Here is a 71309-nt window from a genome sequence, read left to right as displayed (position 1 = left end):
GATTGATCTGGGGCAAAGTAAGGATTCATGCAGCCAGGGGATGAACATTGTAGTGTCCCTACAGCTCATCTCCTTATTCTGCAACACGCGGGTTTCTCTGCTTATGCAACCAGCCTTGGGCATCAGAACCCATAGGGCTCCCCAGCCACAGCCTGTCTGCGAGCCATGCGGTGTAGCAGCAACATACCCGAACCCCTTCCCATGTGGCTGTCGCAGTCCCAGGAACTGAGTGCACGCCAGGAAGGAAGGGACTGGCAATGCATGCTAGCTGTGAAGTGTGAGGTGCTAGACAAATGTTGTGGTTACCTGACTTCAGGATGCTGAAATCCTGGCCCTTCCCTGGAGCAGTGCCTGGGATCTGCCAGGTAACCAACTGCAGGCTCCTGGGGGGGGATGATGTAGGGGTACTCTGGAGGGGGACCCCGTGGCTCCATCCCCTCGGCATGCTGCCCTCTTGGGGCTGACAGCTGGAAGTGCCTCGATAGCTGGGGATAACTGTGGGAGGAGCTCATGTGGTTCTGGGCCTTGGCTCCATTCCTCTCCAGCGACATTTGCATGAGGCGTTCACTCAATGACCTCACATGCCCATGCTTCAGCTCCTTTAGTGACTCGTCCTGCCGCTTGCTGCTGCTGTCAGGGGCATAGGCCCTGCGTTGGCCAGGCTCAGCGGGGGCACCTGGACAGGGCACCCCAGCCTGCTGTCCTCGCTGTGAGGCATAGTACTGGGAATGCACTTTGGCCTCCTCATAGGTGGGGAGCTCCTCGCCCTTGTGCTGAGGCTGGTGGAGCCGATACACATTGTTCTCCAGGTAGATGTGGTCGCAGTGGTGCTCCTGGCCCTGGGGCTCCTGCCGTGTGGACTGCTGGACCATCTGGCTCTCTTCTTGGGTGAGACTTTCCAGTGAGGAGCGAGGGCTGCCCGTGCTCCCACCTCCACGCAACGCCTGCTGCTGAATAGCCAGCAGCGTGCGGTTCTCTGTGAGGTTCCCGTATCTCAGCTGCTCCTGGATGAGCCGGTGCAGGACCGTCCCAGAGGAATCCTCCGCCGTCCTCATCCTCAGCTAGTCGATTGGCAAGGGGCTGCCACCAGGAACAGTAGACACAATACAATCCCAAGGATCTGGCAGCACCCAAGGAGCCTACAAGAGACGAACACAGGAATCAGGAGGCAGCTCTCAGTCAGGGGTTTGCTCATTACATATTTTCAGAAGATTTATTTTGCCAGGAGTCCCATTGTGGCACTCTGCCAGGAAAGACGCAATCCACCCTTTAGTCACAATACTCGTATCCTAGCAGAGCGGAGGAGGGGAGGGGGATTCTGAGCAACATCCCATCCCTTTGCCACCATTAGGAAGGGCAGAGCCAGACCCTGGCTGAACGCTAATTCCATGGGAGGCCCTTGGCAACCCTGTGGAGGCTGGAAGTGGACCATTCCTGGCAGGCTCAGTTGCAGGGAACTCAGCTCTCATACAAAAAGCCTCCCTGCCCAGCGCTTCAGTGAGCCGCTGAATCGCCATCTCATCTTAAGCATCCTAAAGGGGGCAGCTCTTGGTGGGGAGTGAGGAATGTCAGCCATGGGGATCTCTGCTGGCTTCCCAGTGGGGTGGACGGCCTCAGCACCTGGGCTTAGCATGAGTGCCTTTGAGATTCAGCGTGACTGCTCTGCATAACTTGATTTACTACTCTGGAAAGGCCAGGTCACAGGATCCTAGGAACTTGTGCAGCCAGAACCCCTTTTTTTGGTTCACTTAGTGTGTGTGTCTCTCCACATGTGCCAGGCGAGGTAGCCATGGGAAAAGCTGTGATTGCTGTCTAAGAAATTCATTCAGTTCACTGCCCAGAGTGAAACTCATTATCCAAACCAGTAGGCCAATGCAGAACTTTTAGTGAAATTCCTGTGAGTCTAGCTTTGATTGTGGGGCAGGGAAGAAGTTCTGCTAAGTGTAATGAAGATGGTGCTCTGAGCTCAATCCACCATTACACAAAATATCCTAGACTTGGCAAGCCCAAGTTACACTGGCAGAGAATGTTCCTGTGTAACCTGCAGGACAGCAGCTACAGTCCACAAAGCAAGAGGATTTCAGTCGCCAGTACTTTCCGTCTCCTTAAAGAAGGGAGACTTGTCAAATTTGGGCCAACACTCAGAATTTGTAAATGGAAGCTCCTACAAAACCTAAAATCAACAAGAGTGTATCCACAAACCTTTTCTTGAACAATTCCCATAAGATCTAATTGTTTTAAACAAATAAACATTCTCCCCCTCACATTTTGCAAACATTGCAATATTATAATCCTGAATGAGTGTGAAATTGACTCAAAAGTGACTGTGAGCAAAAGTGAAAAGGGCTCATCTACTATCATCACACCAGTGGATCGCAAAATATAATAAAAGCTTCATACGAACAGTCACATAAAATAAACCCGATTTTCCTGATTAACAAATTTATTTGAGAAAACAGAAATAGTCTCTAAGGTGCCACAAGTACTCCTCGTTCTTTTTACATTGTTATGGTGTTTTATGTATGTATGTATGCACCCATGCTTTTCATACATTTACTGAATTTTAAATATAAAACACTTATCTTAAATGAATCAGCCATAACCTGGAGTCACCAATGTGGGGGTAGACCTTAAAAACATTCTCACAACCTTTTTGCTGTCTCTGGCAATCAGAAACTTCAGCTGTAGCCCAGGTTTGTGCATGGCTAGTAATTTACTGAAGAGGAATGCTTGCCAGGGAAGTTATATCACTGTTTTTAAGTTGCATGTCCTCCTCTGAAGGCAAACTTTCAAGCAAGTGAATTCCTAAATAGACATTTGATCACCTGTTTCTAGTCCCATGCTAGTGCATGTGGGTTGGCAAAGGGAGATTGCTAATCTCATATTGCTTCATACAAACATACCTCAAATATTGGTTCCCAACACATTGGTTCTTGACCAGGTTTTCCCTGAAGGTGAAATTAGGAAACTCTACACAGACTACCTTTCCTGAGCCTCATTTCAATGCTGACTCAGACCTCTGAGATTTAAAGCTAACCCCAGACTGCCTTTGGTGAATCAAAATAAAAGAACCACACATCCCCTTCAGTTTCACAAACCCTGGTGCGTTCTCACAAGGAGGAAGTATGAAATATTGGGTCAGGAAGCATGACTAGATAGCTAGGAAATTGGAGAAAACATTCCTTACCCCACCCCCGCCATATGTGCTCCTCAACCTTTTACTATTAGGGAGGATCACTCCTGGATCCTCAGCTGGTTTTTAATCTGGTTGCCTGCCTTTATTCCCCTCCCCATATTTTTATACATTTATTTAATTTTGAAGTGACAAGAAATTCCCTTAATGGCATTCAGCATAACCTGAATGAGCAGCATCAAATAAGAGAGGATCATTAAAAAAAAAAAGGAGAGAGAGAGACACACAACTCAAACTCCAGTTGACAGATTCTAGGAAATTCAAAGACGATCCAGTGAAAGAACAAGGGTTTGCAACCCAGGAGATCTCCCTGGAAAGCTTCAACCGGCTGGGAGGTTACAATAGGGTTGATGTTAAACAGCGAGACATTTCTGTGGCAGCATCCCATGGGAAAACCCCTTTTTTCGCCTTTCCAAACCCACTAGGTGTAAACTAACGCACCTAGCTAGAGCGCATTCAGCAATTGCCATCGGCAGAGCGGTGCTAGGGCCCTGCCTCGCTGCCGCTTTGTTTTCCAAATCGTTCAGCACTGACATCACCCGGGTTTGGATTGCAATTAACATTCCTTCTAAGTGAGAACGAGCTCATGGCTGCGGCAAGCATTTTCCGAGCAGGACAAAGAGAATTCTCCAGCTAGCTGGGGGCACAAGCACCTGTGACTGCAAACGAGCTCGGCAAAGCCCTGCTTACCCCCACTCTGCTTACGATGGGTCACAACCCAGGCGCTCTCGGGGGCTTGCAGGAATCACGGGTCACACGCTGCAGGGGAAGGAATGTGGGGAGCGAGAGCTATGGAAAGAGGGGGACCCCGCAGGCTGACGCCCACGGAGCGCAGGGAAAACAGCGTTCCCAACCCGAAGCGGCACGCGAGCCAGGGACGGGGAGTCCGAGATCTCCCCTGTGGCACCAGACACCGCGGGGATGGCAGCCCGGAGCGGAACTCACCGAAGCAGAGCAGCCTTGCTGCAGAGCCGGGGGAGGAGAGGCTCGCTCCGCGCTCGGCCGGCTCGCCGTGTGCGTGCAGCTCGCAGAGATCCTGCCCCCGCGGCTGCTGGCAGGCACTGAGCGCCGCGCCGGCCCCCGCCAGCTGTAATGAGAGCCAAGGAGGCTGGGCTGAGCGAGCGGCTGCTATGCCAGGAATGCGAGAGTTTCAGGTTCCCCCGGGATCAAAGCTAACCACAAATAACCTCTACGCCTCGGCAGCCGCTGCGCGGCGTGGCCTGCAGGGGGCGCAGCCGCGTCTCTCTCTCTCTCTCTCACACACACACGCGAGCGCGGTTAGCATCTGCCTGGCTCGCTCTGGGTTAGGATCCGAAGCCTTGCAGCGCTGCTAGGCCGAAGCGGCTGAGTCCGCAGCCAGCCTGGGTCCAACCCTTCGGGACCGCCAGGGCTGCTCTAGGCAAGGAAAAGTTTTCCTGGTGCCTGGCGGGGCCATGCTTTCTGGAGCGGACCCTTTATACAGCAGGGAGATCTGTAGGAGATGAACCAGGGAGGGTTGCCAGTTTGTGTTGGATGTATTCCTGGAGGTTTCAGCCCATGACATAATCCAGAGAAACACCTCAGACATGGTGGATTTGGGACCCTTCTCGGGTTATTTACTTGCAATACCATGTGTGCAGACAGCTGTAGCATCGAGGGCTCCCTATTGTGCTGGGTACAGCACAGATACTGAGAGACAGTTCCTGCTCCAAAGGGCTGATCATTTAAAAAAGACAAGACAGACAAAAGGTAGGAAGGGAAACAGAGGCACAAAGACCTGTCTGAGGTAATACAGCAGGGTGGTGGAAGTGCTGGGCCTGCAGCCTTATGGCTCCTGACCAGCACCCTCTGAATTAGAACATGCTTCTGCCTCAGTGAAGTAACTTCTTGGGGCTGCCACAACAAGGCAACAAAGAGCCACGCTCACCTTGTACGAGTTACACCACTGAGACATGCCCAATCCAACTGCATGTGTTTCTCAAAGCCCCTCATGACTCAGAAATGTGCCATAGGAACCCAACAGGGGGAATGCTGTGGAACATCATCACATTGTAAAAAGGGGAGCTTGGAATGGAAACTATTTTGCAGCCTTCATTAGAGCAGTCGCCTCTGCCATGACTGCTATTCATGCGTGGCACGTGAACTGCTAGCTGGGGGAGGCTAGCCCGAGCCTTGCCCCTTCCACCCGAGGCCCCGCCCCTTTCGCACTGCACCTCTGAACCCAGAGCCCCCCCAGGCTGGCTAGTTCCCACAGCCTTCCCAACCCTGGGAAGGCGCGTGGTGTGGTCCCAGCCCCTGGAGTCCAGTGGCACCACTAAAGCGGGACCACGCCTGGCTGTTTGGGGAGGCACAGCCTCCCCCATCCACTGCCCATGCTGCTATTACTGTGAGTTTGTTACTAACATGATTGTCTTCAGAATTAAAGCCCCAGTCTTCCAGCTGGGGAATGATGGTCCACTGGTGAAGGTGCTAGCCTGGGCAGGCCAGGGTCTAACTCCCTGCTCTCCCACAGACTCCTGGGATAAGTCACTTGGCCTCTCTGTGCCTCAGTTCCCCATCTATAAAATGGGGATAATAGCCCTGCCCTGCCCCACAGGGTTGACGGGAGGGAGGATAAATACACCTTGTGAGGTGACTCATAGACTTCAAGGTGAGAAGGAACCATTGTGATCCTCTAGGTCAGGGGTTCTCAACCTTTTTCTTTCTGAGGCCCCCCTCAACATGCGAGAAAAACTCCGGGGCCCAGTAGAGGTGGTGGAGCAGGGGGTTCCGGGCCAGGGGTGGGAACCCTTGAGCATAGGTGTAGGTTGACTTCTATTTTGGGGGAAGGGCCGGCAGGGCTCGGGCACAGCAGGGTCCAAAGTGGGAGCGCCACCTCCACTCCTTGACTCACCTCAGCAGGCCACCCATCTGTCTCGGGCTGTGTGCCGGAGGCTGCTCCCTGAGAGCTCTGCTGACCCCAGAGCTGGGTCCCTGCCTGGGCAGCTCTGACCGGCTGCATGAGCAGTCAAAGGGGGCTGGGAGCTGAGGAGCAGCCAGAACCCCGGGCACCAACAGCAGATGGGGGAATTTCATAGCTGCTTCCCCCCCCCATGTCACCACCAACCAGAGGAGCAGCTGCCCTGCGCTGCCTGGCTCCGGCTTCCCACCTAGGACCTGGCCAGAGGGCTTGGGGAGAGGAGGAGGTGGAGGGGGGTGGAGCTGCAACCAGGATTGCCCCACTCTGGGTAAGGCACTGCAGTTTGGGGGGGTACCACCCTCATGCCCCCTCAACTTTGCCCATGGGCTCAAGGTTTCTGCCTTTGTCAGGGTTTCAGTAGTTCCCCCCACTGCCACTGCTCCCCGCTTCAGTGAAGGGTGGGGGGGGGGATGGAGCTCGGAATGTCAGCCCGCACCACTCCTGGATTCAACACAGGGAGCTTGGGGTTTCAGCCCCACGCCACTCCCTGCTTCAGCCCCGCAGGGGGTTGCCAGGGGTCAGGGCACCGGGTTTCAGTGGCGGGCCTCCGTGGACCCGCTGAAAGGGCTCGCGGACTCTCAGAGGGCCGTGGATCCCCCGTTGAGAACTGCTGACCTAGGTGGAGGCAAGGAGTTTGCTACTGGAGGTAGTGTGTGAGAGACTGCAGGCGGCAACCTTGTGTGTGAGGACATTGCAGAGATTTAGCAGCTGGCTGTGTGTGGAGGGAAGTTGTGTGTGTGTGTATGTGACAGAGGAGATTGCAGGAGCGTGCGGCTGGCTGTGCGTATGCTGTGTGTGGCAGAGGAGATTGCAGGGAGCGTGCGGCTTGCTGTGGGGTGCATGTTGTGTGTTTGTGAGGAGCGTGCAGCTGGCTGTGGAGGCGGGCGTTGAGGGGGTATACAGGCTGCTTGCCAGCTGTCCAGGGGAATAAATCTTCTTGTTTAAGTAAAGATAGGAGAGACACTCCATTGTCTTTATACGATACAAGCCTGCTAAAAGCTGCCTTACCATCTGCTCCTCCTTCACCCCCACCCCCATGCCCAGGGCACTTGGCTTCTCCCTCCCGCCTTGCCCCGTCTGACAGGTGCTGCCCATCTGTCACAAGCAGCAGAGGCACAAACTGCCCATCCTTTGAGAGCTCTGTGCAGCTTGTCTCTCTCACCAACAGAAGTTGGTCCAGTAGAGGATATTCCCTCCCCCACCTTGTCTTCCTTTGAGAACCATTCCCGGTGCTGGTTTGGGAATTCTCCCCTCTCTTTCATATGGGACGACTTACCCATTGGGGCTATTTTCTGCTTCACCACAAGAAAGGGTCTTAGACCGCAGTGGAGCCAAGGCATGAGGCTTGAAGGGATTGTGGGCAGAGAGAGGGAGAGGAGAGTGGAGGAAGGGCAGCAAGAACAGATGGAAGAGAGACAAGAAGCCAGACTAAAGGAGAGATTTTCTGCTTCTCACTTTGGACCCATAGCTCCCTTCACATGACTGTGGATCCTAAGGTTTCTTCTCATCTGGGGACAGAACCACCCTAAGAGAAGGAGTGAGGAGGGTCACACACCTGCACAAGCTATTATCTTTCTGTACATTCCCTTTAGAATTTGAGTGTAAAGCCCATGCACAGTGAGACTGCAACCATGTCAGTGTCTGTCTGGCACGGCTCTGGCTAATGTTTGTAGGGCTAAGTGTCTACAGTTTCCAGAGACAGGCCAGGTAAACTGCTCAAACCCTCTCAGATGGTACTAACCACATGGCTGAAGTGGAGTTTTCTTATACACCTGCCCTGGTCTACACTTTTTCTTATATACCTGGCCAGGTCTACAATAGATCAACCTAAAATTTTGCACCCTGAGGGCCATAGTTAGATTGCCCTAACCCCCAGCGTAGCTGCATTTAGGTTGCTGGAAGAATTCTTCTGTCGACCTAGCTACCACCTGTCGGAGAGATACATTAACTGCATTAATGGAAAAATCCTCTTCCATTGATGTAGGAGGTGGCCAAACTCTGGTGCAGCACCAGAGCTGTGCGGCTGTAGCGTAGCCATGCCCTGATTTCCTCCTGAGAAGAGAAACTGCAAAGAGAACTGAAGTCCCCTCTAAAGTAGGAGTCAAATCCATAGTGAGTGTAAATCAGTGTAGCTGAAATTGGCTCAGATGGTTTGACACTAACTGAGGATCTGGCTGCACTGGCCTTGAACCAAGCTGGATGCATTGTACTCCAGTTCATCATGTTTGCCGTTCCCAGATGCTGCTGCAAGCCACTTTATAAACCATTTTCTAGCGTCAGTCCTTCCTGCAATGAGACCAGCTGGGTGGCATGATAGAGCAGAGGCCAGAAGGCAGAGGGAGGGGGAAGGAGTGCATCCTTTGACCTGTGCTCTGTAGACTGGGGTTCCATTTCTCTCTGTCTGTTTGGCCTCGGGCTCTGTGCCATTATGGGCAGTACTGCAGGAGCCGCAGGTGCGCTGAGGACAATGTACAATATTGATTGTATAGAATGCCACATGTGCTCTTAACAGACCCCAGCCTCAGCACAATAACCTCTCAGCTTGGTAATTGGACCCTTTCTCCTTTGAGCCTTTCATTGTTTCCTAAGGAAATGAGACAGCTGAACAGATGTAATCTTGTCAGGGGTTCCGCCACCAGGCAGTCACTAAGGGGTTTTGGAATAAGTTGACAACATTAGTCAAAGAGTGATCCAAGTTGCTGGGATCTTACCAGAGTTTCACTGCTTGCCTGCTTTTCTCAACAGGGGTCCGCCAGAAATTGACCTCTGTGAGGAGACTCTAGGAGGTAAATCCAGGTGTAAAACGCTCCCAAATGGTCTGGTATCACAGAGCACTTTGCACTGGGGTTACTGACAATACAAGATACAGCGCAACTGTGGGTCAGACCCAGGGAATCCTGAAGAAAGCAATGCAGGCTCCAGTATAAAAGTTGGGAGAATGGGCCTCTTCAAATTAGCTAAAAGAAAAGGAGTACTTGTGGTACCTTAGCGACTAACCAATTTATTTGAGCATAAGCTTTCGTGAGCTGTAACTCACGAAAGCTTATGCTCAAATAAATTGGTTAGTCTCTAAGGTGCCACAAGTACTCCTTTTCTTTCTGCGAATACAGACTAACACGGCTACTACTCTGAAACCTTCAAATTAGCTGTGACACACACTCGGGTAGCCCTGGACAGCAACAGATTCTCAGCTAAAATGGCAATGGACTGGCAAGATCAAATGCCCTAGGAGTGGATTGCTTAGATTTTCAGGTCTTTTTCAGGTCTGTGCCAGTCTTGGGCAGTCCCAGTGGCGCAGTGTCTATCAGTTTCTGAGTGGTGATGCTTCTTGTTATTTGTAATTCAGTCCCAGACTCTCTCTGGATTTCCAGAGGCTGTGTGTGTGTGTTTTGGCCAGCTCATCTTCAAAGCAGCTGAGACGTCCCTCTCTGCAACATGAGTGGCACCTTCATGTCTTTGTTTTCAGTTGCTTCAGTAGGATCGGATCTGAGGGCAGCACCACGGGGTAGCGAGCACTTAGGAAGCTGGAACCAGAATCCAAAGTGACCTGGAGATGTTATGGGAGCAGGAGCTGCTGGCAACAAGGAGAAATTTGGGTCTAGTAATAAAAGTGCATTTCCTCATGCTGGGGTAGGGTGACCAGACAGCAAATGTGAAAAATTGGGATGGGAGTGGGGGTGGGGGGAGGGTAATAGGAGCCTATTTAAGAAAAAGACCCCAAAATCAGGACTGTCCCTATAAAATCGGGACATCTGGTCACCTTATGCTGGGGCTGACTAAATTCCTACTCCCACAGGGAGGAAATAAACAGCTCAGATGCAAATGAATCCTTAGCAGTTCCCCACAGTACACTTCATCCACAGATCTCCAAGCTCTTTCCAAAGAGATAATTGTCCTCATTTTACAGATGAGCACGATGAGGCATAGCGCTATTAAATGACTGGCTAAGGATCACACAACATCATCAGAAACAACATGCAGGCTATTTCCTGACTTCTATTTCCACGTCCTGGCCACTGGGCAAGGGAGATGCATTTTGGGAGACATAGTCAGATAGCCAGCCCAACAGCTTTCAGGAAGCGAGTTTATTTTTCTGATTTCCCTGTTGTCCTGTGCATGGCCTATTCATGCAACCAAGCTAAGCTGTATTTGCTTCAAGGGAGGTCTGAAATTGGACTGGAATGTTGGGAGAGGCGATGGCTGGGAGAGGACGTCTAGCCAAGGAGTCTGTTCTCCGGAAGAGTTTGAGGAGCACTAGACTAACAGGCTGGGCACTGGTCAGCTGCTCCTGTTCGGAACCAGTAGGCGATATGGATCAACATAGAAAGCTTGCTGAAGCCTGTGTGGCTGGCAGATTGTCCCGCCCCTGCATTATTCTATGCCAAAAGAAGGTTGCTTCTGGCAGCAATGTTGAGCTTTTCAGGAGGCCCCAGTATTAGGAAGGGCAGCCAGGGCTGGCTGCAGATGTGCTGCTAGTCGGTTGTGTCCAAGAAAGAAAAAGAAAAGTGTTGAACATTGCTAGTTCCGGAAGGTGGTGGCCAGGTGTGGCCGGGGCATCCCGTGCCATCAGCGCATGCTACTGGCTGCCTCTGCAGCACTGAGGGATCAATATGCCCAGTAATGGCTAGGGTGACCATCTTTCCCTGTGCTGAATATGGGACGCCTGGTAAAATAACTCGTGTTCAAGCGAGTTCAATGGCAATCAATCAGAACTATGCAGTACAAACGTTCAAATTAACATCAAGTTGACTGAGCCCCTGTTAAAAAGAAATACTGCATAGTTGGATTCTTTTAATTTGCCTTCTTATCTTTAAGGCTTTAGGGTTCACAGAAGGAGAGGTGACACACCCATACTCCCATATACCTCTGTCACACGGAGGGGGTGACTGATTGACCCGACCCTCCCTGCTCGGTGCTCTCTGCCCTCCATGCCTGTCTGGGCCCCCAAGACGGATCTGCCTCTCCTGGTACATGGCGCTGCGTCTTCCCGAGGCAACGCATGGGGGAGGAAGCACATAGGGTCACATGCCCCCCTCCCCAGATTTCTGCCAGGGTTCACAACAGAATATGGCCAGCAGCAGCCTTTCGGCAGGCACTGTGTGGGAGGGAAGGGACAGGAGCTGTCTCCAGCCTCAGGTGAGGTGGAGGGGCTTGACCTGGCCTGTATCTTTGCAGAGCCCATCTTTCCACCCCACCCCTCCGCTCCCCTGTGGCTGGAAGCAGCTTTTCCCTTCCTGCCTGCACAGAGTTGAAAGGAAGCTAACATCTCCAGACTGCTGCTGGCCACTGACATAACCCAGCTGCCTCCTGTCTCCCAGCTACTGTGTGGGCAGGAAGGGATTAAGCCCTGAAGTATACATTGTGCACCAGGACCCAGGGAACCTGACTGCAGAGGCTACAGCCCACCCTCCCTGGGAGCAGGACTCAGGGTGGGGTGTGTGTGTGTGTGAAGAGGGTGCCAAGCCCCTTGGGGCAGGAGGATGGATGCTGTGGAGTCTGCAGGGTTGGGGCATGAATAGGCTGGAAATCGCTTCCCCCTCCCACACTGCAGAGCTTAGCTGAGGGGTGGAGAGGGTTCCCATGCCTCCGCTGTGTGGGGCTTTGGCACACATAGGGCTTGGCTCCTCCTGACCAGCGCCCCGGGCCGGAGGTCCTTGGGCTTTCCGGGGCAGTGGGGGAAGCCTGCTGACCAGGCTGTTGGTGAGCTGAGCACTCTGGCCAGGGGCTGATTCTCTGCACAGCACTGGGAGTGGGATGCATCCCGCCGGGGAGGGGGGCAAGGATATAGTGGAGCAGCAGGGTTGGGGGGAAGGGGGAAGAAGAAGGGGCGAAGCAGGGAGAGGACAGCGAGAGGGGGAGCACGTAAAGGGCGGATGGGTGGGCAGCAGAGGCGACATGTAACCAGCCGCTGCCTGGTGCCTGCCCGCACTCACCAGCCACCACTGCTGTCAGTGCGCAGCCAGTGCTGGCTGGAAAGAGAGTGGGGCCGTGCCCGCTGAGAGCTGGCACTCAGTGGGGGCTGCACTGACGGACCAGCAGGAGGAGTGACTGGCCCCACTACCAGCCTTGCACACCCACCCCTATCATCGGCCGTTGCCCCCCTCAACGCTGGTGGGCAGGCGGCTGGTGATCAGGGATCCTGCCAGCAGCAGGACCTGCTAGTACTGATGGGGAGGAGCGGGACAGAAAATACAGGAGAATTTGCCCGTTTTAAAGAAAAAGTCAGGACACCTGCAGGAGGGCTTAAATAAGGGACTGTCCCTTTAAAAATAGGACATCTGGTCACCCTGATAATGGAAGATCCAAAACCAGAGAGGCCTTGCCCAGTTTGCAAGCAGTCAGGATGCAGGTTAGGGCACAGCTGAGAGCAAAGCTAATTTTTCTGAGGCTCTCTAGCTAAAAGGTAAGAGGAGCAGCGGAGTGACAGTCCTCTGCAGCCAACGGGACCAGGACAGCAGGAAAGTTGCCCCCCTCCCAGTGCAATGCAGCAATACGTGCAGCAGGGCTTGTACCATGCAGAATGGGGGGCGGGGGGTTGGTTAAAATTTCATGCGGCTGGAGGTGGAGATAGACGGGGCTTATCTTGGATCAGAGCAAATATTACATAACAAGGCCATAATTAAAGCCAGGCAGAGAGGTGCAGGGTGATTTGTAACTAATAATTACACAACCTGGTCAGGTCATTCATATGTGCGGGTGGGGGGGAGGGGCTGCTGTGCTCCAGTCTCTCCTTTCACAGAATAGTCCATTGAGCCCTGTGTGACAGCTTCCTGCCCCAGCGTGGCGCACCAAGTCCTGTCCCTGCTTCGGAGCACCTGGACTTGTGTGCTGGCCTTCTACTCTCTCACTCCCAAGAGCTCTCCTAGCCCAATTGGGCTCAAAGACAGGCCCCAGTTCGGGGTCTCCCCAATGCTGACCAATTTGCAAATCTGAAATGTGTCTGAAACAGAAACCTCACCTCTCCAGGGCTGATTCTGATTCCCCTGTACTCCAACACAGCCTGGCTGGAGTGCATCAGGGACCTTGAGGGAAGGATGGGATGTGGTCGGACAGCAGCCAGCAGCCTTGGGCCCTGCCCTGTTGAGAAGAGCATGCAGGACCCTGAGAGAAGAAACATGGTATCCTTTGGCTCTACCCAGAGGGCTGCTAGTTCTCCTTTCTGGTAAGAGCTGGTAGACCAGAGAACAGGCCATTGCTTTGCCAGGTCTGCAGTTCAGAGGGGAATCTACACTTGGCTTTGTTGCCAGAAATGTACCACCACTGCCCCACTGATGGTATCAATGGTGGGAACACTAGTGTAGACAGGGCCTGCTGGGGTTCTAACCACAGTGTCGTCCAATCCTGCTCAGAGCTGGACTTGGTCTGACAATGTCATCAGTTGTCTACACTAGGACTCACCTGTAGCTTCCATGTGTACTATTAATGGCAGGCAGTGTGGGCCAATGTTCAGGGGGCTGGACTGAGACTCACGAGAGCTGGGTTCTGCTCCTAGCTCTGCTGCTGACCTGCTGGGCACCTTTGGGCAAGTCACGTCCCCTCTCCGTGCCTCAGTTTTCCTGACCTCGCTCTCACTATGTGTGCATACAGCCCCTAGCATGGTGGGCCCTGATCTCAGCCTCTAGGTCCTACTGTAATACAGCTCATAATAACTGGAGAGGGAGAACGAAGTGTAGACAAAGCTGGAGGGGAGAGGCAGCCCTTTGTCTGCATGGGGTACCCCCCAGCAGCTGCTCCCCTGTTCTGTTTACATTGACATGGTAATGCCTGGAATGCAGCTATTTCCTCTTCCCCTCCCCAAACAATGCGAAGAGGGACAAGAGGCAGCAATTTGCTCACCTCAGGTCAAAGATTAGCCCCCTCCCCTCAGAGCAGCCCCTGCTGCATAGCACCTCCCCCCATTATCTCAGCAGGGAGATGGAAAGTCAGGCCTTCCTAACAGGAGGCCTGCTCCCACACAGCTTAGTTCCCTTTGGAATGAAAACGGGCTCTAATGCCCCTCTCCCGGCCCCAGGCTTCCAGGAAATCACTGCCCTAGCTCAGCTGGGGACCTTGAGAAGCAAAGGATGGCACCTCAGTGGGCATACTGTGAGAGAAACTGCCCTAGCCCTTTGGAGGAGCCCAATTCTGCCCACCCACGAAGGCCCATGGTGGTGGGGTGCTGACTATGGAGCAAGTATCTTGCTGAACATGAGCAAAGAGGTCAACCTCTTGCCCTAGGGGTTTTCACTTTCCTGGCTAGAAAGTTGCTAATTTATTATTATTTGTTTGTACTGCAGTAGCATCCAGGAGCCCTGGGCATGGGCCAGGACCCCATCATGCCAAGTGCTGTACAAACAAACCCAGCACAAAAAGATGGTCCCACCCCTGCCCCAAAGAGGTTACAGTCTGACATGGTTTCCTGGCCAGTGCAGAGGGGACTATTGGAAAGCAGGTCTAGGGCCAGTTCCAGGAGTCGTAGGCACAGCTGCCATGGAAATTTACTGACCCAGCTGAAGTTTTTGGAAGAATGGTATTTTGGAGGGAAAAGATATCTGTTTGCTAATTGATTCCCACCCCAGCCAGGAAAGTAGGGTGGTGCCTGGAGAAATTCTGGAAAGTCATTGTATCCAACCAAATATTGTTACAAAGAAACATCACCTAGTGAGAGAGAAATCTCCTTTCAGTCTCTCCCACGTTTGTTGGAAGCTGGTTCAGACCGAGAGCCAGGTGGAACCACAGCCCAAATCTCAATGGCAAGAATCCAGACCATCATTTCAGATGAATAAACATTAATAAACGGCCCTTCTTCCAACACCCTGCTCTGAAATCCACCTTGAGGCCTGAGCAGGTCTGGCACTCCCTGGGACTGTTTACCTCAGGGTAAGTCACCACTGCACAGTTAACCTGGGAATCTTACCTGGGTGTCAGTCTGAACTCCCCGCCCATCCACACAGAAATGCCATGGATCTGGAGGTGCTGTAAGCCCAGGGCTAGCTGACCAGGATGTGGAGGTTTAGAGCCCAGGCTGCAGTGAGGATGCAGGCAAAGTCACCTGAGTGTTGGCAGTCCTCCAGTGTTCTTCCCACAATTCCTCCCCAAAGGACAGCCAAGTTCTCCCACAGTTGGCACAACTGACTGGGAAAGAATCCCAGAATTTCGCGCACAAAGGACCATAGGATCTGTCCCAGACCCACACAGGCAAGTGTAGAATCAGTGAAGATACATTAAAATGGGTAGGGCATTGCTGTGGGGATGATCGCACCCAAGCTGGGCCTACCTGAGTGCAAATCACCATTGTTATCTGTGCAGTGAAGACATACTTTAACTAGAGTGGAGGGGAATAAGAAGGGGTACAATAAAGGTTTACAAAATAATGATGGCTAAAGAGAAGGTAAATTAGGTGCTCCCCATTCACCTCCTCATCATACAAAAACTAAAGGGACAGTCAAGGAAAATTAGAGGTGACAAACTGAAAACTGGTACAAGGAAATTCCTTTAAAAAATGTAATTAGCATGGGGAACTCAATAGCTCAAGAGATCACTGAGGTCAAGAGTTTAGAAGGCTTCAAAAGGGATTAGACATTAATGTGAATAATGAAAACATCCATAGTTACAACAGAGGACAATAATTTGTATGAAGGGATACAAAAAAATTTAGTAAAAATAATAAATACTTGCTGTTATACACTGCTATGCCTCAGTAGATCTCAAAGTACTTCGCAAAGGACATCAGTATTGTTATCCTCGTTATACAGATGGGGAAACTGTGGCATATCAAAGTGACGTGACAGTCCAAGTTCACCCAGCAGACCAACCCACATTGCATCATGGTATAAGTCAACCACTAACTGCCAGAGGACAGAAACTTCACCTGTGGGCAGATTATTCCATAATTATTCATCCACTGTCCTGTGAAGCATTTAGTTCTGCCCACAGTCAGAACGAGGATACTGTACTCAACAAATCCCCGATCTGATCATTATGGCTGTTCCTTATATTCCTAAAAGTGGCTTCTGCACTGTGCACCAAGGGAGGGTGCGGCTTTTAGCCAGGTCATGACTGTCTTAGTGGTTGGTTCCAGCTGTCTGAAGTAGTTTCACCAGAATGGTCCTGTATACATGGTCTTTCCTTGAGAGTTTCATTTGCACCTCTCTGGATAGACAGCAATTCTACTGCAGCTGGCTGCAGCTGTCTAAGAAGTGCAGATGTATGCGTGCAAAGCTTTTTGCCTCAATTTGCAATCCTGCAGAATATATTGTTTATTATTTGATTGGTTGGTGGTAGCACCTCAGAACCCCAGTTGTGTGCCAGGACCCTTCTACGTTAAGCACTGTACAAACACAGAACAGTGCTCTAAGCCTACATCCTTGGGAGAGGGTCCAAATACTGGCTTTCATATCTAATTCCTGTTTTTTGGGCATCAGCTGTTTTGTTTAGTCAGCCACCAAATACATGTGGCTTGCAGCTAAGATTAAGGGGTGCCAACATTTGCCCCCACAGAATCAGATTCCTGTTCATGGGACTATATTTCTAAGGCCAGAATCAGCATCTAGCCTTTTCAACCTTGGAAATGAACCTCCACCATCAAGAACCTCCTTTATAGTGCAACCCGCATGCTGCCCAGACAAAGAGATGCCAAGCAACTGTTCAGACTACATCCCAGGGCATTTCAAACCATAAAGCTCAATGTGGGTGGGGAATAGCGTACTTGGCCCTCAGCCCTTTTGCTGTTCTCCAAGGCACTGATAAATGAATCTGAAATAAGCCCCTTCTTGTCTTCTACCGGCTCCCCCCAGACACACATGTGCACAAGGGTTGCTCAGACATGTAGCTGCTGCCGTCTGCATTGGCTCTGAGACAGCAGATGGTCAGAAGGGCTACAGAGAGCGGGAGAGAGGAGGGCAGGTGCAGGGAAAATTGCTAATTAGATACGGAACATTAAGCTTCCATTCTAGAAAGCTGGAATTCAGCACCGAACCCCCCCTCTCCCCCATCTAGGCCTAGGAGTTTGGCTGGTGACTTCTCAATAAGCTGCATTCTCTGCTAGAGGCTGCGGCTCCCCACACAAAGCTTTGTCTGAGGGAAGAAAGGGTTTTTACCACTCGAGAAACTTCACTTGCAGGGCACTTTGGCCCTAATCCAAAGCCCTTTGGCATCTTTCCATTGACTTTGGATCAGGTCCTTAAAGAGCGACAAATGGTTCAGTTATGAAATGTCGTGTCGGAGTGACAAATGCAAGCCAGTAAAGCGCGCGGCAGCCCCTGAAAATGCCAAAGACTCTGAAAATCTGGGGCAGAACATTTTGTTGAAATAAATCATTTCTGATTAATACATTAATAATGAGCCCCCACAACTACTCCCCCAAATAATACCGGTGCTATTTCTGCAGAACAATGGGATTGTGTGATTAGAAGCCAATCCCTGCCTGGAGGGAACCAGGGAAAGAGGCAGGACAGGGTGCTTCTTGTTTGCAAGCACCATGACACTATAAAATGAACACTAATAATGCTGTGTAGCAGCACTGACTCCAAAGCCAGAACACTCAGTCAGCGCAGGCACAAGACACCAGCTGGCTGCGTGCTCTCTCCATTGCTCTCTCAGAGGCTGCTCTTCACTGTCCTCCACTCGTCCCAGCTCATCTTAGGCCTTGTCTGCACCAGGCAGTGCAGTGCACCAGCTCGTGCCAGATACTCCACTTCAGATGAAGCAACTTGCAAGAAAAGAAGCTCCAGCCTTCAAGTGAATTTCAGCCCTGCTTGGGGGTGGGGGGGAGCCCCCTTTTGATTGGCTGCCTTCTCCACTGCCCAGCCTCCTTCTGGGGAAGGGCAGCCATTCACAGCTGCTGCAGGAGAGAGGTAGAGCTTTCCTCCCTCCCCTTGAGAGCCATGAGGAATTTCTGGAGAAGGGACAGGAGGGGGGAGAGAAAACAGAAACAACCCAGCTCCTCGTGGTGGCTTGGCTCCCTCCTTCCCTCCTGGGGGCAACGGGTCAGACCATTTGCTGAAAGCCCAGGAGTCCTCCTTCATGGTGGCAGATTGGAAGGTGAAACCAACCCCAAGAGGCCAAGGTCAGGGTACTGTTCCAGTCTGTGAGCTGGACTAGTGGTCACAGCCCCTCTGCACCAGTTGCATGGGGCATTGGGACCAATGGAACTATTTAAACACGAATCCGTGGCCCCTTTGCTGGCCCACTAATTGTGGCCTGTGCAGGGCCTGCATGGAGACCCTTGCCAGAATACACAGGCAAAATGCAGAGGCACATGACCCAGTGGCACGGCCTGCAGATCCTTGTGCCTTCCCTATCATTAGTCTCACAAAGGGATACATCATGCACTGGGTTGAACTTGGGAATTTGCTCTACAGCTCTCCATAAAATCATCTGTGCCTCTGCACCCTGCCTTCCCCCACTGTGCCAGGCAGAGGGGTGCAAAACGGTCGATAAAACCCACAGTGGGACAAGTGAGTCTGTAGGGTGCACCCTGTGCTGCCTCTGCAAAAAAAAAACCATGCAGCACAAAAAGGGAGTGTGAACAGGAGACAGGGAAGTGGAGCCACCCTTCCACATTTAGCACTGTGCTTCCCACCCCGGAACTGCAGTAGAAGGGGTGGAAAGGGAATGCAGGTGGCAGAGACCTTAACTCTGCTGGGTGGTGTGTGTGATCCCCTGTCAGTCGGGTCTCAGAGTGTAGTCCAGCAGTCTGACAGCATTGTGGTCTCACTGTGCTGGGCAGGATGAAACATTTTTGTTGGAGGAGATGCATGAAATTTTTTTTAAAAGAAAATGAAAAGGAAGCAAATCACCTGGTTTAAGCAGCTGCGGTTCCACTGACTTTCATGAAGTCACAACTCCGATTTTGCAGAGGTTTCTGTAGCTCTGGGTCTCAAATGGCCCTATTCACCTGTCCAAAAAATAAAATAAAAAATCCCAGAGCATTCAGGGAGTGACAAATTGACAGCACTGATTTAAAATCATGAAAACATTCCAATTGAGCAAGGCTGATCCAGTCTTTCCTTGTGAGATCTGTGAGGTCTGAAAAACGAGAAGTTGTTTAAATCATATCAAGTGTTTTATTAGAGAGTCAGAGATTTTAAGGCCAGAATGGATCCTTATTATCATGTACAACACAGGCCAGAGGTCAACTGGTGATTCCTGCACATAGCCTATATTTTGTGATGGAGCTAAAGCATATGGTTTTAATCAAACATCTAAGAATAAAATTGCGAAGGGAACAAGATCCCCAGTACACGTTCCCTGAAAAGAAGTCAAATACTTCAGGCCAGCTTCTCAGCGGGTGTAACTCAACGTAGCAGCATTGAAGTCAGCAGAGCAATGCCCAGTTATGCCAGCTCAGGGTCTGTGCCTTCGTTATTAGGCAGTTATTGTTTTCAGACTGTGTAGGAAAACAGACAATTACACACCCTAAAATGTCTCTCTGTTGCTCCCCTGGCATGATTGTCTTTCCGAACTGACATACATGCACCAGCCACCCCTCCAACAAAGGAAACCCTGTTGGATTAACTTGTGAACTTTTGCCTTTTGTCCCTTCTGCCTCACACTGAGACTTCAAATGTCCTTTTGATTCTCATCTATATTAATCTGTGAAATTCTGGCAGCAACAGCACAAACAAGTCTCCTTGTTTTTCTAGCTCAAAGTGATCAGCCGGTGAGAGAGTCAGCAGCTTGAGCTCATGAGAGCCCTTCAGTGCCGCAGTAGCTTCTTTTTCTCTGTGCTTGTCACAAAGACAACCTTTTCCCCTTTGCAAGAGACCACCTGGGCTTGGCAGTCGGTTTCCCAGCACCCCCCGGCCTGCATGCTTCCTTGCCGCAGTGCTGTGGGTTGCTTTAGAGAGGTTTTGTCGAGCAGCTGAAAATGGTTCACAAAACCTTGATTTTTTTTTCCCTGAGTGGATTTAGCCCGTCTCTATCTCTGGTAGTTTTGTGGTCCCTGTTACCACATATCTGAGCCCCTCAAAACACCCCTGTGAGGAAGGAAAATACTGTTATCCCCATTTTATAGATAGGGAATCGAGGCACAGAGACATCAAGGACTAGAGTTTTTAAAGCTATTTAGGTGTCTAAATCCCATTGAGAGTTAGGTGCCAAAATGTCCTTTAAAAATCAAGCCCTAAGTGATTGCCCAACTGAGAGAGACAGTCCGTAGCAGATCATGGAACTGAACTCTGGTCTTCTAAGGGCCTAGGTTAATAACCTGGCTGCACCCTCCTTCCTAGTCTCACTTTGCTCTTTGTGCCATGGTAAGAATGTGAGGAAACCCACAGTGGTACAGCTGAGTTCCAAATAAACAGGTTTACTAACTACATACAAATATACCAAAACCTTCAATACACTACAAGAATGCAGATCTCTTACACAGCGGGCCCTGCTCTCAGCCACTTAGCTACTCTGCCTCTCCAAGCCGATCCACCAGTCTCATCTATGCTGCTGTCGTTCTGTTTTCCTTCTCCTGCAATGGTAACACTGTTCTGCTTTCAGCAGCAGGAACCCCCTTTTTCCAATGATAAAAACCTTTGGAAAATGTACTAAAGAAAAATCTCCTCTTCCCCTCTTGCCCCCTTTTTCCTCCAAAAACCAGGGATAACTTTTCAAAATTCCCATTTTCCTGTATAGCAAATTAAAACATTGGAAACACTTTCTTGTGTTATTAATTGTTGTTAGTAGTAAGAGAACATGTAGAGGCACTGATTTATTGTGTTAGGCAATGGACGTACACATAGTAAGAGAAAGTCATTGCCCCAAAGAGCTAACAATAGACAAAACAGACAAAAGGTGGGAGGAGAAACTGAGGCACCGGGAGACATGATTTGCCCAAGCGCATGTGGAAGAGCAGGAAATAGCATCCATCTCTCCTGAGTTCCAGTCCACTGCTTTATCCATCTCTTTAACCTTCAATCAACTTCTTATAATCGTGACCTTACTCAGGGTATGTCTACACTACAAAATTAGGTCGAATTTATAGAAGTTAATTTTTTAGAAAGCGATTTTATACAGTCGATTGCGTGTGTCCCCACTAAGCGCCTTAAGTCTGTGGAGTGCATCCACAGTACCGAGGCTAGCATCAACTTTCGGAGCATTGCATGGTGGGTAGCTATCCCACAGTTCCCACAGTCTCTGCTGCCCATTGGAATTCTGGGGTAAGCTCCCAATGCCTGATGAGGCAAAAACATTGTTGCAGGTGGTTTTGGGTACATGTCGTCAGTCGCCCCTCCCTCCGTGAAAGCAATAGCAGACAATCGTTTGGTGTCTTTTTTCCATGTGGGCACCATACTGCTTTTAACAGGTGGTGCAGTAGGTCTGCAAACCGTCGTCATCGAACAACTGCTTCCACTGCCACTCTGCTCTCCTGATGCTATGAATCCACCTTGCAAGTCCTCTATATGATCATCGCCATCCACTGCTTCCGCTGCCACTCTGCTCTCCTGCTGGTCTCGCAGGGCCACTTCCGCTGCAACTCTGCTCGGCTGCTCTTGTCTCGCCATAAAATGGCAAGCGTGCAGCCCACTCAGCTGTTGTGTCCTGGCAGCAAGCGGTGCAGTAGGTCTGCAAAACTGGTCATCTAACCACCACTTCCCCTGCAACTCTGCTCTCCTGCAGACACCATACCATGGCAAGCATGGAGCCTGCTCAGATCACTGTGGCAGTTATGAGCATTGTAAACACCACGCAAATTATCATGCAGTATATGCAGAACCAGAACCTGCAAAAGCAGGCGAGGAGGCAACGGCAGTGCAGTGACGAGAGTGATGGACACAGACTTCTCTCAAAGCACGGGCCCCAGCAATTTGGCCATCCTGGTGGCAATGGGGCAGGCTCATGCCATGGAACACTGATTCTGGGCCTGGGAAACAAGCACAGACTGATGGGATCACATAGTGTTACAGGTCTGGGATGATTCCCAGTGGCTGCGAAACTTTTGCATGCATAAGGGCACTTTCATGGAACTTTGTGACTTGCTTTCCCCTGCCCTGAAGTGGAAGAATACCAAGATGAGAGCAGCCCTCCCAGTTCACAAGCGAGTGGCAATAGGCCTCTGGAAGCTTGCAACACCAGACAGCTAACCGGTCAGTCAGGAATCAATTTGGAGTGGGCAAATCTATTGTGGGGGCTGCTGTGATCCAAGTAGCCAACGCAGTCACTGAGCTGCTGCTATCAAGGGTAGTGACTCTGGGAAATGTGCAGGTCATAGTGGATGGCTTTGCGGCAATGGGATTCCCTAACATGGTGGGGTGATAGACGGAATGCATATCGCTACCTTGGGACCGGACCACCTTGGCAGCCAGTACATAAACCCAAAAGGGTACTTTTCAATGGTGCTGCAAGCACTGGCGGATCACAAGGGATGTTCACCAACATCAACGTGGGATGGCCGGGAAAGGTACATGACGCTCACATCTTCAGGAACTCTGGTCTATATGAACAGCTGCAGCAAGGGACTTACTTTCCAGAGCAGAAAATAACTGTTGGGGATGTTGAAATGCCTATAGTTATCCTTGGGGACCCAGCCTACCCCTTAATGCCATGGTTCATGAAGCCATACACAGGCACCCTGGACCGTAGTCAGGAGCTGTTTAACTGTAGACTGAGCAAGTGCAGAATGGTGGTAGAATGTACATTTGAACATTTAAAAGCGCGCTGGCGCAGTTTACTGACTCGGTTAGACCTCAGCAAAACCAATATTCCCATTGTTTTTACTGCTTGCTGTGTGCTCCACCATATCTGTAAGAGTAAGGGGGAGATATTTATGGCGGGGTGGAAAGTTGAGGCAAATCGCCTGGTCTCTGATTATGCACAGCCAGACACCAGGGCGGTTAGAAGAGCACAGCAGGATGTGCTGCGCATCAGAGAAGCTTTGAAAACCAGTTTCATGGCTGACCAGGCCACGGTGTGACAGTTCTGTTTGTTTCTCCTTGATGAAAACCCGCCCCCTTGGTTCACTCTACTTCCCTGTAAGCCAAATGCCCTCCCTTCCCCCTTCAATCACTGCTTGCAGAGGCAGTAAAGTCATTATTGTTTCAAATTCATGCATTCTTTATTAATTAGTCACACAAATAGGGGGATAACTGCCAAGGTAGCCAGGTAGGGGTGTGGGAGGAGGGGAAGAGAGAAGGAGAAGGCCACACTGCACTTCAAAACTTATTGAATGCCAGCCTTCTGTTGCTTGGGCAGTCCTCTGGGGTGGAGTGGTTGGGTGCCCGGAGCCCCCTCCCGCCATGTCCTCGGGCATCTGGGTGAGGAGGCTATGGAACTTGGGGAGGAGAGCGGTTGGTTACACAGGGGCTGCAGTGGTCTGTGCCTTTCCTGCACCTCAACCATACGCCAAAGCATATCAGTTTGATCCTCCAGTAGCCTAAGCATTGCCTCCTGCCTCCTTTCATCATGCTGCCGCCACCTTTCCTCTCTATCCCGCCGCCTCTCCTGTTGCTCCCACCACTTGTCCTCACGTTCATTTTGTGCTTTCCTGGACTCTGCTGTTGTCTGCCTCCACACGTTCGTCTGTGCTCTGTCAGTGTGGGAGGACTGAATGAGCTCAGAGAACATTTCATTGCGAGTGCATTTTTTTGGCCTTCTTATTTGTAATAGCCTCTGGGACAGAGATGCTAGTTGCAACGTTGAAACATTTGCAGGTGTAGGAGGAAAAAAGGGAAAGTAAAATTGAAAAAGACACATTGGCCATTTAAAAGGAGGGGCTGATGTTTTCGGGTTAACGTGCAGCAAAAAACCCAACTAACCCCCCCCCCCACACACACACCCCCAATTCTCTGGGATGATCGCTTCACCCCTCCCCCCACCACGTGGCTAACAGCGGGGATGATTTCTGTTCAGCCACAGGCAAACAGCCCAGCAGGAACGCCCACCTCTGAATGTCCCCTTAATAAAATTCCCCTATTTCAACCAGGTGACCATGAATGATATCACTATCCTGAGGATAACACAGAGAGATAAAGAACCGATTTTGCTTGAATGCCAGCAAACACTGGTACCACACTCTGCCATGCTTTCTTATGCAATGATTCCAGACTACATGCTACTGGCCTGCCGTGGTAAAGTGTCCTACCATGGAGGATGCAATAAGGCTGCCCTCCCCAGAAACTTTTTGCAAAGGCTTTGGGAGCACCTCCAGGAGAGCTTCATGGAGATGTCCCTGGAGGATTTCCGCTCCAACCCCAGACATGTTAACGGACTTTTCCAGTAGCTGTACTGTCCGTGAATGCATCCCAAGTCTTCAGGGAAAAAACCAATCATTAAACACGCTTGCTTTTAAACTGTGTATTATATTTACAAACTCACCAGAGCCCAGGTGGGGAGAGTACTGTCTCCAAGGTGATAAACAGTTCCTGGCTGTCGGGGGGAATGGTTTCTCTGCTTGCCTTGTGTGTGCGATCATCTTCCTCGTCCCCAAAATCCTCATCCCTGTTGCGTGGGACTCACTTGCAGGAGTCCACATACAGGGGTGGGGTAGTTGTAGGGGCACCCTCTAGAATTGCATGCAGCTCATCATAGAAGTGGCATGTCTGGGGCTCTGACCCCGAGTGGGCGTTTGCCTCTTGGGTTTTTTGGTAGGCTTGCCTGAGCTCCTTAAGTTTCATGCAGCACTGCTGCGGGTCCTCTGTTATAGCCTCTGTCCTTCATGCCCTAGGAGATTTTTTCAAATATTTTGGCATTTTGTCTTTTGGAACGGAGTTCTGATAGCACGGATTCATCTCCCCATACAGTGATCAGATCTAATACCTCCCGTTCAGTGCATGCTGGAGCTCTTTTGCGATTCTGGCACTCCATGGTCACCTCTGCTGATGAGATCTGCACCGTCACCTGTGCTGATCAGCTTGCCACACTGGCCAAACAGGAAATGAAATTCAAAAGTTCACGGGGCTTTTCCTGTCTACCTGGCCACTGTATCTGAGTTGAGAGTGCTGTCTAGAGCTGTCACAATGGAGCACTGTATGATAGCTCCCGGAGGCCAATACTGTCGAATTGCATCCAGACTACCCCAAATTTGACCCAGCGATGTCAATTTCAGCGCTAATCCCCTCATCAGGGAGGAGTACAGAATTCGATTTTAAGAGCCCTTTAAGTTGACAAAAATGGCTTCGTTGTGTGGATGGGTGCAGGGTTAAATCGATCTAACGCTGCTAAATTCCACCTAAACTCGTAGTGTAGACCAGGGCTCAGTGTGTGGAGACTACTGAGAACAAGGTGGCAATTCCACTTGATCACCATATGGTTAGTATAGTTCTAGCATACTAGTATAGGCCTTGATTCAGCAAGGTATAAAGCACATGCCTAACTATAAACACAGTATATCAATGGGCTTACTCACATGCTAAAAATTAGGCAGGTGCTTAAATACCACAGTGAATCATGGCCACACTATTGCATGTTTTGGTTTCTTTTATATAATTCAGAAGCTTCAATTAGGTTCTGAAATATCTGAGATGGGAAAAGCATGGGAAATAGGTTACTGAGCAACTGTAAAAGTGGAAAAAGAGATATGGCTCTGGCAAAAAGGATGGGAAAAGAGGAAATTACCACCTGCTGCTCTTATTCTCATTAGTCAGGAAGTGGCTGTACCTATATCATCATAAAGAAAATAATTTAATACATCTACCATGTATATGGTGTCCTGTAGAACTGGAATTAACATGTTTCCATTTCAGAATTTTTCACCCTCTCCCCCCCAAAAAGGGACCAATTTTTCACAAGCATTTCCATGAAAAATTCATCCTGTTTTCAGCCAGCTCTATAGCTTCTCCAAACTTTCACTTTAAGAAAAAAAGGAATTTTTTGGTGTGGAAATTTTCATGATTCCTCCCCTCTCCCCTCTGTTTTTCAGTCAACTTGAATCTCCTGGTGGAGTTTGAAGGATTATTTTATTCAAACCCCAAGAGGGGAAGCCAAATTGCATAGAAACCACTCGGATACAGTGATGCAGTCTTTTCCCCCAAAATCAAATAATTGTGCCTGAAGGGTCTTTCCTTTTGCAGCTTGTTGCTACCAAGAGATGTAATAAGCTGTGAATTCTTTAACGGATATTTCCCTTTCACAGGGAGATCTAAAGAAGAACGAAGGGATTCCAAAGCAGTCTGGTTTTAGAGATTCAAAAATTAATTCTAGGACACACATCCACAATTTCACCACCTTTGATCACTCCTACCAAAGGCAAAAAAAAAAGAGTATCTCAACCACACTGTATATAAAGGCTCCATTTATAGAGGGTTAATAAATAAATTTTAGATGTTTTAATAAATGACAAATCGATTGTTATAGACTGTTGTAGAGTCCCAACAGGTGATAACTGTGTCTTTAAGTACCTATAAAACCTTCCACAGCTGAGGTTATAACCATCTAAAGACCAACTCTTACTCTTTCCCATATAGAGTGTTAATTTATACTATTGAGTATAATATTTACACTATTGGGAAACTTTCACAGTGTTTCATGGGAAGAGGGGCAGAGGGACAAAGTAACCAGATCCCAGACCATTTAGGACTTTTGGGTCAAAATAGAAGCCAGTGCAGATCACACCACAGGCAACATGAGCTCCCTGTGTGACATGCTGCTTCATAATCCAGACAAGTCTCCCATCTGACCAATATTAAAATGTTTGCATTTTTTGAAATGTTTGAATTGTGCGGGACATCCCCAGGGGCGTGATGGGGAGGAAATCTCCATGATGCACTCCTCTCAGAGGCGTGTCCTGATTCTTCCATCAGGGGGTCATGGTGAGCCAATAATACAAGAGGATGCAGGTCTGTCCCAACCCCCAGATCCTTGGGATCCCTCCGAATCTGGGAGGGGGATCCATGAGAAGCCAGGGCCATGGGTGCAGAGGCCCTCTCATAGCAGTGCTGTCAGGCCTTCAACAGACAAAAGGAGAGTTCTGCCACGGAAGGGTCCAGTGGAAAGGCAATACAGACATGGGTGGCACTGGGTTACTGAACTGCACTGTCTAGGGTTGTATCATCTCTCTGCCCTGATCACCACATGGCTAGCGGGGAGTCGTGACTCTCACACCTTCTTCCCCCATTCTGATCCCCAGGCCTGTGGGGTGGCCTTGGGGCGGGATGCTGGCACAGGTGAAAAAGCTTTATCTGCCAGGCATTGGGGGCAAGATGAATAAGGCAAGAAAATATTCAAGAATTAGATCACCTCCATTTTTGGAATGCTCATGTTTCCCAAAAGCCATGTTCAGTTTCTGTCTGGCCTCTCTCAGTCCCAAGAGAGAACAACCATGTAAACAAAGAGCACAAAACAAAAGCCTTCCTCCCCCCAAGATTTGAAAGTATCTTGTCCCCTTATTGGTCCTTTGGGTCAGGTGCCAGCCAGGTTAGCTGAGCTTCTTAACCCTTTACAGGTAACAGGATGTTGCCTCTGGCCAGGAGGGATTTTATAGCACTGTATACAGAAAGGTGGTTACCCTTCCCTTTATATTTATGACACCATCTTAATCGTTCCTGAGTGAAAACTTACTCTGTCTGCAAGCTTTTCTGCTTTTAAACAATGTGACCACCGCAGAATGAAGGCTTTGTGGGATAGCTTACATTTCTCAGATACACTATACTGGCGTTATTCATGTCTCAGGAGAACAGAGCACTGCCCCAGAACTCTGGAGCAAAATCGAAGCACAGCTGGGATTCAGAGATTGGCAACAAACAGGATTTTCCAGTCTCTGTTTGGGGGTGCATAGCCCCCAAGAAATTATGGACCGAGATGCTTTTTAGCATTAAATTTGGGTGAGTTAATTGGGCTTTTATAAAAAATCCCATGGCCAGATTCCCAACTGGTTTCAATTGTTCCGGCACCACTGAAGCCAGTCAGTGAGGCTGTATGGATTTACCTCAACTGAGAATCTTTACTGGCCATGGGTCTGTAGGACCATCCATATTACAATGCTAATAACACTTGGCCCAATCACCCCTTTGTGCGGGACACCCCCATGGGGGTGATGGGGAGGCAATCTCCATGATGCACTCCTCTCAGAGGCGTGCCCTGATTCTTCCATCCTGGGGCATGGTGCGCTGATAATTCAAGAGGATGTGGGTCTGTCTAAACCCCCAGATCTCTCTGATTCTGAGAAGGGGATCCATAAGAGGTCAATGCCATGGGTGCAGTGCTCCTCTCACAGGCTCTTTGCCCCCTCAGGGCTGTCAGGCCTTCAACAGCCAAAAGGAGATTCCCACCCAGCAGGCCCAGGAGAAAGATGGATACGGACATAGGTGGTACTGGGTCATTGGACTGCACAGCCTATGGCTGGATCATCTCTCTGCTCTGATCACTACGGGGCTGGTGGGGGGTTGTGACGACCTCACCCCTTTCCCCCAATCCCGTTTGCTGATCCCCAGGCCTGTGGAGTGTCCCTGGGGGGATGCTGGCAGGCATGCAGCTGAGCTACCCTTCCACATAGTAGGGCTATGATCTAGGAATGGTGGGTCCCTTTCCAGGCAGATCAGGGCATATGATTAGTCTTGCTGATACTTCCCAACATCCATCTCAGATTCGGCAGTACATGCAAGGTGACAAAGCAGGAGCAGTTTGCTTTGCAACTTTAATGCATGAGGTGTTAGAACCAGGAGCACAGGGACATGAGCGTCCCTATTTTCACAGCAGAGCCATTTTGTGTGCCAAGGGAGCTGTGGAGTGCAGCTTGGCCAAAGCCATGGTGAAGGAGCGTTGCTGGAGCCACAGAACTGCAAGGCCCCGGGAGACACAAAAGAGTTTTGCCATGACAGGAGACAAGGAACAGTAGCACTGTGGGAGTCCTGCCATGAAGCAGTAGCACTAGGAGGACATTGCAGCCCTACAGAAGTAATACCATCAGCAGCCACATCGATAACTCCTCAATAGATCTTTGCAAAGAAATGGAAATTGTTAGGGAAAGAAGCACCCAAAGTACAGACACTCCTCTGACATCACCATCTTCCAGACTTAGTTATCTCTGATGCCATACCTGTTACCACCCACTTACCCCATATGGGTAGAAAGATCACTGCAGAAAAGGACCTGGGGATTACAGTGGACAAGAAGCTGGATATGAGTCAGCAGTGTGCCCTTGTTGCCAAGAAGGCCAATGGCATATTGGGCTGCATTAGTAGGAGCATTGCCAGCAGATCGAGGGAAGTGATTATTCCCCTCTATTCGGCACTGGTGAGGCCACACCTGGAGTACTGCATCCAGTTTTGGTCCCCCCACTACAGAAGGGATGTGGACAAATTGGAGAGAGTCCAGCGGAGGGCAACAAAAATGATTAGGGGGCTGGGACACATGACTTACAAGGAGAGGCTGAGGCAACTGGGGTTATTTAGTCTGCAGAAGAGAAGAGTGATGGGGGGATTTGATAGCAGCCTTCAACTACCTGAAGGGGGGTTCCAAAGAGGATGGAGCGTGGCTGTTCTCAGTGGTGGCAGATGACAGACAAGAAGGAATGGCTCTCAAGTTGCAGTGGGGGAGATCTGGGTTGGATATTAGGAAAAACTATTTCACTCAGAGGGTGGTGAAGCATTGGAATGGGTTACCTAGGGAGGTGGTGGAATCTCCATCCTTAGAAGTTTTTAGGGCCCAACCTGACAAAGCCCTGGCTGGGATGATTAGTTGGAGTTGGTCCTGCTTTGAGCAGGGGGTTGGACTAGATGACCTCCTGAGGTCCCTTCCAACCCTGGTATTCTATGATTCTGTTATTAGAATTCAAGACAAACTGGAGAATTGGTCTGAAATCAACAGATGAAATACAGTAAAGACAAGTGCAAAGTACTTCACTTAGGAAGGAAAAATCAAATGCACAACTACAAAACAGAGACTAACTGGCTAGGTGACAGCACTGCTGAGAGGGGTCTGGGGGGTGGAGTGGATCACAAATTGAATATGAGTCAACAATGTGATTGTCACAGAGTCACCAGGCCAATGCTCTGGAACTACTCCATATGAAGCCAATCAGGACTCTGGGGGAGCATGCCTCCTCTCTCTTAGCATATTGTCACCAGGGCAAGAAGCTTACACAGCTTAGACTTCCTGGGTCTGACCTCTGAGCATTCCACATCCCCTTCCACACCATGCACTTCCCACAACGAGTCCGCCGGGGGGGGGGGCTCCTGGAGAAGCCAGAGGGCCCTGCACCCCAACTCCGTAGTCAGCAGTGACTCTCAGCTAGCATGCAGAACAGAAGGGTTTATCAGTTGACAGGAACACAGTGTAGAACAGAGCTTGCTATCACAAAAATCAGTGACTTTCAAATAAGTCCATCCAGACGGCCTGGACTCCCCCTTTTCCAGTCCCCGCAAGCAGACTGCCCAGCTTCCAGCGATCCGACCTCCAACAGCAGCGATGATGTAAAACTGTATTTGTGGGACAAAAAGGTGGATGCAGTGGGTGAATTAGCTGGGTTTGCAGACCCTTACGAGCAGTCACAAGCTGCAAGTAAACACAATCCACTGGCTGAGGGGGCAGGGTTGGGGGAAAGCAGAATCACCATTATACCCCTGGGGAAAAGGAGGCTGGGTGTTCACCTCCCCATTCCCCTGTTACTCGTCCCAGGTCTCCTGTACCAAGCAGAGGAGCCCAGAAGGTGCTTTCACTGTAATTCCCCAGGGCACCTGAGGAATAAACTTCCTTGGCTGAGTGGGAACAGGCACCAGGTAACACCTGAAGCTGCTGCTTCTCAGGGCACAGGGTTATCCAAGGCTGCTGCCTCTTGCCACACAGGATTTGTAAAGGTTGCTTCTGCACAACCAAGCAGTGAGCATATGCGTGCTGTTAAGCTTAACGGCAAAGTACTCCAAGGATGGAGGGATACTGGTGCAGAGATTTCAGTGGTCAGGAGAAACCTAATCCAGGAGAGACCTGATCCAGGAGCAGGATTTGTTACCAGGAAAAATGGCAGAATTAGAATTGGTGGACTCACTGAGGCACACCACCTTATGGCATTGGTGGCTAAATGCCAAGACATCTACACTTTGGGTATGTCTACACTACGGAATAAGGTCGAATTTATAGAAGTCGGTTTTTTAGAAATCGGTTTTATATATTCGAGTGTGTGTGTCCCCACAGAAAATGCTCTAAGTGCATTAAGTGCATTAATTCGGCGGAGCGCTTCCACAGTACCGAGGCTAGAGTCGACTTCCGGAGCGTTGCACTGTGGGTAGCTATCCCACAGTTCCTGCAGTCTCCGCTGCCCATTGGAATTCTGGGTTGAGATCCCAATGCCTGATGGGGCTAAAACATTGTCGCGGGTGGTTCTGGGTACATATCGTCAGGCCCCCCGTTCCCTCCCTCCCTCCGTGAAAGCAAGGGCAGACAATCGTTTCATGCCTTTTTTCCTGAGTTACCTGTGCAGACGCCATACCACGGCAAGCATGGAGCCCGCTCAGGTAACCGTCACCCTATGTCTCCTGGGTGCTGGCAGACGCGGTACGGCATTGCTACACAGTAGCAGCAACCCATTGCCTTGTGGCAGCAGACGGTACAGTACGACTGGTAGCCGTCATCGTCATGTCCGAGGTGCTCCTGGCCACGTCGGCTGGGAGCGCCTGGGCAGACATGGGCGCAGGGACTAAATTTGGAGTGACTTGACCAGGTCATTCTCTTTAGTCCTGCAGTCAGTCCTATTGAACCGTCTTATGGTGAGCGGGCAGGCGATACGGACTGCTTGCAGTCGTACTGTACCATCTTCTGCCGAGCAGCCATGAGATGTGGATGGCATGCAGTCCTTCTGCACCGTCTGCTGCCAGCCAAAGATGTAAAAGATAGATGGAATGGATCAAAACAAGAAATAGACCAGATTTGTTTTGTACTCATTTGCTTCCCCCCATCCCCTGTCTAGGGGACTCATTCTTCTAGGTCACACTGCAGTCACTCACAGAGAAGGTGCAGCGAGGTAAATCTAGCCATGTATCAATCAGAGGCCAGGCTAACCTTCTTGTTCCAATAAGAACGATAACTTAGGTGCACCATTTCTTATTGGAACCCTCCGTGAAGTCCTGCCTGAAATACTCCTAGATGTAAAGCCACCCCCTTTGTTGATTTTAGCTCCCTGAAGCCAACCCTGTAAGCCGTGTCGTCAGTCGCCCCTCCCAGCGTCAGAGCAACGGCAAACAATCGGGCATCTGAGAGTGCTGTCCAGAGCAGTCACAATGGAGCACTCTGATGGGGCTAAAACATTGTCGCGGGTGGTTCTGGGTACGTATCGTCAGGCCCCCGTTCCCTCCCTCCCTCCGTGAAAGCAAGGGCAGACAATCATTTCGCGCCTTTTTTCCTGAGTTACCTGTGCAGACGCCATACCACGGCAAGCATGGAGCCCGCTCAGGTAACCGTCACCCTATGTCTCCTGGGTGCTGGCAGACGTGGTACGGCTTTGCTGCACAGTAGCAGCAACCCATTGCCTTCTGGCAGCAGACGGTACAGTACGACTGGTAGCCGTCCTCGTCGTGTCCGAGGTGCTCCTGGCCACGTCGGCTGGGAGCGCCTGGGCAGACATGGGTACAGGGACTAAATTTGGAGTGACTTGACCAGGTCATTCTCTTTAGTCCTGCAGTCAGTCCTATTGAACCGTCTTATGGTGAGCGGGCAGGCGATACGGACTGCTAGCAGTCGTACTGTACCATCTTCTGCCAGGCAGGCAAGAGATGAGGATTGCTAGTAGTCGTATTGTACCATCTTCTGCCAGGCAGGCAAGAGATGGGGATGGCTAGCAGTCATACTGTACCATCTTCTGCCGAGCAGCCATGAGATGTGGATGGCATGCAGTCCTTCTGCACCGTCTGCTGCCAGCCAAAGATGTAAAAGATAGATGGAGTGGGTCAAAACAAGAAATAGACCAGATTTGTTTTGCCTCCTCCCCTGTCTAGGGGACTCATTCCTCTAGGTCACACTGCAGTCACTCACAGAGAAGGTGCAGTGAGGTAAATCTAGCCATGTATCAATCAGAGGCCAGGCTAACCTCCTTGTTCCAATAAGAACGATAACTTAGGTGCACCATTTCTTATTGGAACCCTCCGTGAAGTCCTGCCTGAAATACTCCTTGATGTACAGGCACCCCCTTTGTTGATTTTAACTCCCTGAAGCCAACCCTGTAAGCCGTGTCGTCAGTTGCCCCTCCCTCCGTGAGAGCAACGGCAGACAATCGTTCCACGCCTTTTTTCTGTGCGGACGCCATACCAAGGCAAGCATGGAGGCCGCTCAGCTCACTTTGGCAATTAGGAGCACATTAAACACCACACGCATTATCCAGCGGTATATGCAGCACCAGAACCTGGCAAAGCAATACCGGGCGAGGAGGCGACGTCAGCGCGGTCATGTGAGTGATCAGGACATGGACACAGATTTCTCTGAAAGCATGGGCCCTGCCAATGCATGCATCATGGTGCTAATGGGGCAGGTTCATGCTGTGGAACGCCGATTCTGGGCTCGGGAAACAAGCACAGACTGGTGGGACCGCATAGTGTTGCAGGTCTGGGACGATTCCCAGTGGCTGCGAAACTTTCGCATGCGTAAGGGCACTTTCATGGAAATTTGTGACTTGCTTTCCCCTGCCCTGAAGCGCATGAATACCAAGATGAGAGCAGCCCTCACAGTTGAGAAGCGAGTGGCGATAGCCCTGTGGAAGCTTGCAACGCCAGACAGCTACCGGTCAGTTGGGAATCAATTTGGAGTGGGCAAATCTACTGTGGGGGCTGCTGTGATGCAAGTAGCCCACGCAATCAAAGATCTGCTGATATCAAGGGTAGTGACCCTGGGAAATGTGCAGGTCATAGTGCATGGCTTTGCTGTAATGGGATTCCCTAACTGTGGTGGGGCTATAGACGGAACCCATATCCCTATCTTGGCACCGGAGCACCAAGCCGCCGAGTACATAAACCGCAAGGCGTATTTTTCGATAGTGCTGCAAGCTCTGGTGGATCACAAGGGACGTTTCACCAACATCAATATGGGATGGCCGGGAAAGGTGCATGATGCTCGCATCTTCAGGAACTCTGGTCTGTTTCAAAAGCTGCAGGAAGGGACTTTATTCCCAGACCAGAAAATAACTGTTAGGGATGTTGAAATGCCTATATGTATCCTTGGGGACCCAGCCTACCCCTTAATGCCATGGCTCATGAAGCCGTACACAGGCAGCCTGGACAGTAGTCAGGAGCTGTTCAACTACAGGCTGAGCAAGTGCAGAATGGTGGTAGAATGTGCATTTGGACGTTTAAAGGCGCGCTGGCGCAGTTTACTGACTCGCTTAGACCTCAGCAAAACCAATATTCCCACTGTTATTACTGCTTGCTGTGTGCTCCACAATATCTGTGAGAGTAAGGGGGAGATGTTTATGGCGGGGTGGGAGGTTGAGGCAAATCGCCTGGCTGCTGGTTACGCGCAGCCAGACACCAGGGCGGTTAGAAGAGCACAGGAGGGCGCGGTACGCATCAGAGAAGCTTTGAAAACCAGTTTCAGGACTGGCCAGGCTACGGTGTGAAAGTTCTGTTTGTTTCTCCTTGATGAAACCCCCCGCCCCTTGGTTCACTCTACTTCCCTGTAAGCTAACCACCCGCCCCTCCTCCCTTCAATCACCGCTTGCAGAAGCAATAAAGTAATTGTTGCTTCACATTCATGCATTCTTTATTCATTCATCACACAAATAGGGGGATGACTACCAAGGTAGCCCAGGAAGGGTGGTGGAGGAGGGAAGGAAAATGCCACACAGCACTTTAAGCACAGCACTTTAAAAGTTTACAACTTTAAAATTTATTGAATGACAGCCTTCTTTTTTTTGGGCAATCCTCTGTGGTGGAGTGGCTGGTTGGCCGGAGGCCCCCCCACCGCGTTCTTGGGCGTCTGGGTGTGGAGGCTATGGAACTTGGGGAGGAGGGCGGTTGTTTACAGAGGGGCTGCAGTGGCAGTCTGTGCTCCAGCTGCCTTTGCTGCAGCTCAACCATACACTGGAGCATACTGGTTTGGACCTGCAGCAGCCTCAGCATTGAATCCTGCCTCCTCTCATCACGCTGCCGCCACATTTGAGCTTCAGCCCTGTCTTCAGCCCGCCACTTACTCTCTTCAGCCCGCCACCTCTCCTCCCGGTCATTTTGTGCTTTCCTGCACTCTGACATTATTTGCCTCCACGCATTCGTCTGTGCTCTGTCAGTGTGGGAGGACAGCATGAGCTCGGAGAACATTTCATCGCGAGTGCGTTTTTTTTTCTTTCTAAGCTTCACTAGCCTCTGGGAAGGAGAAGATCCTGTGATCATTGAAACACATGCAGCTGGTGGAGAAAAAAAAAGGGACAGTGGTATTTAAAAAGACACATTTTATAAAACAGTCGCTACACTCTTTCAGGGTAAACCTTGCTGTTAACATTACATACATAGCACATGTGCTTTCGTTACAAGGTCGCATTTTGCCTCCTCCCACCGCGTGACTACCCCCTCAACCTTCCCCCCTCCCTGTGGCTAACAGCGGGGAACATTTCTGTTTAGCCACAGGCAAACAGCCCAGCAGGAATGGGCTCCTCTGAGTGTCCCCTGAAGAAAAGCACTCTATTTCAACCAGGTGACCATGAATTATATCTCACTCTCCTGAGGATAACACAGAGAGATAAAGAACGGATGTTGTTTGAATGCCAGCAAACATACACTGCAATGCTTTGTTGTACAATGATTCCCGAGTACGTGTTACTGGCCTGGAGTGGTAAAGTGTCCTACCATGAAGGACGCAATAAGGCTGCCCTCCCCAGAAACCTTTTGCAAAGGCTTTAGGACTACATCTAGGAGAACCGCAAATGCCAGGGCAAAGTAATCCTTTCACATGCTTGCTTTTAAACCATGTATAGTATTTTAAAAGGTACACTCACCAGAGGTCCCTTCTCCGCCTGCTGGGTCCAGGAGGCAGCCTTGGGTGGGTTCGGGGGGTACTAGCTCCAGGTCTAGGGTGAGAAACAGTTCCTGGCTGTCGGGAAAACCGGTTTCTCCGCTTGCTTGCTGTGAGCTATCTACAACCTCCTCCTCATCATCATCTTCTTCGTCCCCAAAACCTGCTTCTGTATTACCTCCATCTCCATTGAAGGAGTCAAACAACACGGCTGGGGTAGTGGTGGCTGAACCCCCTAAAATGGCATGCAGCTCATCATAGAAGCGGCATGTTTGGGGCTCTGACCCAGAGCGGCTGTTCGCCTCTCTGGTTTTCTGGTAGGCTTGCCTCAGCTCCTTCAGTTTCACGCGGCACTGCTTCGGGTCCCTGTTATGGCCTCTGTCCTTCATGCCCTGGGAGATTTTCACAAAGGTTTTGGCATTTCGAAAACTGGAACGGAGTTCTGATAGCACGGATTCCTCTCCCCAAACAGCGATCAGATCCCGTACCTCCCGTTCGGTCCATGCTGGAGCTCTTTTGCGATTCTGGGACTCCATCATGGTCACCTGTGCTGATGAGCTCTGCATGGTCACCTGCAGCTTGCTACGCTGGCCAAACAGGAAATGAGATTCAAAAGTTCGCTGTTCTTTTCCTGTCTACCTGGCCAGTGCATCTGAGTTGAGAGTGCTGTCCAGAGCAGTCATAATGGAGCACTCTGGGATAGCTCCCGGAGGCCAATACCATCGAATTGTGTCCACAGTACCCCAACTTCGAGCCGGCAACGTCGATTTAAGCGCTAATCCACTTGTCAGGGGTGGAGTAAGGAAATCGATTTTAAGAGCCCTTTAAGTCGAAATAAAGGGCTTCATTGTGTGGACGGGTGCAGGTTTACATCGATTTAACGCTGCTAAATTCGACCTAAAGTCCTAGTGTAGACCAGGGCTAAAACAGATATTGCTGTCTGCATTCTGTTAGCAATACTACACCCCAACATGTTTTCAGGCACCCAGGGACCAGGAACCCCGAACCTTGCTAGAACACCCATGAATGATATCATAAGGTTTAAAGGTACTGGAAAAGGATGTGACCAGAGACTGACAAGGATTTTACATGTAGTGGCTCCACAATGGACAGTGTCCAAGACTCCGGCAGTAAGTTTAGGAGGAGGGTGTGATGTTGCACTCCATATGTTTATGGAAATATGCTTACAAGTATAAATCTTATGTAACTGGAATATGCTTTATGCAAAAGGTCTCTTATAAGGTATCATTACAAAGCTTATCATCTACTGAGTGTGTTCATCCTATTTTTATGAATGTATCATTCTGGTATCTGAAGCTAGAAATATGAAGTATTACTCTGAAGTCCTATTGTAAAGTGTGGGCCATTAATGGTGGCTTGGAATCTTGATGACTCCCATTAACTAGGGCAATTGGTTGTGAATGGCTCTGTTTACTTGCAAAGCGTCCTAGGTACCTGCAGGCCAGCCCTGAAAGAATGGAGAATGAGGTCTTACAGTGACATGTGATCATGTCACCTGGTACTGGAACCCATCTTAAACCTAGTGCTTTTCCATTTAGAAGGAGGGGTGGGAACCCAGAGAGACAAAAGATTCCTGCCTTGTGCTAAAGCTATAAAAGGGGGTAGAACAGAACAAAGGGGGATGCCAGTCATGAGAAATCCCCAAGTTACCACCTGAGCTGGAACTAACAAGGACTGTAGTGGGGAAAGGATTGGGCCCAGACTAAGAAGGAGTCTAGTCTGTGAAAGAAGCTTATTGAAACATCTCTGAGGGTGAGATTTACCTGTATTCAGTTTCTTAATGTATGAGGCTTAGACTTGTTTTGCTTTATTTTGCTTGGTAGCTTACTTTGTTCTGTCTGTTATTACTTGAAACCACTTAAACCCTACTTTTTATTCTTAATAAAATCACTTTTGTTTATGATTAAACCCAGAGTAAGTGATTAATATGTGGGGAAGCAAACAGCTGTGCATATTTCTTTATCAGTGTTATAGAGGGTGGACAATTTATGAATTTACCCTGTGTAAGCTTTATACAGAGTAAAACAGATTTATTTGGGGTTTGGATCCCATTGGGAGCTGGTTGTCTGGGTGCTGGAGATAGGTGAGCTGCTGAGCTGTTTTTGGTTGAAGTCTGTAGCTTTGGGGGCGTGGACCAGATCTGGGTCTGTGTTGTAGTGTGTCTGGCTCAACAAGGCAGGGTTCTGGAGTCCCAGGCTGACAGGGAAAACGGGCTCAGAGGTAGTTCCAGGACATCAGGTGACAGTCCCAAGGGGGTCTCTGTGACCAAACCCGTCACAGCAGTACACAGGGAAACGGAGGTACACACAGTATTAGTATAGGACAGAAAGACTCACATGCAACATAACAAGATGAATAAAATCCCACTTTGTCACAGTGATGCAGTTGTTAAAATGGCTATTATCATTCTGGGGTGTGTTAACAGGACTGTTGTATGTCAGACATGGGAGGTCATTGTGCAGCTCTACTTAGCACAGGTGAGGCCTTGGCTGGAGTCCTGTGTCCAATTCTGGGTGCCACGCTTCAGGAAAGATGCAGACAAATTGGAGAGAGTCCAGAGGAGAGCAACAATATGTAAAAGGTTTAGAAAACCTGATCTATGAGGAAAGGTTAAAACAACTGGGCATGTTTAGTGTTGAGAAAAGAAGACTGAGGGGGGGACCTAATAACAAGGGCTGTTATACAGAGGATGGTGATCAATTATTCTCCATGTCCACTGAAGGTAGGATAAGAAATAATGGGTTTAATCTGCAGCCAGGGAGATGTAGGTTAGATGTTAAGAAAAACTTTCGAACTATAAGGGTAGCTAAGTTGTGGAATAGTTTTCTGAGGGAGGTTGTGGAATTGCCATCACTGGAGGTCTTTAAGAATAGCTTGAACAAAAACCTATCAGGCATGGTCTAGGTTTACTTGGTCCTGCCTCAGTGCATGGGGCTGAACTTGATGACTTGTTGAGGGCCCTTCCAGCCCTATGTTTCTATGATCTATGCTCTCCAAGGGATTGTGACTTCATGTAGTGTATAAGCATTAGGAGCTGTTGCGATTTTATGTATTATGCTTTTACATTCACACAAATTCCCCTTAATTTATGACAGGGGATGAGAAATATGGAGGACACTGTATGTGAGCTAGAAGCAAAACTGTCTCTAAATGGAACACAAAGGTCTTCAAAAAGTCTCAGGAGCATTGCAATATATAGGTGAACTTGGGATAAGTGTTAGTATTAGGGCTGGTTGAAAAATTTCCATGGAAAGCTTTTGTGGACAGAAAATTGGGTTGTCAAAAAAATGAAAAATTTTCATGGAAAGTGCCTCTCTTCAATTTTTTTTAAACAATTTTTGGTCAGAAAATGGGGAGGGGAAGAGAAAGAGTAGAGATGAAAAATGATCATTGTCAAAATTTTCAGTGCGAAATGTCAACTTTTAGTCAGAAAAATGTGTTGGATGAAAAGTCAACAATTGCCACTGAAAGTGTTGACAAAAGTGAACTTTTTTTGTTTTTGTCAACGTTCTCTGTGGAATAACCCCCCCATCCATTTCCAGTTCCCAGCTCTGAGGATTCCTGATGCACAACACATTGAACTCAATGGAAAGACTCCCATTCACTTCACTGGGCTTGGGAATCTGGTCCCTGGTGAGAGTCACAAAAGGCTGCCCATTGAACTGGTTTTCCTGTCTGTCTCAATCTCTCTTTCTGCCTTATATTTCATTCTCTTAAGTGGCCTTTTTGTTCTTCATTTTCATTTAGCAGGACTCTTTCCTCCCACTGCTCTGCTAGAATCATGAGTAATAATTGGTGACTTGCGGGGTCCATCTCCCAGACAAGAGACACAGAGGAGGAAATTTCCTTCCCAGAATGCCAGACAGAATGTACCAAAAGTGCCAGGCCTTATCACCTCCTGCAGTTGGTCCTCTCCTGGGGATCAGTAATCAGATAAGAGCGAAGACACCTACAGGCAAGGAGCAGAGGCTGTGCGAAAACTCTCAGCTTTCACAGTTCATGCTCCTAGGATGAAGGGATTTCACTTCTTGACGCTGAAGGAAAACAGGGTCCCTTATTGTTTTCCAAATAGGGTGAATGACCCACAGCATACACGGTAAGATTCCTTTGTCTATTATGTTATCCATTTGTCGAGTGATGGAACTGTCTGAATGAGATTGTCTACAATAGCATATGGCCCATTCTCGACTGCTATTAACAAACATCTCCAATGGCCAGAGATGGGACACTAAACAGGGAGGGCTCTGAGTTACTACAGTTAATTCTTTCCGAGGTGTCTAACAGGTGGGTCTTACCCCCATGCTCAAGATCTCACTGATTGGTATATTTGACATCAGGAAGGACTTTTTTCCTTGGTCAGGTTGGCAGAGACCCTGGGAATTTTTTCACCTTCCTCTGCAGCGTGGAGTACTGGTCAGTTGCATGTTTAAACTAGTGTAAATGGTGGATTCTCTGTAACTTGAAGTCTTTAAATCAAGATTTGAGGACTTCAGTAACTCAGCCAGAGGTTAGGGGTCTGTTACAGGAGCGGGTGGGTGAGGTTCTGTGGCCTGCGATGTGAAAGGAGGTCGGATTAGGTGATCATGATGGTCCCTTCTGGCCTCAGAGTCTATGTGACTACTGCTAACAGCTGCCCACAGAAAGCCATTTTCAGTGAATAACAGCAACAACTTTATTGACCCTACAAACTTATGAAGAGCACAACAGATACTATTACTTACATTTCATTAGATGGCAAGCTTTAGAGATATTAACTATCTACACACTCACACACACACATATATATATACACACACACATACACACACACACACAGACCCTGCTTCTGATTAGAGTTGGTCGGGAATTTTCCAAACAAATGATTTTCTGATGGAAATTTAAATTTATGCAAAATCAAATTTTTCTGTGGGGAAATGTTACTTTTGTGAGAAAATTGTTCCCTGCTCTGCAGCTCCCTGGCAGCCTGCCTGGAAGGGGGGGTCCCAAAGAGGATGGAGCTTGGCTGTTCTCAGTGGTGGCAGATGACAGAACAAGAAGCAATGGTCTCAAGCTGCAGTGGGGGAGGTCTAGGTTGGCTAATAGGAAACACTGTTTCACTAGGAGGGTGGTGAAGCACTGGAATGGGTTACCTAGGGAGATGGTGGAATCTCCATCCTTAGAGGTTTTTAAGGCCCGGCTTGACAAAGCCCTGGCTGGGATGCTTTAGTTGGTGTTGGTCCTGCTTTGAGCAGGGGTTGGACTAGATCATAGAATCATAGAATCATAGAATATCAGGGTTGGAAGGGACCCCAGAAGGTCATCTAGTCCAACCCCCTGCTCAAAGCAGGACCAATTCCCAGTTAAATCATCCCAGCCAGGGCTTTGTCAAGCCTGACCTTAAAAACCTCTAAGGAAGGAGATTCTACCACCTCCCTAGGTAACGCATTCCAGTGTTTCACCACCCTCTTAGTGAAAAAGTTTTTCCTAATATCCAATCTAAACCTCCCCCACTGCAACTTGAGACCATTACTCCTCGTTCTGTCATCTGCTACAATTGAGAACAGTCTAGAGCCATCCTCTTTGGAACCCCCTTTCAGGTAGTTGAAAGCAGCTATCAAATCCCCCCTCATTCTTCTCTTCTGCAGGCTAAACAATCCCAGCTCCCTCAGCCTCTCCTCATAACTCATGTGTTCCAGTGCCCTAATCATTTTTGTTGCCCTTCGCTGGACTCTCTCCAATTTATCCACATCCTTCTTGAAGTGTGGGGCCCAAAACTGGACACAGTACTCCAGATGAGGCCTCACCAATGTCGAATAGAGGGGAACGATCACGTCCCTCGATCTGCTCGCTATGCCCCTACTTATACATCCCAAAATGCCATTGGCCTTCTTGGCAACAAGGGCACACTGCTGACTCATATCCAGCTTCTCGTCCACTGTCACCCCTAGGTCCTTTTCCGCAGAACTGCTGCCTAGCCATTCGGTCCCTAGTCTGTAGCTGTGCATTGGGTTCTTCCGTCCTAAGTGCAGGACCCTGCACTTATCCTTATTGAACCTCATCAGATTTCTTTTGGCCCAATCCTCCAATTTGTCTAGGTCTTTCTGTATCCTATCCCTCCCCTCCAGCGTATCTACCACTCCTCCCAGTTTAGTATCATCCGCAAATTTGCTGAGAGTGCAATCCACACCATCCTCCAGATCATTTATGAAGATATTGAACAAAACCAGCCCCAGGACCGACCCTTGGGGTACTCCACTTGATACCGGCTGCCAACTAGATATGGAGCCATTGATCACTACCCGTTGAGCCCGACAATCTAGCCAGCTTTCTACCCACCTTGTAGTGCATTCATCCAGCCCATACTTCCTTAACTTGCTGACAAGAATACTGTGGGAGACCGTGTCAAAAGCTTTGCTAAAGTCAAGAAACAATACATCCACTGCTTTCTCTTCATCCACAGAACCAGTAATCTCATCATAAAAGGCGATTAGATTAGTCAGGCATGACCTTCCCTTGGTGAATCCATGCTGGCTGTTCCTGATCACTTTCCTCTCATGCAAGTGCTTCAGGATTGATTCTTTGAGGACCTGCTCCATGATGATCTCCTGAGGTCTCTTCCAGCCCTAATCTTCTATGATTCTATGGTGAATTTGTGCTCTCCCACTCCGAGCAAGCTTGCCAGGTGGATTGCCCTGGAGTCAAGGCTCCCAAGCTCCAAGAGCTGCCCCACTCCCCGTTTGGGGGGGCTGGGCATCTCCAAGAGCCTCCGAAAACATTTAGAAAAGGTCAGAATTAAATGTCATTTTTAAATTTAATTTTGGAGTTCCTGATCCACAGGGAACTCTGAAATTTCAATTTTTCATTCAATTTTGGAACAAAGTGGTTTTTTTTTTTAAATTTCAGAATTTCCCATGGAACAGGAATTCCAGTTTCCAGCCAGCTCTACTTCTGATATACAACTCTTGTTCTGTCTACCCAGTATACCCCCAAATATATTACAAATGTGGCAATGGTATCTCATAACCTCTCAGCTGGTTCCTTTGCTGGAGAGAAGTCTGGGATTCATCGATCCCCAGGGTTTAATTACAGTCACCTCCTACAGAGTATGTTTTTACAATGTGTCCTCCTGTGAGAAGGCTCTCATAGCATACACCTGGTGCTTTCTTCAGTGCTCCTGTTTCAGGGGAGATGAAGACTTCCAGAAATTTTGAGATTTTCCAGAATTACAGTTGTGGGGAATCTCTGACAATCCATGCTGCCCTCCACATGAGCGTCTTGTTGACTGATGGACTGCAATGATATTGTGCTGCAGCACGTTACTCATTAGGTACACCCAGAAGCAATGCCATACTCTCATCAGTGCATCCTGAGAAGTACTTTCTTCAGGAGATAGCATACCCCCAGGAAGGCTGTTTTATCACTGCATATTGCTGGAGAGGCAGGAATTTATTAAGGATGAGCATAAAGCCTGGAAAAAAGCTAAGGGCTCGTCTACATGAGGAAGTTATTCTGGACTAAGGTAGGGAGTGAATTTAAAGTGCGATGGCTGTTCCAGACTAAGAATGTTCCTATTCAGCAATAGCTCTTCTGGTCAATTTCCCCATGTAGACAAGCCCTAAGAATGGACGCTAACTTTGGCCCGTCCACAGAACTACACTCATTCAGAACCATTTTACAATGTTGGATGAGGACCTTCCACTGTGACCACAGCTTCCAGACAGCAATCCTATTATGTTTAGAGTTCCCAGGGCAGAGCTCTGGCAACCTCTCTGTTGGGCACGAATCCACAACATATAGAACTCAGTGAAAAGGCTCCTCATTGGCTTCAGGCAGTGCTGGAGCAGGCCCTCGCTGTGGGGTTAAAATCTCACTTGTTGTGGGGTGTACAGTGTGTTCTGGGAGGAGTTGGCAAAACTCCTGCTCTGTAGCAGGAAGGGCCTAACAGAGAGGCTGCCAGATCCGCTGGACCCTCAGGGTGGGACCTTCAGGGGGTAGAAAGAAGGGCAACCTACGAGACAGTTGTGGGAGGAGGAGAGCTGAACATTCTGGAGAGGAGCATGAGGAAAGGTAGCATCAGAAAGGGTGGCTATATTTAGATAAGCATCTAGTCTGCCTGACCGAGCAGATTTTTCAGCCCTTCTGAGATCCATCCATAACTAGCTTTACAAGCTGCACTTTGCTCTAGAAAGCTCTTTGGACGAGCGTTTGTGGAAGGGGGATAGTCTCCAGAAAAGGTGATCAGCCAGTATGTCCCTATAGCGAATGAGACTCACCGGTGCAGCACCTCCTGCTGGTTGCCCTGGGAATTAGCTCAATTCCAGCTCAGAGCGCCCTCTGCTGGGCACTGACTCACCTGCCTCAGGCCCCCATGTGCCTCCCAGACCCCAGTGCCCCTTACTCTGGGGTTCTGCCCCAGCAGCACCCCCAACCTTCTGGGTCTCCCATCCCAAGGGAACCCCCAACCCTCTATCCCCCCCCTTACCTCAGCGGCTACTGCCAGTCATCATCTAGCCCCCTTTCACTGCGGCAGACTGCAGTCTAATGACTGCACTCATCATTGGCAAGGGGGTTAGGACCAGCTGCCTATTCCTATGCTGCACCTCTGTAGACCTTCAACAAGGCCTGCAGCCTGGAGTTTTACCAGGCTGGAGCTCCCGCTCCCGCTCCCGCTCCCTTTTCCTTTTCCTTTTCCTTTTCCTTGGCTAGAGTGAGACTCCTACAGCTCCTGGGTCACAGCCCCTTTATACGGCCAGCTGTGGCCTGATTGGGCTGGCCACACCTGTGGTCAGCTACTCCCTCAGCTGCTTTCACTCCTTTTTCCAGCCGCAGCCCACTCCAGAGCTGCTTTTAACCCCTGCCTACTGGAATGGGGCAGCCGCCCCACTACAGTCCCCTTCTGCTTCCTTCTGCCAATGCTATGACCCATCAGGATAGGTGTCAGCTTGAAGAGTCCACGTGAAATTTCAAGTTGCTGTAGTAAAATGAACATGCCCAGTACAAAGCAGCCACTGGGAACCAGACCCACTGGTTAGTGATGGCAGGCCAAACCACGACACAAGGCCAGCTTTGGAAGTCCTGGCTGTGAACAACGTACTGACCTGGTGTCAAAGCCACATGGCTAACAATTGGGGTCCTTTTCTTTGTCTTGTTAAAATGGCTGCTCCTGAAATGAGTCATTTCTGTTCCTGGATGTTCAGCTGTTCTTTTCTGTCCTTTTCCTTTAGCTATTGTGTTTCCTGAAACATGTTCATTGTCTGTGGGCCTCTACTTCATCCTCTCTAGCAGAGCCAGTGTTAGGTGGCACGGGACAAAGAAGGTTGTTTTTTTGGAAGCCTGTCCCATGACTGAAGTGTTAGAAAGGAAAGAGGTCAACGATCTTTGTATATGTTTTAATAATTAAATAATACATAAAAGCTGGAGCACATCAAAACCACTGTAAAGTTACCTAAGCATTTCCATAGCAAAGGGCCTTATTCTATTGGTTATAATGGGGCCATAGTTTCACCTTTGGGCTATTTTCACTCACACCTGGGAAATATAGAATACATAAGGAGAAATCCTGGCTCCAGTGAAGACAGTGGTACTTAAGTCACAGCTGGGGAAGGTCCCCTCTGTGGCTGGTAGAGTGTGGGTTTATATACCCCACCACAGAGAGGACGGGCAGTGCCTAAGCAGTGGTGCTTGGAGGCACTACTCCCACGTAAGGCAAAACGACTCCAGAGTCACTGTGGGGAGTGCTGTAAGCAATGGGACTTCCATGGCTCATGCTGCTCTGTGCTCTCATGCTGGTGCTGTCTGGTGGCCAGGAGCAGGTTGAAGGGGCTTTGGTTTCCCATAGCGCTGCTAATGCTGCTGGTAGAGCTACCACTCCCCCATCCTGCCATCATCCATTCACACAATGGCTGCCTCCTGTGTGGATGCACTGGATTGGGGCATAGGGGCTTCCCATGCCGCCTCTCCCTTTCTAGTGACCTATAAAAGCCCTGCCCTAGTTCAGCCCATCGGATCCGACCTGTAAACCTCAGCATGGATGGGTCTTACCTCTGCTTTTTTGACAGCACTGCACTGCTGTAGTAGTGGGTGAGTGCTGTATAGCTCCTTTATGCAGCCCATATGTGATATGTTATTTTGCTATGGCTGCTCCCTCGTTTTGGGTCTGGAGTCAGAAGTTTCCCTTGATTAGCCCCTCAACCTTTCAGTTATTTCTCCTCTGTCAAAGCAGCAATAGTCTACTGATTTTCATGGTCCACTGGACTCCTGCTCCTTTCCCTCTCCTTCCCGTGGGCTTAGCCGCTTGTCAGCTTTTAGTCTCTACTGTTACACATCAGGGTGAGAAATGGATAAAGGTCAGGCCCTCTATTTCAGGCTCCTTGCTAGACGCCTGCCTCATGCCTTGGTGCTGATAAAGAGGCAACATGAGAAACAGGATCATTAGTTATACAAGTTGTGATCCCTGGCTGCTGTTAGCCCATCCCCCGACCTGCTCCCACTCCTCCATCCTCCTGGATGCTGAAACAATGAACAGGACTGGAGGTACCTCCCAGCTCAGGAAGTCATTCCTAGCAAAGAAACACAGTTATTTCCTGCTCATTTCCACAGTTTGCCATTCCAATACATTTGCTTCATATCCTGCTTTTGAAAGGCAAATCTGTGCAGGCAATGCAGCACACAGCCAGAGTATACAACTTGGCATACAGAAACACATGCACACAACATTACAAATGCACAACACTTACAAGCCTCAACCTCAGAGGGGGAAAATAAGTAAACTTTGAGGGTGCAGGATATATACCAATCCTCTACTGCATTTTTTGCTGCATTACTGCGATCCAATTGCCACTCAAAGACATCAACACAGTTCTTCCTGAGATTCATACTATCTGCTAGCCAGTAGCTACACCAGCCGGATGGGTTAAGGTTTCTAACCCTGCTGATGTGAAAACATGCATAACTTTCCTCACATGAGTAAAGTTACCATTAAGTGTTTGCAAGATCAGGGCCACAAGTTGTTCAGAAGCAGGAAATGGCTTTTCAACTAACCAGACCTTTTTCTGAAAGCTGAATGGTTTTCTGCAATGGTTTTTGGTTTTCATTTTTTCAGTGAAAACCTGAACATTGCTGACAAAAGTTGGGGGAAAATTGTTTTTGTCAACATTTTTTGGGGGGAGAGGTAAAGAAAAACCATTTCCCAGCTAGCTGTAATGTTAAGTCAAGCAAGGACGGACTCCTAGTACTTGAAGGCTGGATGCCCATCCCCCTAGGAGTTCCCACAATATGGGAAAAATCACTTTCAGAAAGGAGGTTACAAAGCACAAAGAAGATTATTTCCTGATCAGCCTTGCACATTCATTTGCCGTTTGTTTTGTCTGTGCCATAGGGAGCCACAGTCCCTGGAGATTGTCCCCATTTTCCCTGCAAATTCCCATGTGGAGGACACTGCCTGGTCTGAAGGTGGTTCCCCTCAGAACCTGCCAGTGATGCTTCTTCAGTCAGTATACTAGAAATGCATAAAGGGACAGGCTGTGACAGAGAATTAGGGTCTGGCAGTGTAAGGAAAGGAGTGCCTGCTCTCTGTTCAGCAGTAGCAGGGACACAGCATCAGACATGGGAGCTTAAGTTACTGGGAGAGGAAGCCTTGGGAGGACATTGGGATTATTCCCTGTTCCTCTTCAGAATGAGCTATAAAATCTTCACCTTCTCTACAGACAGCAGCGGGACTTTGATTTGAAGTCTCTTATGAAAGACAATACATTTCCGCTTCCACATGCACCGCAGCATCAGCTTGGGTTATAATCGCTCAGCTAGTGCTTTGACCTACAGCTGATCGCAAGTTTTTCAAGGAGGCTTTTGTTTGATGAAAAATGGCTCTTGGATGAGCCATTTTCATGAGACCAACTTCCATTTTCACTGAAAAGCAAGAAATGGATTTTTTCCTCCTTGGTTTTGACAACCAAACACGGATCTTTTTCCTGAAAGAATCCACAACAAGTTTAAATGAAAATGAAATTGCTAAAAAATGTTGTTGACATTTTTCATGGAAAAATCCATTTTTTTCATCAGTTCTGGCTTGACCCCAGGACTCCTAAGTCAAACCCAAAATTGGCAGAGGGCTTCCAGGTGAACCACAACAGACAACCCAGAGTTACCTCAGCCAATGCGAACCGTTTTCATTTACATTTGACTTTTTAAGCAAAGTATGCCATACTTTCTAGCCTTGAGGTGGTGCATGACATTTTGGAATATGGTTTATTATCCCCTTTTACTGATGAGGCAATGGAGGTCCGACTTTGCCAAACGATTACCTTGTAAATCAGTAAGAGAGCCAAGCAGAGCACCCTGGAGTCCTGGTTCCCAGCGTTTCTAGCCACCAGATAACATTCCTTCCCCAGAATGTGTTTTGGCTGTGAATAGAATTTGTCCCTCAGAGCCTGATCCAAAGCCAATTGAAGTCAGTAGGAATCTTTCCACTGACTTTAATGGGCATTTGATCAGGCCCCATGGATTGGCTGTGCAGTGTGAAAGTCACAGCTGATTGCAGGTGTCCCCCCATCTCTGTGCTAAGGATACTGCGCCTCCCTTCATCCAGCTCCCTAACAGAACAGGAGCCCTTAGGTTGGGCACTAACAAGGGGCTTCTTTGTACCCACACTCCTGATTGTGAGCACTGAGCGGGTGTTTCCATGGGCTTTCAGGTGCGTGCATACCCTAACTCTGGAGCCACAGCAGGCTCAAGTGGGAGCAGCCTGAGGGTCACAACAGCAGGGGGTAGAGCAGTAAAAACACCCCCTTCTCTTCTTTGTGATAAGAATAAGCTCCTCTTTGTCTGGGTCACATTCCAGAGCAGTAACCTGAATGTTAGAGATGCAGGGAATGTGTCCAAGGAGGCTGTTTACCTCTTCTGGACAGCACCACACTGTGTTTGAAAAAACACGCCCGCCCAAATACCACACAGAGTCACTCAGTTACACAGAGTCAGATGTACTTAGTAGCCACTGAAACCCAACTAAACACACACCATAGTGCACAAATGGGCTTATCTCTCTGATTCTTGCTGATGCCCCCCTCCTTATGTAGAAGTGCAGTCATTTGTGATGCCAGCACAGGGATGTCAAACAGCTGATCCCCAGGACAGATTCTGATTCTGCAGAAACCACTCTTCCATTTAAACCCCAAAGCAAGCTCCAAGGCCTCCTGGTTGTGAAGATCGCCTTCCACCAATGAACTGAGTGCAACTGATGCAAAACCTATGCCGTGTCATCTTCCTGAGTCTGCTGACAGCCTGAAATACTAGCTCTGATAGGTGATCACTGCTCTACTCATCTCAATGATGTGTTAACTCTTATATCTAATGGTGACACTTTAAAAGCCAGATTGTCAAATAATTTTATGTGTGCAACTGTTACACCTATAATTGCATAATGACCAGCACAAATTGGACAACCACATAAACAACAGAAGAAAGAGCAGTGGTACTAAAAGTCCCTAATATAATTTTTTTCCTACAAAGTGACACAGAATGCAACAGTAATTTTCCTGAGGTTGTAAGCTCTTTCAGGCAAGGACTGTATTTTTATTCTGTGTTTGTACAGTGCCTAACACAATAGGGTCCTAGTCCATGACTGGGGCTTCTAGGCACTACTACAATTAAATAATAATGATAATCACCAAAAGTTTAAGTTACTATGTAGGAGCCCCATTCCACTCTTAATCTTTGTATAAATCCCCCATTTGTTATCAGAAGGAACTGGGTAACTCTGTAGTTTCAGTCCTGCACTAAAAATGGAATTTGGCCCACTCACTGGGATGAATCTGATACTCCTACATGAAGGGAGCCCAAGAAATCCAAATTAGCTCCCATCCAGCTTTAAAGAGAAACTAAAACCTCAATTATTTATTAATTAATTAATCAAGCAGAGAAAGGTCTAACATGATCCAATGGCTGGAAGTTGAAGCTAGACAAATTCAGACTAGAAATGAGGCATACATTTTTAACAGTGAGGATAATTAACCCTTGGAACAACTTACCCAAGGGTAGTGGTGGATTCTCAATCACTGACCATTTTAAAATCAAGACTGGATGTTTTTCTAAAAGCTCTGCTCTAAGAGCTTTTTTGGGGCAGTTCTCTGGCCTGTGCTATACAGGAGGTCAGACTGGATGTTCACCATGGTGCCTTCTGGCCTTGGAATCTACACATCTATGAACTGAATGTAGATATGACAGAAAAACTTGCAAATGTGGAAAGACTGTCTCTTTTGCTCAGAGAGGAGTTGAACTAAAAAGGACACATTAGAAATACAGAAACTAATGAATGTATTCAAGTCAGCTGAAGCTATCTTAGAACCATTAGCAATTATCTTTGAGAAAGCATGGAGGAGGGTGAGATCCGAGAGGACTGGAGAAGGGCAAACATAGTACCTATCTTTAAAAAGGAAACAAAGAGGACCCAGGAAATTATAAACCAGTCATTCTAACTTTGATACCTGGAAAGATAGGAACAAATTATTAATAGGGTTGTCAATTAATCGCAGTTAACTCACGCGATTAACACAAAAAAATTAATCGCGATTAATTGCATTTATAACAATAGAATACCAACTGGATGTTTTTCTACATTTTCAATATTGATTTCAATTACAACACCAAATAAAAAGTGCACAGTGCTCACTTTATATTATTATTTTTTAATACAAATATATACACTGTAAAAATGATAAACAAAAGAAATAGTATCAGAGGAATTGACGTGTTAGTCTGTAAAAGCGGCAAAGAGTCCTGTGGCACCTTATAGACTAATAGACGTATTGGAGCATAAACTTTTGTGGGTGAATACCCACTTCGTCGGATGTATGTAGTGGAAATTTCCAGAGGCAGGTATAAATATGCAAGCATATGCATATCCAGGCTAGGGATAATGAGGTTAGTTCAATCAGGGAGGATGCGGCCCTCTTCTAGCAGTTGAGGTGTGAACACCAAGGAAGGAGGAACTGCTTTTGTAGTTGGCTAGCCATTCACGGTCTTTGCCTTGGTCTACACTAGGAGTTGAGGTCAAATTTAGCAGCATTAAATCGATTTAACCCTGCACCCATCCACACAATGAAGCTCTTTTTTTCGACTTAAAGGGCTCTTAAAATCGATTTCCTTACTCCACCCCCGACAAGGGGATTAGTGCTGAAATTGGCCTTGCTGGGTCAAATTTGGGGTACTGTGGACACAATTAGATGGTATTGGCCTCCGGGAGCTATCCCAGAGTGCTCCATTGTGACTGCTCTGGACAGCACTTTCAAATCAGATCCACTGGCCAGGTAGACAGGAAAAGGCCCGCGAACTTTTGAATTTCAATTTCCTGTTTGGCCAGCATGGCAAGCTGCAGGTGACCATGCAGAGCTCATCAGCAGAGGTGACCATGCAGAGCTTATCAGCAGAGGTGACCATGATGGAGTCCCAGAATCGCAAAAGAGCTCCAGCATGGACAGAACAGGAGGTAAGGGATCTGATCGCTGTATGGGGAGAGGAATCCATGCTATCAGAACTACGTTCCAGTTTTCGAAATGCCAAAACATTTGTCAAAATCTCCCAGGGCATGAAGGACAGAGGCCATAACAGGGACCCGAAGCAGTGCCGCGTGAAACTTAAGGAGCTGAGGCAAGCCTACCAGAAAACCAGAGAAGCGAACAGCTGCTCCGGGTCCGAGCCCCAAACATGCCGCTTCTATGATGAGCTGCATGCCATTATAGGGGGTTCAGCCACCACTACCCCAGCTGTGTTGTTTGACTCCTTCAGTGGAGATGGAGGCAACATGGAAGCAGGTTTTGGGGACAAGGAAGATAGCTTACAGCAAGCAAGTGGAGAAACCAGTTTTCCCGACAGCCAGGAACTGTTTCTCACCCTGGACCTGGAGCCAGTACCCCCCGAACCCACCCAAGGCTGCCTACCAGACCTGCCAGGCAGAGAAGGGACCTCTGGTGAGTGTACCTTTTAAAATAGTATACATGGTTTAAAAGCAAGCATGTTTAATGATTAATTTGCCCTGGCATTCGCAGCTCTCCTGGATGTACTCCCAAAGCCTTTGCAAAAGGTTTCTGGGGAGGGCAGCCTTATTCCGTCCACCATGGTAGGACACTCTACCACTCCAGGCCAGTAGCACGTACTCGGGAATCATTGTAGAACAAAGCATTGCAGTATATGTTTGCTGGCGTTCAAACAACATCCGTTCTTTATCTCTCTGTGTTATCCTCAGGAGAGTGATAACATTCATGGTCACCTGGTTGAAATAGGGTACTTTTCTTAAGGGGAAATTCAGAGGTGCCCGTTCCTGCTGGGCTGTTTGCTTGTGGCTGAACAGAAATGTTCCCCACTGTTAGCCATGGGGAGAGGGGAGGGATGAGGGGCTAGCCACACAGTTGGGGGAGGGAAAATGCGACCTTGTAACGAAAGCACATGTGCTATGTATGTAATGTTAACAGCAAGGTTTACCATGAAAGAGTGTACCCACTGTTCTATACAATGTGTCTTTTTAAATATCACTGTCCCTTTTTTTTCTCCACCAGCTGCATCTGTTTCAAGGATCACAGGATCTTCTCCTTCCCAGAGGCTAGCAAAGATTAGAAGGCGAAAAAAACACACTCGCGATGAAATGTTCTCTGAGCTCATGCTGTCCTCCCACACTGACAGAGCACAGATGAATGTGTGGAGGCAGACAATGTCAGAGTGCAGGAAAGCACAGAATGACCGGGAGGAGAGGTGGCGGGCTGAAGAGAGTAAGTGGTGGGCTGAAGAGACAGCTGAAACTGAAAGGTGGCGGCAGCGTGATGAGAGGAGGCAGGATTCAATGCTGAGGCTGCTGGAGGATCAAACTAATATGCTCCAGTGTATGGTTGAGCTGCAGGAAAGGCAGCAGGAGCATAGACCGCCGCTACAGCCCCTGTGTAACCAACCGCCCTCCTCCCCAAGTTCCATAGCCTCCTCACCCAGACGCCCAAGAATGTGGTGGGGGGGCCTCCGGCCAACCAGCCACTCCACCCCAGAGGATTGCCCAAGCAACAGAAGGCTGGCATTCAATAAGTTTTAAAGTTTTAAACTTTTAAAGTGCTGTGTGGCCTTGTCCTTCCCTCCTCCACCACCCGTCCCGGTGCTTCTCTCCTCCACCACCCCTCCTGGGCTACCTTGGTAGTTATCCCCCTATTTGTGTGATGAATTAATAAAGAATGCAAGAATTTGAAACAACAATGACTTTATTGCGTCTGCAAGTGATGATCAAAGGGAGGAGGGGAGGGTGATTAGCTTACAGGAAAGTAGAGTGAACCAAGGGGCGGGGGTTTCATCAAGGAGAAACAAACAGAACTTTCACACCGCAGCCTGGCCAGTCATGAAACTGGTTTTCAATGCTTCTCTGATGCGCACCGCGCCCTCCTGTGCTCTTCTAACCGCCCTGGTGTCTGGCTGTGTGTAACTAGCAGCCAGGCCATTTGCCTCAACCTCCCACCCCGCCATAAACGTCTCCCCTTTACTCTCACAGATATTGTGGAGCACACAGCAAGCAGTAACAACAGTGGGAATATTGGTTTCACTGTGGTCTAACCGAGTCAGTAAACTGCGCCAGCGCGCTTTTAAACGTCCAAATGCACATTCTACCACCATTTTGCACTTGCTCAGCCTGTAGTTGAACAGCTCCTGACTACTGTCCAGGCTGCCTGTGTACGGCTTCATGAGCCATGGCATTAAGGGGTAGGCTGGGTCCCAAAGGATAGCTATAGGCATTTCAACATCCCCAACAGTTATTTTCTGGTCTGGGAAGTAAGGCCCTTCCTGCAGCTGTTCAAACAGACCAGAGTTCCTGAAGATGCGAGCGTCATGTACCTTTCCCGGCCATCCTACGCTGATGTTGGTGAAACATCCCTTGTGATCCACCAGTGCTTGCAGCACTATTGAAAAGTGCCCCTTGCTGTTTATGTACTCACCGGCTTGGTGCTCCGGTGCCAAGATAGGGATATGGGTTCCGTCTATGGCCCCACCACAGTTAGGGAATCCCATTGCAGCAAAGCCATCCTCTATGACCTGCACATTTCCCAGGGTCACTACCCTTGATATCAGCAGATCTTTGATTGCGTTGACTACTTGCATCACAGCAGCCCCCACAGTAGATTTGCCCACTCCACATTGATTCACAACTGACTGGTAGCTGTCTGGCATTGCAAGCTTCCACAGGGCTATTGCCACTCACTTCTCAACTGTGAGGGCTGCTCTCAACTTGGTATTCTTGCGCCTCAGGGCAGGGGAAAGGAAGTCACAAAGTTCCATGAAAGTGCCCTTATGCATGCAAAAGTTTCGCAGCCACTGGGAATCGTCCCAGACCCGCAACGCTATGCGGTCCCACCAGTCTATGCTTGTTTCCCGAGCCCAGAATCGGCATTCCACCACATGAACCTGCCCCATTAGCACCATGATGCCCACATTGCCAAGGCCCGTGGTTTGAGAGAAGTCTATGTCCATGTCCTCATCACTTTCGTCACCGCGTTGATGTCGCCTACTCGCCTGGTTTCACTTTGCCAGGTTCTGGTTCTGCATATACTGCTGGATAATGTGTGTGGTGTTAATGTGCTCCAAAGTGATCTGAACGGGCTCCATGCTTGCCATGGTATGGCGTCTGCACAGAAAAAAGGCGCGGAACGATTGTCTGCCGTTGCTCTGACGGAGGGAGGGGTGACTGACGACATGGCTTTCAGGGTTGGCTTACAGGGAATTAAAATCAACAAAGGGGGTGGCTTTGCGAGAAACAGAATGGCCCCCTGAAGGATAGAACTCAAAAGCTCAAGGATAGAACTCAAAACTGGGTTTAGCAGGCCATTGATTTCACGGAGGGAGGGAGGAGAAAATGAATACAAAACAAATCTGGTCTATTTCTTGTTTTGATCCACTTCTATCTTTATACATCTTGCTGGCAGCGGACTGTGCAGTACGATCGCTAGCCATCGTCATCTCCTGCATGCTCAGCAGAAGACGATTGTCTGCCCTTGCTTTCACAGAGGGAGGGAGGGAAGGGGGGCCTGATGATATTTACCCAGAACCACCTGTGACAATGTTTTAGCCCCATCAGGCACTGAAATTTCTACCCAGAATTCAAATGGGCGGCGGAGACTGCAGGAACTGTGGGATAGCTACCCATAGTGCAACACTCCAGAAGTCGATGGTTGATTCGGTACTGTGGACACACTCCGCCAACTACATGCACTTAGAGCATTTGTGTGGGGACACACACAATCGACTGTATAAAAACGCTTTCTACAAAGTCGACTTCTATAAATTCGACCTAATTTCGTAGTGTAGACATACCCTTTGTTTAATCCTGAGCTGACGGTGTCAAATTTGCAAATGAACGGAAGCTCAGCATGTTTCAGAGTAGCAGCCATGTTAGTTTGTATCCGCAAAAAGAGAAGGAGTACTTGTGGCACCTTAGAGACTAACAAATTTATTTGAGCATAAGCTTTTGTGAGCTGCAGCTCGCTAAGATGCCACATGTATTCCTTTTCTTTTTGAAGCTCAGCAGTTTCTCTTTGAAGTCTAGTCCTGAAGTTTTTATGCTGCAGGATGGCTACCTTTAAATCTGCTAGTGTGTGTCCAGGGAGGTTGAAGTGTTCTCCTACAGGTTTTTGTGTATTGCCATTCCTAATATCTGATTTGTGTCCATTTATCCTTTTACGTAGGGACTGTCCAGTTTGGCCGATGTACATAGCAGAGGGGCATTGCTGGCACATGACGGCATATATTACATTGGTGGATGTGCAGGTGAATGAACCGGTGATGGTGTGGCTGATCTGATTAGGTCCTGTGATGGTGTCGCTGGTGTAGATATGTGGGCAGAGTTGGCATCGAGGTTTGTTGCTTGCATTGGTTCCTGAGTTAGAGTTACTATAGTGTAGTGTGACAGCCTTAATTATTAAGCAATCAATTTGTAAGCACCTAGAGAAATATAGGGTTATAAGGAACAGTCAAGAACAAATCATGCCAAATCAACCTAATTTCCTTCTCAGGGTTATTGGCCTATTGGAGGAGGGGAGAGGGGAAAGCAATGCACATGATATCTCTTGATTTTACTAAGGCTTTTGACACAATCCCACATGACATTCTTATAAGCAAACTTAGTAAATGTGTTTTAGATTAAATTACTATAAAATGGTGCACAGCTGGATGAAAGAGTGGGTGCACAACTGTACTCAGAGAGTAGTTATCAATGGTTTGCTGTCAAACTGGGAGGATGTATCTAGTGGGGTCCTACTGGGGTCAATCCTAGGTCCGGTATTCTTATTAAATATTTTCATTAATGACTTGAATAATGGAGATTTGCAGATGACACTAACCTGGGAGAAGTCACAAGCAGTTTAGAGGACAGGATTAGAATTCAAAACAACCTTGACAAACTGGAGAATTGATCTGAAATCAACAAAATGAAATTTAATAAATACAAGTGCAAAGTACTTCACTTAGGAAGGAAAAAATCAAATGCACAAATACAAAATGGATAATAACTGGATAGGTGGTAGTACTGCTGAGAAGGATCTGAGGGTTATAGTGGATCACAAATTGAATATGGGTCAACAATGTGATGCAGTTGTGAAAAAGGCTATTATCATTCTGGGGCGCATTAACAGGAGTGTCATTTGTAAGATGCGGGAGGTAATTGTCCCGCTCTACTTAGCACTGATGAGGCCTCAGCTTTAGAAAAAATTCAGCAAATTGGAGAGAGTCCCGAGGAGAGAGACAAAAATGATCAAAGGTTTAGAAAATCTGCCTTGTAAGGAAAGGTTAACAAAACCGGGCATGTTTAGTCTTGAGAAAAGAAGACTGAGGGTCAGGGACCTGAGAAGGACAGTTTTCAGAATGTTAAGGGCTGTTATAAAGAGGATGGGGATTAAATGTTCTCCATGTCCTCTGAAGGTAGGACAAGAAGTAATGGACTTAATCTGCAGCAAGGGAGATTTAGGTTCGATATTAGGAAAATCTTTCTAACTCTCAGGGTAGTTAAACTGTGGAATAGGCTTCAAAGGGAGACTGTGGAATCCCAATCACTGGAGCTTTTAAAGATCAGGTTGGACAAACCCCTGTCAGGGACGGTCTAAATCTACTTGAATCATAGAATATCAGGGTTGGAAGGGACCTCAGGAGGTCATCTAGTCCAACCCCCTGCTCAGAGCAGGACCAATCCCCCATAGTTGCCCCAGATCCCTAAATGACCACCTCAGGGATTGAACTCACAACCCTGGGTTTAGCAGGCCAATGCTCAAACCACTGAGCTATGGTTCTGCCTCAGTGCAGGAGCTGGACTGGCTGACCTCTGAAAAGACCCTTCCAGCTCTACATTTCTCTGATTCTGTGAATGGCATAGAGAAAATCAGATGTTTCCATTTACTCTGACTTGTAACACAAGAACAAGAAGTCACACAATGACACTGGAAAGTGACACCTGTAAAACTGATCAAAAGAGATACTTTTTCAGCACAACAAATACTTCACCTATGATGCTCGCTAATCTTGAGATCACTGAGGCTGGGAGCTGAGTGGGATTGAAAAACAGATTTGCTATTTGTATAGATAATGAGAACATCCACAGTTACATTAGAAAGGACAAAAACATGTAAGGGATTTATAAACCCTCACAGTTTAGGGCAGTGGTGGGCAACCTGCGGCATGCGGGCCACACGCAGCCCGTTAGGGTAGTCTGCTGGCGGACTGCAAGACGGTTTGTTTACATTGACCATCCACAGGCACAGCTGCCCACAGCTCCCAGTGTCTGCGGTTTGCCGTTCCCGGCCAATGGCAGCTACAGGAAGTGGTGTGGGCCGCTGCTTCCCGCAACTTCCATTGGCTGGGAACGGCGAACCGTGGCCACTGGGAGCTGCAGGCGGCTGTGTCTGTGGACGGTCAATGTAAGCAAACTGTCTTGTAGCCAGCCAACGGATTACCCTGATAGGCTGCATGTGGCCCATGGGCCATAGGTTGTCCACCACTGGTTTAGGGCATAAATCATACTTTAACTGCCTGGGGTTTGGAAGAAATGTTCTCTATTGGCTTTTTTATTGTGTGATTGTCCATTACAGGAATTCTTGTACCTTCCTTGGCAGCATCTGGTACTGGCCACTGTCAGACAGCGGATACCAAACTAGAAGGACATAGTGGATACCACTGATCTGATCCTGATCCAGTACGGAAATTCCCATATATAGAGACTTGGGAGCAGATCTTCAGCTGATGTAAAGAGAAGCAGCTCTGGTGAACTTTGTGGAGCTCTGCTGATTCACACCAGCTGAGATGTTGGTCCTTGGTTCCTCCAACTCATCGGGGTATTCAGCCGCGGGTAGCCCTGGTAGCTGCAGCGCACCCTCAGCATTGGGCTCACTCGGGCTTGGGTCGCTGCCCGGCTCCTCCGGTTCCTCGGGGTACTCTGCAGCTGGCAGTCCTGGTAGCCCGAGTCCTTCCTCTGGGTCAGGTTTCCCTTGTTCCAGGGAGTCCCCTGGTTTGGCAGCAGGCTCCACAGGGAGCAGCCTGTGTCTCCCTCCCTCCCTGGGGCAGTGCTTCTATATCATGATGCCAACTTTTCCCAACCTAGCACTAAAAATTTCCCAAATCTGGTGAAAAATTCCCAGATAAAGTTTTTTATTTCAAAATCTCAAAGGAATGTAATATGTGTGTTTTTAATAACTATATAATATATATTATACCCAAGGATTCAGAGTAGCAGCCGTGTTAGTCTGTATTCGCAAAAAGAAAAGGAGGACTTGTGGCACCTTAGAGACTAACCAATTTATTTGAGCATGAGCTTTCGTGAGCCACAGCTCACTTCATCGGATGCAGCAGAGCTAGAAATCAGAGCCGATGTGTGGCAAATGCACCTGACTAAAACTACCTGCGGAACATCTTCTCTCAGTTTAGAGAAAAATGAGTTCTTTGGCCAGATCATTACACTACCTCCATCACAGACTACACCTAAAATATTATTCAAAGGAATATTTGTCTCCATCACAGACTCTTTAAAAGTAGTGTAAATCCCCTCTGCAGTGCAATTTTTGGCATCAAGTTCTAATAATTCTAACAATTGTGAGGTAATTTTGCCATTGGATCGATTAACATACTGAACAACAACGGCGGGACATTTATTCCCTGAAGTAGATTCATCCACAAATACACTAAATTCATTAACTTTCAATTTTTCTACAAGTTCCTCAGTCTCAGTTTGCTAAAACATTGCTAATTATAGCAGTACATTTATCTTTCTTTAATGTTACAGCCTCAGCAATTTTGGAATCAGGGAAACATTTTTTAACTACTTCAGTCAAGTGTTCTCCAGATTGAATACAGATATGTTCAGCAAAGTAACAGGCCATTCTAATCTCTGCATCTTTAACTTGCTCTTCAAATTTTCATGCTTTTTTAATTTCACAATCTTGTTTATTAAACATATTGTCAATTTTCTTTGTATTAGATACTGTCTCAACCTTTTATTTATGTTTTTTACCATTAGCATGCTTATCTAACTCACTAGTACCTGCCTGGATTTTTACACCACAACATTTGCAATAAGCTAAAAAACGATTGTTTTCTACTTTCTGCAGCCAGTCTTTGTATTTACCTTCTTGAAGCAATGAGTCTTGAAAGGCTTTTTTGAATGTAGATGGCTTCTCTTTTGGTGGAAGTTCACCCCGAGTCTTCAATACTGTGTTGGGGGTGCTATCCCGTTGTTTTCATTTCGACGTGGACAGATCTTTGTCTACTCCTGCAGTCCTCTTCCTCTTCTCACCAGACTTACCAGTCTCTTTATTAATTTTTTACGTTAGATAAAAAATGGAAAGAGATCTCTGAAATAATGGAATGTGATCATTAGTATCATGTATATTTCAATTTATATTTAAATCAAAGAAGGGAACATATTATATATTATTACCTAACACAGTAGGCAAAGATATTTAATATTTGCCTGGAGGAAGGTGCTGTTACAAATTTATGATCAGCCGAACGCTCTGGTTCACATTCTCTGTGCAACTGTAAGCACGAAATACAAAATTTTAGAGATTTAATGAAAGATCAAGAAACTAATCATAGTAATATATTTAATTATTGGAAGAAACCTTACCTAGAAGATAAATTTGATAACTATCTCCTCATTACCCGTCAGCCAGCTGTTGATGAGGTTGGTTTTTTGTGAGTGCATGTGTGAGCACTTGTCACTTCACTTGTGCCATCATGATATAGTATGTTGAAGCACCACCAATAGGAGAGCAGCATAGCCCATTTATAAAAATCATGTGACAAATATTCACCAATCGAATTGAAAGCATTTTGAGGGAAATTTAAAAGAAGCGCAAATATTTTACTTATTACTTTTTATGAAAACTTCCCAGCATTTTTGAGATTTGGAAAATCTTTTACTTTTTATGAAATTTTTCCAGGATTATTTAGGTTTTGAATGAAAATTCCCAATTTCCCAAGTTGAAACATTTTTACTCAAAAATGGGCTGGTACTGCACCCTGGTGAAGCGGACGTACGTTTGGAAGTGAAGTGTGTTCTCCAGATTTCCTCTGTGAAAGGCTTTCGTGCTACATGCATAACATCTGATGTTGTACAGCACTTAAAGATCCACTGATGCCGCCAAAAAAACCCTGATAATCTCCTGGGCCTGGACCCTGGGCTATAGATGGGGAGTGCACAGTGCAGCTCAAAGGACTCATGCGACCCAGCTGTGTTATTTAGAGCAGCCTGCCACTGGCCCCCAAGAGACTAAGGCAGCCATGGGTCCATGGTGTCATTCCCCCTTTACACTGGCCACACCCCATATCACAGCAGCCGGAGTGTGGTGCTTTAAGAGTTGCAAAACTGCCTCTACCTCATAGGGTCTTCCCCTCCACTGGGGTGATATGACACTCCCCTGACCAGCTAAACTGTCTTTAGGGCCATAATCTGCTGGCACAAAGCAGCTGAGCTGCACGACCCCAGAGGAGCTGGACTGCTATGGAAATAATTTGGTTGATGCATCGTATATTTCCTTATATTCCATCTCTCTGTATTTTTATTATTTGGGACATTTGTATGAAAATAGGATTTTATTGCCAAGGTGTCATCAACTCCCCCTGCTCAGTCCCCATCTGAAGTCATATCCCTCTCTGCAATTTCATAAACATCTGCATAGAAATGAGTTGTGTGGTCTCAAACAGAAGATAGACTTTAGGGGCAGAATAAACTGCGACAGCCAATGAATTCTTAGAAATAGGGAACTAGTTTTATTGCAGTGTCTGACTAATAAACATTGTGGGGAAGACAAAGACAGGACAGATGTATCAGAGGAGTTCTCATTAAAATGTGCCAAATTCATAGTCCACTGGAGTTACACTAAGGATGCATTTGACCTGATAGTTTTAGGTGGCAACAGATGTTTAACTCCCTGTCAAATCATAAAGACAATTCAGATAGATCGAGCAGATGGGGAATGTATAATGTGTGAGTTAGGTTCTGAGCTAATCTTTGGCTAAGGAAGATGAAAAGGAAGGAAAAAAAATTCCTCCAGCCTGAAACCCTGATTGTAAAGGCTGTATTATAAATGGTGTCTTATCACTTTGCTCATTACAGGGAAGAATTCTTCAAAGCCCTGATGACACTTACAGTGCTTTATAACCCGCTCAGCCATTGAGCACTTCCTTTTGTGGTTGGCTGAGGCAGAAGTAAGTGCTTCTTGCAAAAAAAGAGATAAGTGCCAACAAAGAGTCATTTAGATGAAGTTTAGATAGGGGAGAGGTTAAGCAATGCATCAAAGGTACAGTTCTTGGAGTGCACCAAACCATGTCTGAAAAACAAAAGGGGGAGAGCGAGGGGCAGGGAAGGCATGGCCAGCTGCTGCATCTCTCTTCCATGGCAGTGGTACGCAATCAATGTATTCCTTTAACAAGATTAGCCCTTTGGGAGAGAATGAGCACTGATGACACTTACTCCAGCTTTAATGCAGATGCCCAGCTTCCCCCTCGCTCCCCACATCTATCTCCCTTGCCATCTCCAAGTGAAAAGAATCTGTTGAAAAGATCTCTACTACCCCACAGGGACATCACGCCTGCCAATTTTGCCACCTTTAATGTCCTCTACCATTAAATCCTCATTTTCCCCTGCCCCTTTCTGCTCTCCCTTTGATCTCCTGACACTCTGTCAAACAACATCCTTTCTGCCAATAAAAGGGCATCCTGCATTGGCTATATTCCCTTTTTTCAACCCGTCTCTCTAAATTTATTTCACAATAATCGACCACTCCTTTAAAACGGATATCTTCCATGATATCCCCAAGCAGCCAAGATATCCTGTAAAAAATCCCTTCCTACCACCCCTTCTCTCATTGAAAACAAAGACAGACTTTGGGCAACCTTTATAGTCAAACATAGAATTTTGGGGCCACCGCTATGCTATGAGAGAAGCTATTGAAATTAATAATCAGGTTTAAACCTAACTCAATGTGATATGGAGGAGAAGCTGCCCCCTTGACTTATCTTTGAACTCATGTGGTAGGAGGGGTGTTGGCATGGGTACTGATTGGTAGCCCTCCCTCATTTTAATTCTTTGAGTGGTCCCCAGCTGGCGGAGGGAAGGGAGCACTGTCTCAGCAGTGGGCAACGGAGTTCAAAGTAGCTCATCATTTCTGGTGTCATCGTGGGGGTTGATGCCATGCGGTGGTGTGTCATTGTATCTTCTTGTGTGACGGGACGTAGCACATACCCAGACACACACAGTGAAGAGCAATGTAGGGAAATATGCCTTGTGCTCCCAATCCCGTCCCCCACCCCCCATTCTGTAGGAGACAGAAGGGAGAGAGGGGACCCCCAGCTGAGGCAATTCTTCTCCCCTCACTCACCGTTGGGAAAAGCTAGCCCAAACTGAATTTCCCCAGCCAGGTGCCAGCTCCTCCTGCTGCTCCCTCTTCATATTCTCTCCTGGTAAGTCATTTCCTCAGTCAATGAAGAGGTGGGAGGAGGAGAAGGAGACAGAACTCCGGGAGAGCTGAGCTCTGTCAAGCCCAAGACAGTAGAGGAGGAGGATCTGTGCTCCCATTCCCTCCCCCTCACTGCAACCCCTGACCAGGCTCTTCACCTTGGGGTGCTGATGACCGGTCACAGACCGCACGGGGAGGTTACTGGCTGAGCCCTTCTGCTTGACAGTGATAATGGCCAGACGCAGGCTTCCCTGAAGTACATAGCTCAGCTTAGTCTGCAGAAGAGAAGAATGAGGGGGGATTTGATAGCTGCTTTCAACTACCTAAAAGGGAGTTCAAAAGAGAATGGATCTAAAACAGAGGGGAGCAAACTATGGCCTGTGGGCCACATCCAGCCCGCGGGACCCTCCTGCCCGGCCCCTGAGCTCCCGGCCCGGGAGGCTAGTGTGGCCCTTAGGTCAAAAAGTTTGCCCGCATCTAGAATGTTCTCAGTGGTACCAGATGACAGAACGAGGAGTAATGGTCTCAAGTTGCAGTTGCAGCCATTTAGGTTGGATATTAGGAAAAACTTTTTCACCAGGAGGGTGGTGAAGCACTGGAATGGGTTACCTAGGGAGGTGGTGGAATCTCCTTCTCTAGAGGTTTTTAAGGTCAGGCTTGACAAAGCCCTGGCTGGGATGATTTAGTTGCTTTGAGCAGGGGTTTGGACTAGATGACCTCCTGAGGTCCCTTCCAAACCTGATATTCTATGATTCTTTGATTCCTTTGTTGTACTGGGCTGATGCCAAAGGACAGACTTTGGAGAGGTAACTGGCTCAGCACTTCTAGACTGCTGGGAACAAGCCTTGGTAAGGTTATTGTATCAACACCTCCAGCTTGCTGGGTTGATGCCACGACACATGTCTCTGGTCACAGATAAGTAGTTTAGCATGCTGGTCTAATGTCAAGACTCAGGGATCTATTAAGGTTACTAGCTCTGGGCACAGGCCTTTGTGAAGGTTAGTGGTTCAGCACTTCTTCTGGGCTTACATCAAAGTCGAGGCCTTGGTGAGACCATTGGAGAAGCTCCTTGAGCTTGCTGGTTTTATGTGAAGGTCCAGGACTCCATGAGGTCTGTGGATCAGCACATTTAGTTGGCTAGTTTGATGTCAAGGGACAGGCTGCTGAGAGACCACTGGCTCAGCCACTTGAGCTTGATGAACTTATTTCAGGTCATACATTTCTCTGAGATGTATGGTTCTTCTGTCTAGCCTCCAGGGCTGATGCCACAGCTTGGGTCCCTGGAGATGAGAGGCTCAGGGCCTCTAGCTTGCTGGGATGAGGCCATAAGACATAGGCCATTCAGAGATTATTGCCTCACCATCACTGGATTTCTAGGCTGACATAAAGGTCCAGGCCTGCATGAGCTCACTGGATCAGCACCTCTAGCTTGCTGGGCTGATGGGAAGACTTATTTTTTTTAAGTCTCTGGATCAGCAGTTTTAACTGGGGGGCTGATGTCAAGACACAGGTTCAGGTCTTGGGTCATTGGTCTGATGTCAATGTAGAAGAGTCTGTGAAATCCTCTGCTCTAATGGTTAGCTGCCCTTGTTGGCTGGTCTAATGTCCAGGAACAGGCTGCTGTGAGGTCACTAACACACCACCTACAGCTTGCTGGGCCAAAACCAAAGCACAAGGCTTTGTGAGTGTTACTAGATCAGTACCTCTAGTTCGCTGGGCTTATGTTAGGATGCAGGTGTCTGTGAGCTGATAGGATTTGCTAGGTTAGTGACAAGAAAAGGCCTTTGTGAAGTTCCTGGCTTAGAAGTCCTATCGTATAGGGCTGTTGTGAAAGCGCAAGTCTCTGGGAGGATACTGGCTCAGGCTCGGTAGTTAGAGATCAGACTAGAAGGAAAGCTCACCAGGTCTGGTGCTTGTGTGTCAACATCGGTGCTGATGGCATGTGGTGAAGTGGCATCTCATCATCTTGTATGATGGGACATGGACCAGGGAAGATAATAGGGACAAAGGAATAAATGTATTGCACAGATTCATGTCCCCAAGCAAGTCCATTGCCAGCCAAACCTGTGTCCATGTGTGTATGCATTTGTGTGCGTGTGTGTGCATGTGCATGCAGAGAGTGGAGCTGTGCAGGTGAACAGCCACTGAGCACCCAGCTACAGCTTCTTTGAGCTCCATCAGTGCCAGGGATGGCTTTGACCCAGTGTTAGTGGGTGTGGGGGTGACGGGGTGCGGTGCAGAGAGGTGAGAGCTGTCTGCAGGTCTTTGCAGCCCCTTCCCTCCAACTAACATAGGTGCTTGAAAAACACACATTCCTCTCACCAACCATGATGAGCATTGAAGGGCAAGCCAGGGGTTAAGGGCAGGAGACTCCGGCAAGAAGGAGCATGCTCTGCCAATGGGCTCATGATAGATTGTAAACTGGTGCCCTGGCCAGCCATCCCAGCATTACAGAGAAAACATGTAAGGGGGATAACCCCTCCCCCATGGCTTTTCCCAGGTGCTCATCAATCGCCAGGACATATATAACAAGGGAGTGGGTCTGGAAGGATAGGTGTACTCATGTGTTAGCACCAGTTTGTAAGCTGAGAGGACAAACAATGGCAGGCAGTTTGTCCTGGAGCACTGCTTTCCCGGGGTTTGTTGGGCACTCGGGATCCCTCCGCTAGATGCCTGCTTCTTTTTGAAATTGGGATTTTTTAACTCTTTTATATCAGCAGTGCTGGCCTGCTTTGTTCCCGTCCTATCTTCAGGGCTGCTTCCCCTAGTAATGCTGACTGGGCTGGTCAGCAGAGCCATGGCAGCAATCTCAGGCTCTTTTAGTTCTTGAAAACAAATTGCAGGCTCTGTTTCCTAGAAGGAAAAAATGACTCAAACCCTCAGAGCTTTCTAACCTCATTCTCTGCCATCTGCATTCCTGGAATGGACACAAGGGACTACATAAGGAGATGGGCTGCCAGTGCTGAATGGGAACATTTTTATTTGACCACAAGATTTTTTTATATGCTGGAAAGAATCTTTCACTCTGTTGGGACCTTATTACAGCAATGCAACACAGCAATGCTTTCTACCTTCTGCATGGCAACCCAGGGAGAACAGAAACCAGGATGCTCCACAATGACTGGCAGGCTTCCATGGAATGAGACCCAAAGACATGTATGGCATGAGCGTTACGTCAGCATGCATGATTGTATCGTTTGTAGTACTGGGAAAACATGCAACATTGGAATGTTGAGAACAGGGTTCTGTAAATAATGGACCCAATTCTCATTTGCACTAAGGCCTCTTTACACAATGCTGGCAGTGCAAAGGAGTCTTGAAGCAGGTGTAGATGACCTGATGTGTAGCTAAAAATGCTGGGGCACCTAATGTGGAGATTCCCACTGAAGCCAGGAGATGGAAACTAGAGGGGAAACTCCAGGGAGTCTGCTGCCCAACTCAGGAGAGTAGCCACCTTCCATTACACCTTCTGAGGTGGAGAAGAGGGGATACCTCTCCTTTCAGAAAGGGTCCCCTCTGGAGTCATGTCCATCTACAGCAGTAATTCTCAACCTTTCCAGACTACTGTACCCCTTTCAGGAGGCTGATTTGTCTTGTGTATCCCCCAAGTTTCACCTCACTTAAAAACTACTTGCTTACAAAATCAGACATAAATATACAAAAGTATCATAGCTCACTTTCTCATTTTTACCATATAATTATAAAATAAATTGTGGTCCCCATTGATATAGTATATAGAGCAGCATAAACAAGTCATTGTCTGTATGAAATTTTAGTTTGTACTGACTTCACTAGTGCTTTTCATGTAGCCATGTAGGCAAATATCTAGATGAGATGATGTACCACCTGGGAGACCTCTGCATCGGGTACACATACCCCTGGTTGAGAACCACTGGTCTACAGTAAAGACAAAAGATCATGGAAGTGTAACATTAGAAAACAAGCAGTAACCTCAAACTGTTTGATTGCAGTGGGAAAGACCCGGTTTTATTCAGGGGGAATCCCCATTTACTCCCCCAAGGATTTAATTGCACATCCCTGTTAGCCACATGAAGGAATGGCAGAACAACCAGGACAAAAGAAATTGGAGTGGCAGAGAAAAGAGACTATGAGAGAAATCACTGAAGACAACGGCAAAACTCCTATTGATGTCAACAGGGTCAGGATTTCACCCTATTATTATCTGCCTGCATATTTCTGGTATACCCACCATCTAGTGTCTCTGTGTGTGTATATATATATATATATATATATGGGTCTATGGGTCTATTTCAACACCCACTGAAGCCAGTGGGAGTCTTTCCCTTGAATTCATTGGTATTGGATCATGCCCCACCTGCCTGAGTTTTAGTAGAATTAACTGGCTGATCTCAGGGACTGTGGGTTCATAGTTTAAACTCTGACTAGATGGTAATGCCCGACCCCTCTCCCCTTAGAAGTGTCAACATCCATATGAATATTAACCCTTGTGTTGCAGAGCAGAACTGTCTATGGCCTTGTCTATACTGGTGGTGGTGTGTAAGGTATGTGTAGCATGGCAGTGAAAGGCTCTGGCAGGGAGAAGACAGCAGGGAAAAGTTCCAGCAGCTCCCCACTGCTGGAGTCTTTCACTATGGAGTGGGGAGGTGCTGGCAAGGGGAGGTGGTAGGGAAAGACTCTGGCAGCGGAAATGAAGTACCAGTGATGAAATCAGCAGGGACTTGACATAAAGTCAATTGGAGTCTTTCCACTGACATCAAAGGATTGCAGATCAGGCCCTAGAAGAGGCTGGAACATCTGGAAGTTGTGTAAGGGAATATGGAAATGAAGCAAGAAGAGCAGAATGCATGGACATGAATCAGGAGCTGAAGGGACACCATAAATTCTAGAAATTTCCTCTTTTTAAATTGCTCAGGCTTTAATTGCTCCTGGGCTTTCAAATCTGACATATGTCACTATCACACAACACCCAAAACATTAAACAACTAGACTCTCCAAAGAGTGAACATATCATGTGTAGTGGTGTCTTTTAGTCATGATTCTGATGGTGTGAAAGAACAGGCCTCTGATGTCCTGGCTCTCTCTGCTACATTTCCTTAGCTTGCTGGAATTTCCGTCTGTTTCTTTCCCTCTCAGATGCCAGCTGAAGGACAGCGTCAATCCATGTGTATCCCTGACAGAGGCTGGAGAAGTGCCAGTTTACTAATCAAATATCTTTGCCCCTCTCTCAGGTCTGTTGCCTCAGTGTGTTGGGTATTTTTACAGAGCAGGTTTCGCTGTGGTGTCAGGCTCCATCTTCCCCTATTATTAATCATTGAAGGGGGCTCTGCCAATCAAAGAAAAGATTTACGAGGCAAGCAGGAAGCTCTTGTTTTTACAGGAGTGTCTCGCACACAGTAGGAAAAGCAAACATTCCAAACATACCAAAGGATCCATGGGATAAAAATTCCCCAAGCAGCCGAGATTAAGACACTTGAAGCACATGGAAGGATTGAAACCTGAACTCAAGGATTTAACTGTCTTATTAGCGGTCAGCACTGAGTACTGGTAAGGAGAACCTGAACCATACATGAAAAGTCATTCTTGGGGAGAGGATCATCCACAGCCCCCAGGGAACCCTAAAGGCACTCCCACCTCCTCCCGATATGGTGGCCAGCATCCCTTTGGTAGTGTGACCATATTTCCCAAAGGGAAAACGGGACACTGCATGGGGCTGGCCCAAGCTGCTTGCCCAAGCCCTGCCTGTCCCTGCGTGAGGCTGGGGTCACTACTTGCTGGAACCCTGTCTGCCTCACCCCTCACAAGGCTGGGGTCACTGGTTGCTCAAACCCTGCCTCCCAACCCCCCATGCTGGGCTGGCATCGCCACTTGCACCCCCACACATTCCTCTACACCCCACTTTTTTGACAAAAGTGGGCATTTGTCCCGTTTGCTCTTGCCAATTTATCAAGTTGGTAAGACCAAATGGGACAAATGCCGACTTTTGCCAAAAAAGTCAAGACGGACAGGACTGGGCTTAAAAAAGGGACTGTCCCAGCCAAAATGGGATGTATGGTCACCCTACCCTTTGGCTAAGTTTTAGATGGGAATCTCTTTGGAAGCTATCAGCCTGGCTCCTCAGGAAGGCGGTGAAACACTGGAATGGGTTACCTAGGGAGGTGATGGAATCTCCATCCTTAGAGGTTTTTAAGGCCCAGCTTGACAAAGCCTTGGCTGGGATGATTTAGTTGGAGATTGGTCCCGCTTTGAGCAGGGGATTGGACTAGATGGCCCCTGAGGTCTCTTCCAACAATAATATTCTATTATTCTAAGTCAGAGAAGGGTCACTGTTGTGTGAGTTGACACAATGCCTGATCTCAGTTTTCAGGGCGGGGGTTGTCTCTTTTCTGCAGTGCCCAGCACAATGAGGCCCCAATATTAATGGAAGGGGGCCCACAGATGCTGCCATAAATGTTGCAAAGTTTAGTTGTTACATAAAGGTTATAATCTCGCCTTCATCTCTGTGCAAACCTCCCGCTGCCATCAGCATGTATTCTGCCATGCACTGCGGGGAATATATCGTCCTGCATTTATCTCTCAGTCCACAGGCTGTAACTAAAAATGGAATCTGGCTCTCTCTTCTGAAGGAGTTTGACACTCCTACTGCAGTAGAACCCCTGCAACTCAATTCAATGGGGTCTGCCTGCATGGATTTGTTTGCGGAACTGGGGCCTAAATTATTGTTTGCCTCTTAATAAATCAAATGCTTTTCATTATTATTTTATATCTCTTTGGTGTCTTTCTTCACTTATCAGCGGTTACTGATGTCAGTTTGGAAATTGTTTGCAAATTAATGCTTTCATTATAAATTTGTCCCAGTGAATACTATTTAGTTTTAGATTCTACTGCCAGTATATTCCCTCACACCATACTATCTGCTACTGTATGTATCAGTAATCTGTGCCTGCTGCGTATGTATAGGTTTGAAGAGCATTACATTTCATTTCAACTTTCCCAGTAAGTTAATTTAAGAGCTAAGTTGAAGCATAATGATTTAGTTCAAACATTACTGTGTGCACAGCCTGCAGATAGGTGCACAGGTTGCTGCTTGCTCCTTTTTGGGAACCTGCCACATGCTGGCCTTGTGACAATGTATCTTGCTCTCTTTCAGTCTCAATCCTCAGCCTCATTGACTTCAATTGGGATACTCATGTGATTAATGTTAAGCATGTGCTTAAATGCATTGCCAGATCAATGCTCCGCAATTTACAGGCTTGTGCCCTTAAAGTGCACTTCTGGTCTGAGAAATGACTGTAAATGTGCATTTTCTTACTCTTTCTAGCTGCTCCTTGGGTATATTCAGTCACATCTGCTGATTTTAATGAGAACAATCAGTTCTGATTGTTTTTTTATTCCTGCTAGCTTTACAGAGCCAATACAGCTGCAAGAGAGTGGGCTGGATTCAATTCCTTCCCGTGCATCATCAAGAGAATAGTTTCCTAAACTCCAGTTCAACTGATGGCAATGGGATTGCACAAATATCTCTGAGGTGATCATTTGAAAATATTTGGGTTGCACAAGTGTAAGTGAGAGCCTAATTTGGCCTGTGGAAACTTTATTGGTGATGATAATATTTGAGAAGGAAAGAAGCCAAGCTTGTTTTGCAGATCGCATGTTGAATTTCCAGGACTGGAAGTCAGAAAAAACATTGTTTCACTTGCAGTTAGCAAATTTGATCTGGGACCGTGAAGAAGCCATTACAGAGATGCCACAATGCCATTTTTACACAGTCACGTTCAGAGCAGATTCCTCACTTTAATATTTTTTGCAATAACACATGAAAGAATGAAATGCCATAATAAAAACAGAGACAACAGTAACATCCCCAACTCATTACTGGAAAACAAAACACCCTTCACGGCCAGTCTGCTGAGCAAACAGCCATGACATGCAATTTTAAATATGCTCTCTCCTGCACAATTGGCTTCAAACCGCAATAACTGCAACCCGCATTCCCCAAACGTTTCATCTGTCACAGGTGATCTGTACACCAAGGTGAACTGTAATTATGATGCATAGGCAGAAGGTGTTTAAGAGCCATTCTCTCAGTGGCATTGAACAACAGATAGTCATAACAGTTTACCAGGGCACTGATAGAACAGCACTGTCCCCACTAAATATCTGATTCTGACTCACTGGAGACTAGGAAACGAAGAGGCTGAGACAGGCAGAAAACGAAAAAAGGGATGAACTAGTGAAGAGGGTATAAATGTAGGTATCACTGTTGAGAACTGATAATGTTGAAACCAGGAAGCAGATGGTTAAATATAATGGCATACATACACAAGAAGTGGTCAGGGATAGAAACCCTGGGGGAGTTGCATAGTGAGGAAGTTCAGTGTTAGAACAGTGACCATTGTCAATCACAAAAGGCCTT

General features: G+C 48.0%; 2 protein-coding genes and 1 long non-coding RNA gene across 3 annotated transcripts in view; all 3 read right to left on the bottom strand.

The window, feature by feature from the left end:
- AMOTL2 (angiomotin like 2) overlaps positions 1 to 4315 on the bottom strand; it is a 17828-nt gene extending 13513 nt beyond the window's left edge. The window contains exons 1-2 of the mRNA XM_048864698.2: positions 4139 to 4315; positions 307 to 1139 (exon numbers count right to left, since the gene is read on the bottom strand). Of these exons, the coding sequence (XP_048720655.1) occupies positions 307 to 1055 (749 nt within the window). The 5' untranslated portion in view covers positions 1056 to 1139; positions 4139 to 4315. The remainder of the gene's footprint in view (positions 1 to 306; positions 1140 to 4138) is intronic.
- Positions 4316 to 34817: 30502 nt separating this feature from the next.
- LOC142073282 (uncharacterized) lies at positions 34818 to 36586 on the bottom strand. Its single transcript, XM_075132659.1, has 2 exons — positions 35944 to 36586; positions 34818 to 35355 (listed from the first exon to the last, which is right to left on the bottom strand). The coding sequence occupies exons 1-2, from the start codon at positions 36524 to 36526 to the stop codon at positions 34835 to 34837; spliced, it is 1104 nt and encodes a 367-aa protein (XP_074988760.1). The 5' UTR covers positions 36527 to 36586; the 3' UTR covers positions 34818 to 34834.
- A 19150-nt stretch (positions 36587 to 55736) lies between these two features.
- Positions 55737 to 59979, bottom strand: LOC142073281 (uncharacterized). The gene is made up of 4 exons (XR_012670083.1): positions 59893 to 59979; positions 59581 to 59806; positions 56315 to 56387; positions 55737 to 55916 (listed from the first exon to the last, which is right to left on the bottom strand). It is a non-coding gene; the product is annotated as an uncharacterized LOC142073281 (long non-coding RNA).
- Positions 59980 to 71309: the final 11330 nt, after the last annotated feature.

This window comes from Caretta caretta, chromosome 9 (genome assembly GCF_965140235.1).
Source record: "Caretta caretta isolate rCarCar2 chromosome 9, rCarCar1.hap1, whole genome shotgun sequence".
Lineage (NCBI taxonomy): Eukaryota > Metazoa > Chordata > Testudines > Cheloniidae > Caretta > Caretta caretta.
Note: the sequence above shows the minus strand (reverse complement) of the source record. Positions and strands in the feature narration are given on the sequence as shown.

What these genes read in the sequence shown, in the direction of transcription:
- LOC142073282 (XM_075132659.1), bottom strand. Translation starts at nt 36,526, where the DNA reads ATGCAGAGCTCATCAGCACAGGTGACCATGATGGAGTCCCAGAATCGC. An exon ending in AGGCGGAGAAGGGACCTCTG is followed by an intron (nt 35,356 to 35,943) that starts GTGAGTGTACCT and finishes TTTCTCCACCAG; the next exon opens with CTGCATGTGTTTCAATGATC.